Source organism: Schistocerca serialis, chromosome 3 (assembly GCF_023864345.2).
Source record: "Schistocerca serialis cubense isolate TAMUIC-IGC-003099 chromosome 3, iqSchSeri2.2, whole genome shotgun sequence".
NCBI classification, from domain to species: domain Eukaryota; kingdom Metazoa; phylum Arthropoda; class Insecta; order Orthoptera; family Acrididae; genus Schistocerca; species Schistocerca serialis.
The window spans coordinates 202104981-202177069 of NC_064640.1; the positions used below are offsets into that span (position 1 = coordinate 202104981).

Genomic DNA, 72089 nt, shown 5'->3' on the forward strand with positions numbered 1-72089 from the left:
TTGAATTAATTAGTCCATTAACTTGATATCAATGATGTGCCACTGGGGGCCGGCCGAAGTGGCCGTGCGGTTAAAGGCGCTGCAGTCTGGAACCGCAAGACCGCTACGGTCGCAGGTTCGAATCCTGCCTCGGGCATGGATGTTTGTGATGTCCTTAGGTTAGTTAGGTTTAACTAGTTCTAAGTTCTAGGGGACTAATGACCTCAGCAGTTAAGTCCCATAGTGCTCAGAGCCATTTTTTTATGCCACTGGGTGGGTGGAAGCAAGAGCTAGAGAACCACAGATATGATTCAAGAGATGGAGCATAATCAGGTGTTTTTTCGTTGCTGTGGTATCTTTCAACGAACTTTCAGGTTCCCACATACTTAGATAGAGATGACCACTGCAATAATATCAGCTATATTACCGAATTTATAAAGTGATACATAGTATAAACCTGATATTTATAACTGGTCTATGCTGTTACCTTAAGAAACTTCGTATGTGATGAGAGAGTTCGACAGTGAGGAAGCATCCCGTGGCAGAAGTAGATCTTAGCACTCTGTCATGAGCCAAAATTTGAGTTTAATATTCTAATCCTCTGATGCAGGACGTAACAGACATTAAGCTGATCAGAACAGATTTTTTTATCTGATGATGGAATACTTAGAGGAAACATAGTCTATGCCATACTCTTACAGATTTATCACAACAAGTAACGATACTTTAGCGACGTGAAAATGCGTGTATGCCCCAGTTTTTCTGTCTTCGAATATTACTCGTACAAAAGGGAGAAATTCACATTTCGTGTGAGAAATTCGAGGTGTATAGTCAACAACATTTCTGTATCCGGTTGGGTAAAGTGGATTTTTTAAACTGTGCAAAAGCTATGTCGGGTTGCGATCACAATTAGAACTACATGTCCAAGCCACGCCTGCTTCTCTCACAGTATGCCGCAGCCAGTGCCATGAGTGAGGACGAGGTTTTGGTCGACCAGAAGTTGTGGATTAGCTTAACTTATGACAGGTGGATAGTTACAAAGAATGCTCCGACCTGTCGGCTCTTGTCCACAGCCATGGTGGACTTCAGTTCCGGCAGCGGCGCTCTTTTGATGACTGACTAGAAAGTGAGCAGTATGCTGGGTCGCGACAACAGAAGCGGACTTGAGTGTTGTGTGAGATTCGATTTGGTGGGTGTTTGCACTCGACAATTATTCCCTACATGTAAATTGACCAGTTGACTGCTTGGTGACAATAGTGGAGCAAAGCGTTCATCAGGGCGTTTTGTTAGTGAAGGTTGCATACATTCAGGTGCAATCTTGATTTATTTGTGACCCCTCCTCTCCCCTTAATCTATTGTTCTGCTAAGTGGTTTATGAACCCCTGGGGTTGATTTATGACAACCTGGGATAATCTATCCTTCTGAGAAACCGTCCACCCCTCCTCTCCCCCTCCTCCTCACCCACAACCCTCACCCTCCCCTACCTCATCTGGAAACACACCCTCACTGATACAAGCACATTTTTGATACCAAATTGATTGACTAATTAATTAAGTCGGTCAATTAATTAAACCTTCCCAATCTGGGAAATCGCCAGCCTCTCCCTCCCTTCCCCAACCTGGAAAATGGACTGTCTGTGCTGTAAAGGAAGGATCTCACCACAGGAAATTCAATTCCATAGCAAAGGATATACTGTTTATTTATAAAATTCAGTTTTCGGGGGTTGGATCTCTTGCTCATCATTCTCTGCTGTACTGTAAGATGCAAGTCTTATAAAATTGATCGAAAAGAAGTAATTAAATAGATCACTTCTTTTTATTCCGACTGGACAAGGCCTACTGTCAGAATAACTCACTGCACGCAATTACACTGTTAAAAATCTTTTGCGCCGGTCACTGGGCATTGCGTACCCACACCCCAAAAGCTTTACTGGGCTGGCCGCTTTGCGTATTCTCACACTCACAGGCCTCTTGGGCCCTGTGATCGCTGTCATGTCAGCTGCTGCACTGCCAGCCACCTCATGCAACGTCCATGCCGTAAGTCACACTAATCCCGAAAAAAGCGTCAGGTGGCGGCAACCCTTTAATATTTGATACCCGGGAAATTCCTGTCAAAAAGCATGCTCTCTCTCCCTCTCACTCTCTCTCTCTCTCATCTCTCTCTCTCTCTCGTTTTCTCTCACTCTCTCTCCCTTCTCTCTTGACTGGCTAATTCCAATGTGTGAGAGTGAGTGAACGAACCTTTCCAAACTTGTCGACCATGGTATCCCCAAATAGTGCAATCTGATTGGTTTCCGCCAAATTTGCAGGCAGAGCTTGAATCTGCATAAACCCTACCCCCTCCACCCCCGGCCTCATTCTACTAAATTGTCTCACGTCCTTATCTTACTCATGTGTGTGCTACCAGTTTATTTGGAAAAATGAAGCAATCAGTGGCAAAACCACTGGCAGCTAACGCCCATGGCAGTGGGTATTACCTGGTAAATTATTATTCGTATCAAAAACTGCAACTTTTTCTTCCACTAAGAATTTCGTAGTAGCATATGATATACATTTCGTGTTATTGTTTTAGCACATATCCACCAAATTGTGGACAAAATGAATGCTGAGATGCATCAGCAGCAACAACATCATAAGTAGTATATATGTTTTTCTTCACATACATAATAAGATGGTGTTATTCAGTGGGCAGTGAGTGAGTCTTTGCTGATGTACATGATTTCGAAAATCATTTCCCTAAGAATTTAGAAGTATTGAATACATGTCGTCTTATTGTTTCAGTATATGGCCAACATGGCAACGGCGTTGCTGCAGTGGATACACCGGTTCCCGTCAGATCACCGAAGTTAAGCGCTGTCGGGTGTGGCCAGCAATTGGATGCGCTGTTGCCGTTTTTCGGGGCGCACTCACTCTCATGATGCCAATTGAGGAGGTACTCGACCGAATAGTAGCAGCTCCGGTCAAAGAAAACCATCATAACGACTGGGAGAGCAGTGTGCTGACCACACGCCCCTCCTATCCGCATCCTCAGCTGGGGATGACACGGCGGTCGGATGATACCGATGGGCCACTTATGGCCTGAAGACGGAGTGCTTTATATGGCCAACATATAATTGGGGAGCTGGCCTTTAAAAGCCAGCAGCAGCAGCATTGTAAGTAGTAAATATATTTTTCTTCTTCATAGTACTGTGTATACATAATATGTTGCTGTTTGACAAAAATTTCAGTGTATATGTAATATGGTGCATATTCTTTGTTGTTGCTGTAGACGATTTCCTGGAATAATAAGAAGATGTACAGGGATAGTTATGTGTTAGGGATAAGAAGGGGCCATCGCAGATCTCATGTAAGTGGTAAGTGCATATTCTAAAAAAAAACTTCGCGTGTGTACATGTTTTTATTACTAAACAAATTAATATGTGGTTTTAGGTGACAGTGAGATGAACAGATGGCTCTTCCACAATTCTAGCGTGGACAAAATGCCACCATAGGTGGAGGAGATGCAGAGAGGCATTCATCGACGTAAAGAGATGTCGGATGACCTGAGAGAGATGCCAAGGAGCCAGAGTGAAATAGGTAATACATACTCACTCTCCTAACAAATAATCGGAATTATTTCTTTCCTTGCAGCAGCTGGTGGTGTCTGGAACGTTGTGCTAACAGTGTTCGTTATTCTTTCTCTACAGCACCCCCGTCGTCCATGTAATGTGCCGTGGCGTGGGTACCGGGTGCAGCAAAGCCAGATTTCTCAAAGTGGGGACCAGTGAGGCATCTATCACCGGCAAGGGTGCCACTAGTCGCCGCCTGGGAAGCCGCCGCCGCTGCCACCCCCGCCAACGCCCTCCCTCTCTCCCCACCAGCTCTACTTTGGCGTCCAAAGGCCACCTTGCATGAGGTGCAAAATAACAATAAAGAAAAAAAATTTATTGTTATGCTACTTGATTTATGACCCTCTGAAGAAATATGTGAAAGATGTTTTCTTTCCCAGTGGGAAAGAAAGATCTGTATTATTGCTATATTCTTGTGGTAGTCAGTGTGGAAGAACGGTTTAGAGCATCGTACCTGAGGACAAGGAACTTGCTCATCTGGTGACTCCAAATGGCTCGACGGCACAGGTACCGCCATGGGACGTATACAGCTTGCGATGTTGGAAGAACTTTGTGCGGAGACTTTCAGATCTAGTTCTGTCGAATGATTATGATTTCAATCTCCACTTGAGAAACAATATAATCAAACTGCAGTCATTAGTACATAATCAATTTTCTTTGCCAAGGATTACTAATGTACTGAAATATGTCATACAAAACAAGATGTTTAGAGGATCACCCGTGACAGTTTGAAACTCTGCTGAATTTTGTTTTATACTGTCTTCTCCATCGTGAATATTGCATGAAGAAATTTCGTTCATTTTGTGTGCATAGTGTAAAAAACGTTATGCATTTCGTTACAGATTATCTTCATTGCAATTAGTTCCTTTCATAATAAAGAGTTAAGATTAGATTAGTAACGTGTTTATATAGTTATTTAGCACTCCGTCGTCAGGCCACGAGTGGCCCACCGGGACCATCCGACCGCCGTGTCATCCTCAGAGGAGGATGCGGAAAGGAGGGGCATGGGGTCAGCGCACCGCTCTCCCGGTCGTTATGATGGTATTCGTGACCGAAGCCGCTATTACTCGGTCGAGTAGCTCCTCAAGGCATCACGAGGCTGAGTGCACCCAGAAATATATTTATTTAGGTATACTGAAAATACTCTGACAGCGCAGTATGTACAGCTTATTTTCCAAGAATAGTATTTCAGAAATCAGCTTTGTTACACAGGGATTCATGCGGCTTGAAAGCTTCATTAATTTACGTTATAACAAAAGTTTTCATTTTTCAAAATTAATTGATGGTGGGGGGTATTTTGCAAATTTTCAAGTTATTACAAAAGTTGATTATATAGTTTTCAAGAGCATTAATAACATATCAACTTTTATACAAAAATTTTATGCATCATCATTTCGAAGATATTCCCTCTAAAACTAAAATATCAAATTACCTTTTGGGGTGTTTTTTTTACGCCTAAAAAGTGGTATTGGTCACAAAAAATACATACGGCACTGTTTTGCCCCCTCTACACACCCGCCAAGTTTCATAAAAAAAATGGTTCAAATTGCTCTGAGCACTATGGGACTCAACTGCTGTGGTCATCAGTCCCCTAGAACTTAGAACTACTTAAACCTAACTAACCTAAGGACATCACACACATCCATGCCCGAGGCAGGATTCGAACCTGCAACCGTAGCAGTCGCACGGTTCCGGACTGCGCGCCTAGAACCGCGAGACCACCGCGGCCGGCAAGTTTCATCATGATCGTTTATTAACATCTGGGAATGTTGCCTTGTTGGTTATCTCTAAGGCAGAATTTTGATGTTTGTGTTGTGTCTAGACAAGACAGCCTAGACACAATGAGAGGAAGCCGAAAGGCACGCGCTAAGCTAAAGCAGGAAGGCGTGAGGTCTGAAACAGGATACGTAATGAATGCTATAAAGATAAGTACGTAGCTTCTGGAATACTTAACATTAATCCATCCTTTTTGGTACATCTGGAGATTGTGGCGATACAAGTGAGACTCTTTAGATACATGCAATGTTACTAATGGCGCCTTGCTAGGTCGTAGCCATTGACTTAGCTGAAGGCTATTCTAACTATTGGCTCGGCTAATGAGCAATGCTTCGTCCATGTAGTCGCTAGCTACGTCGTCCGTACAACTGGGGCGAGTGCTAGTCCGTATCTCGAGACCTGCCTTGTGGTGGCGCTCGGTCTGCGATCACACAGTGTCGACACGCGGGTCCGACATGTACTAATGGACCGCGGCCGATTAAAAGCTACCACCTAGCAAGTGTGGTGTCTGGCGGTGACACCACAGTTTGTCTACACTAGGGGATCAAATGACAACTGGGTAGCGCAGATAGGACAATGATCTATTGGCAAGAGTACGTAGCAAGTAATATAACATAATTTACCTATAGCATTAGACTGAGATACGGCACTATGATTTTGGAATGAATAAATCGAGAATCAAAATGATATACGTAATATGCAGTTCCTAAATTGTCACATTGGAAAGGAGGACAGTAACATGGCACTACGAACTAGTATTAATCTAAGAAAAGTTAAATAAAAGTGTTGGGTAGCTGTATTTCTCCAAGTAATTAAATTACAGCCACTGAATTCAACCATCAGTGTCGTGGATAACTTAATATTTGATTATCTCTCTCATTTAGGGAATTATCGGAATAGATGACTTCAGAATTCGCCTTACTGCAATGGTAAACCCCCCGAACACATCGACTAAACGAATGTCTCATCCAGTTGCTCCACGGCACATGTGCACCGATGTCGGAACTGAAAGAGGCAAGAAATTAGTAAGAGTCGTGCTGCAACGGTAAATAACAGCCTCCGCCGCAGTAAATACATGACGGAGTGGGAATTCTGGCCTGTGACACGGATGACCCGTGTTTAGACTTCGGACGCAAGGAATCGAGATCAATGACGCTCGGGACCCGGCGCAGGTTCCCACTCCCGTCTGCGAGATTTCGTCACATCTCTTCTCAGTATAGACGAAGGTCAGTCCGGAGTTATCACAGGGAACTACCAAAGCGTCGGATAAAAGAAGACGCTGAGCCACCAGCGGACAAGTCTGCAAGTGATTAGCAGCCGCCGAACATCTCCAGACTCAAATGGTGAGTTACGGTCACCTCTGTTTTGTTGAGAAGTAGTATTGGTGCTCCGACAGTAGGCGATCGATAGAGGGATAGCTCTGAGAGAGCTTCTCGTGTGCTTTGTGGATGGGTACTGAGGTTCTGCTGGAGACACTGAATCGATAATTGTCTTCGGACTTGTCGGCATCTTATGGGTTGATTTTCTGTATAAAACAGCTGCTAGATTCCTGTCCAGAGGCCAGTACAATTTCTAAATCTGTATCTACTTCTTTACTCTTAAAATCACTGTAAAATGCATGATAGAGCGTGCTTCCCACAGAACCACTTCTTATGGCTTCTTTTCGTTTCACCCACGCCCGGGTTCCCGGGTTCGATTCCCGGCGGGGTCAGAGATTTTCTCTGCCTCGTGATGGCTGGGTGTTGTGTGCTGTCCTTAGGTTAGTTAGGTTTAAGTAGTTCTAAGTTCTAGGGGACTGATGACCATAGATGTTAAGTCCCATAGTGCTCAGAGCCATTTGAACCATTTTTTTTTTTTTGTTTCATTCGCGTACGGAGAGCGGGAAGAATGATTGATTAAACACCTCTGTGCTTGTTCCGCGTGAAGAATATGGCGTTAAACATCTGCATATTCATTTACATTCTGCAAGCAACGGTACTGCAGAGTATCAAGCAATCCGCTGTTGGATAAATTATATCTGGATGACGGGACGGTGAACTGAACCCCCCTCCTCCAATGTTTTGGAGCGGGTGTAGTCACCAGAGACTGTCTTTGTTCGTTTAACGTTTTTATCAAAACTATAACAGGCAGCCAAATGAAAACGAGACAGATGAAAAAAAAGGAAGTAAATTGTTTGTTATTTGAAAAGGATAGCCATAAATGCTATTACATTTATCCCACTGTGAGACAGACGGTTAATGCTTTCATAGAAAAACGTTTGCGGTTGCCTACGGAACCACGATTGTATCCATGTGTGCAACTTTGGCAACATGTGGGTGGGTATTTTTCCGGCAAGTTCATTGGACTACACTGTAGAAGTTTCGCTGGGAAGCGCTTACACATCCTTCATACAATCCCGACATCTCCCCACGCGATTTTCATAATTTTGGAGCTCTGAAGAAAGACATCGTGGTAGTCGATCTGCTTCGGTCGAAGAGATGCACACAGGTACAATCGTGGTTCCGTAGGCAACCGCAAACGTTTTTCTATGTGGGCATTAACCGTCTTGTCTTACAGTGGGATAAAGGTAATAGCATTTATGGCGATTACTTTTCAAATAACAAACAGTTTACTTTCTTGTTTTCCATCTGTCTCGTTTTCATCTGACTGCCCGTTATATTTTTATTTAAACACTTTATTATCACGTTCAAACTTAATGTATCAGCATGTAACATGCGAAGAAAGTGTGATTTATCGCTCTTAGAGATACATTTGCATTTACATCGCTGTTGCACTACGTTCTGAGTACTGGCAGAACTTGGGTCACGTTAGATTCAGTGTGGAAACACAGGCTGTTAGCGGACTCATTCTCATCCATGCCACTTCTAAAACTTTACACAAATGAATTATTGGGTTGCATGGGGTGCATTAAAGATATTTTCAAAAACTTTGGAGGCTTCTTTCTCACTTCAAAAAAAGGCTAGTTGTAAATACAACGCTGAACAATGGCAGGATTTTCGTTTCGTTAGCAGACAGATAAGATTTTTATTAACGGCCACGAGAATTTTAATGGACTCAGAGCAGCATGGCTGTGTCAAAACGCGTTTCCACACAATTGGCAGCTGAGTCAACCAAACTTTACCTCTGTTTGTCGTGTCTTTTCTTTCATTAACAACTGAAAAACGAAGGATTTCGGACATAGGTTTGGATTTCCCGCCTTAATTCCTGTTCCTGGTGTGAGCAATCCGCTTCTGAAGTTTGTAAAACTATTTGTGATACCCCCTGCGCAGAACATCCGCATTTCCACGAAGGGCCGTCGGATAGAGGCCCGCATCTACCGTAGGCCTATGTCCCAGCAATTATGGAACACGTCTTATACATGCGTATTATGACACTTTTGCACAGCGAAAATTCCCCTGTACGACTTAACACAGACTTCGCAAACAGCGATCTTGCGGAACTCAGCGCGCTCTGTTTGGATGCCGGTGTAAATCGTCGGCTGTGAAAGTAAGTTCTGGAGCACCGCAAGAGAGTATTATAGGTCTGTTGCTGTTCCACATATAAATTGCTTGATGTATAATGTCGAAAGCGCTGCGAGGCCGTTCACGCATGGTGCAACATTATAAGCGAAAATCGTAACCCAGAGTTGCAATACTGGGAGACAGAAATCTCCACCCCCACCCCCACCCCCCTCACTCATTATTAAAGTTTTTGCTATCATTTATTTAATAATATAAAATTCCCAACGGGCAGAGAAGCTAATTTTAAATTTAATATTGTTTCTTCTTCTATAAACGATTTTTTAATTAAAAACTATTTGCTCGTGCAATACAGAAGACAAAGAAGTTTATTTTTTCTTACACTTATGTATGTCTTTCTAATAAAGGGTACTGTCAACGAGCTACAATTTATTTAATAATATAATATAAATTTTAATAATATAAAATTCCCAACGGGCAGAGAAGCTAATTTTAAATTTAATATTGTTTCTTCTTCTATAAACGATTTTTTACTTAAAAACGATTTGCTCGTGTAATACAGAAGACAAAGAAGTTTATTTTTTCTTACATTTAAGTATGTCTTTCTAATAAAGGGTACTGTCAACGAGCTACAAGTTCATTTCTATTCAGCTGAAGCCACTGATCTATTTCGTAATATTAAATGACCAGCATATACTCGTATGGAGAAGAGTAGGAAGTAAGATTAGGGACGATCTTTGGAACGTGGAATTAACCAACTAACTAAACCTAGTTGCCGTAACCATCACTCAGCCTTTTATTGATCGAAATTGGAATTTTAATGGCAATCAAAGTTATAAGCAGAGCTAAAACACAGATTTTTTAGACTGTGAATCTGCGTATTTGTACACACATAAAGAGAGCAAAATGATGCAGGTAGTTATAACGTCATACGCGAGTTAAATAGTGACACAATTTTGGAGACGGTTTAATCGTCGAGAAAAAGTGAGCTAGGAGCGAAGCTCACAGGACAAACCATTGGTCACCCCCAGTGCAGCGAGCCTCAGCCAGGACACTCCAGTACAGTGGATGTGCCACTCGCCTCTATGGAATAGGTGCAGCAACTGGAGCGATCGTCGTTGTACGGGAGATGTATTCGCAATTGCGGTTATCAATCACCATCGGCTGTATATTGGGATGACGACAATGAAAATTTTTCCAACCCGAATTTCCCGCTTTAAGCGAGCGGTCGCCTTAACTGCTTCGGATATCCGTGCACGAATCACGGCCAAACCTAAACTTCCATGTCGTCGTCCATGTGTCACAATCTGCACTGGTACGTTACGTATATTCCCCTCTAGGAATGACAAATTTATTGAGAATCGAGGGCCTGGTACTGGTGAATAAATACGAGTAGCAGTGTCTGTGTTATTAAGAAGTACGATGCAACTTTCCTTCAGACATGCACGCTATTTCGTATTCCTATCGTGGCTGGATGTACGCACTACTATGTCATTAATGAAACTGGCCGATCTGTTGGCACATCAACGCGGACTGTCCAAGGTGTCCACAAGAAATGATCGTTGGTTAATTAAGAGGCCACAGTATTTGTTTATGTGCTATGAACTGTGTCACTGAATTTTTTTAATTCCTTGTGAGTTGTAGAATCGATAGATAGATGTCTTCAAAGGATAGGCAGTACTGTAAGTTCGGACTGGCTATATTAGTGGTCCCAAAGGCTTAAAAACAGTGATGGATCCAGGGTTCGGTTCTGGAGGGTATCACAGGTCACTGTGTTTTTACCGCTGACTTCGCCCCCTCTTAACTTGACAACAACAATGAGTCATTATCAAACCTTCGAAGAAAACACTCGAATAACGAATTCACGGTATCCAGATAGTGATGTCTCCAGTATGCAAGTACCTGATTGTCTATATATGACATGCATGTGGGGCCTGAAGATGGCATTATTGAGATCCCGAAACTGGTTGTCTCAATAAAATAACTTGTCAAAACGCACGGCTGTTTGGCGATTTTACTTGGTAAATATTTGACCAGCCGCTGTCCCGTATCCACAATGGATCAACAGAGAAGTTTTAGAAAGGTTAAATATTGCTTCTGATGAGTGTTTTACGAGTAAAACAAGTGTTTACGAGAGGTATAAGCGTTTCGAAGATGGCCGTGAAGACGTCGAACATGACGAGAGCCCTGGACTCCCCAGGACATCGGTCAACTATGAAATCGTGGAAAAGTGAAAGAAATGATTACGAACAATTGGCGAATCACAGCCAGAGAAGTTGCAGATGATGCTGGTAGACCCCGTTCAGCCCTGATTTTTTGTTTTAATTTGACTTACAGAGTACAGTTAGGCCAGGATAATTACAAAAAAATCTTTTTCAGTTAAGGTTATGAGAAATGGACTCACACGCTGTTGCGGGTTATGGTTTATTTATAAAACACATGCTGTATGCTTGTCAAGTACGTAGGACTGTGATTGAAAGATCAGATCCATATTTATCACGTCCTCATACAATTATATACTTCATTATCATTTAAACATAGAATAGAATATAAATTAAAATAATTAATGAAAGTCATAGGTTAGCAATCGCTGAGAAATTATCAGTAATAGTGAAGCAGACAAAGATATCATTACTTATGTGTGTGAAACTGTATTAAACATTTTTATTCATTCAGACGTAAACTAGAATATAAATTTAAAGAGTTACTTAAAACATTGGAAAACAACCACTGAAAAATCACTAACAATAATCCAACAGACCATGAGCCTGTTACCTCTGTGTGTGAAACTGCTTGAAATAGCTGTTGTGCCTCAAAAGACATAAATATACATGCCGTTTTTCGGTATGAATTTCCGTTCGGCTATTACATCGAGTTAATCTACACGTACGCGGAGAAGTTTGATCGTCAAAGAATGGGAGATGATCATAACCGTCGAACCCCTTGTCGTCGCAAGAAGTATGGGCAGCAGGATTCCAGTTTACATCCCTCAGGCTCAGTTCCATCCTCTGGTTCGTGTACCTCAGGTCATTTACTCGTGGGAGTTGCCATTTCCAGTCGAAATTTCATCAGGTCCTTAAACCTTTCTGTTCAGCATTATTTCGTTTCGTGGCTATTCTGTATTCCATCCAGCTGCTCACTGCAGCTAAGTCGAGAAAATGGAGAGTGACCTTCAAAATCCATTTCCTTGTCCTAAATCAAGTAAGGTAACACTCCATTTGTTCATGACAGATGATCACCCCGCCCGCTGACAGATTATATCTACGTAAGCAGAAGGACTTGCTAGCTAAATATAGATTTTCTTCCTTTTCGGTCCAGCATTCCGTCTTTGTGTTCTGTGTGAATTTCAGAACATAGCCATACCATTAGAACCCGATTTCTGTCTTTCCATTGTACGGAAACGGGCAGGAGTGATTCTCGGACCATGTTCATTATTAAATCTAAACCAAAAAAATGCTTAAGTTCAACATGGTTCGTAAGTAACGATTTACCATTTTTTCTATTGAATACATGTTTGTCAGCTCTGATGCAAAAGTAACGAAATCTTCAGAGAAATAATGAGAAACAGTAATACATAGTGTTTTTCTATATCACTGGAACCTGAAAGAAATGTACGATATTCCCAATATGTGATTGACGCAAAAATATTTTAAAAATCGTAGAATAAATTAACATGTATTTCACCTCAGTATTGGAAGCATCTGTGGAGAGCAAACTCTTCTCGTCAAAATTCTTCTGTCTCCATAAACACCACCGCTGTGTCGTCGATTTAGAAGGCTGAGAATTCACTTCATGGAAACTCTTCTGGTATTACACATTGTTGTAAACACCCACAATGGGATAGTTTCAGCGACGAAAATTTTGGCACAGCAAGAAATTTTTCGTATTCATTACTGCTTTCGACACAATTTCCTTTATGGCTGCTTTCTTCTTTTACATCACTCACCAGCAGTAGTAATGGATCATCAACATGAGCATTGTCGTTTTCAGACAAATCACGGACGTCTGACGTTCGTTCAAGATATTAAGTATTTCACTTTGGAAGAAAACACTTTTACCAGTTGGCACCTGAGAAGCAAAAGCAACAATATCGTACTTGCAGTACATACTTTTTAAAGTGAAAATGTATTTTCACTAACATTTCTTAGCTCAGAATTAATGCACACATGATTGTGCAGGTGAATGATAAAATTTAAAAAAATAATAACCCGCATGCTAGTAACAGCTGTTATTTCTCACCCAATAAACTTCCCCCGGAGGTTCGAGTCCTCCCTCAGGCGTGGGTGTGTGTGTGTTGTTCTTAGCAGAGGTTCGTTTAAGTAGTGTATAAGTCTAGGGACCGATGACCTAAGCAGTTTGGTCCCTTAGGTATTCACACACATTTGAACATTTTTTTGAAGACAATAAACAGCATACCTTGAAAATAAATAAAGAAAAAGGGAGTTCTGTTGTAATTATTACACCTGTTTCGATAAGAAAATAAAATCGTTGTTCATTTAAACAACATAATATAAAATAACGCAATATCTTACTTTCTTGTTGCGAAAACACGCAGACGATCTATTTTTTTTATTGAAGTATGCCTCCAACAATCGGAATCCTAATTGCAGTCGTACCAAGAGGGATAGACCCGCACGATTGACGCGAGCCTGTATGAACCAGAGAAATGTAAAGAAGCCGAGAAAATAACTTTACAAATTGAACTGCTTGTTTTGGTGATATAACTTGTGACAGCAAAATTTGTTCCAAAATTGTTAAATTAAAAACCAAAAAAGGGGCGAACGTAAGTTCCTCAGGAGTCGCTATGTGATAACAATGTTGCAGAACTAACGAAACATTTCATAACAGTTGATAAAAGGCAGATGTACGGATGTAACGTCGATACCAAGATTCAGTGGTCCCAGTGGAAAGACATTCTAGGTCGCCAAGGACGGAGAAAGCTCGACGAGTGCGATCAAACCTAAAGGTTATGAAGACAGTGTTCTTCGATATTAACAGGGTAGTGCATCACGATTTCTTGCCACAAGCGCGAACGATCGATAAGGAGTACCCTCTCAAGTTCAACGCTCTTACAACCAGATTTGTGACGAACAAATCACGCTTTTTGCACCACGATAATGCATGTGATCACACTCCGTTGTCCGTGAGTTTTTGCCAGAAGCTATACCGTAATGATGCCCCAGCATCTATACTCGCCAGGCATGGCCCCATTTGACATTTTTCTGTTTGCAACAATAAAGAAAATCTTTAAGGGTCGTCGTATTACGAGTACAGATGAGATTAAAAACGCGTCACGGAGAGAGCTAAAAGCTATCCCAGAGATCGAGTTCCAGAAGTCTTTCGGCGATTGAAAGAAACGTTGGTGGAAGTGAATAATATATAATGGGGAATATTTTGAAGTTGTTAACACTAATGTAGAGGAATAAATAAAATTTTTCGAAAAAAATATTTTTAAACTCATTTTGTATATAAAAATATAAACGCTTCTAGTAAAAAAAATTTTGTGGTTGTCATGACCCCCACCACCCTCCCCCTTCCCACCTTGAGGGAATGCTGCATCACAGACAGGGACCGTCACTCCTTGTCATTTCTAACCCTGCAGGAACTACTGTCGTTAGTGATGTCAGTTTCCAAGCGAGGATCGCGAAGGCAACCGCATGCAGTCGACATTTTGAGTCGGGTACTTCGCAGATGCCGGTTGGTAGCTGACTGGAGTAGTTTTCGAAATGCTGCAAGGACCCTAGTGCACTGACGCTACGTGCAGGTGTGTAGTTGATCAAGCCGGAGTAGTTCTCTCATGTTTTCCGGATAAGACTTAGGCCTATTCATTCAGGTCACATTCAACACAGACTTGGATTCATTTCAACATTCTCGGTGATCAAGCGTTCTCCTTTTTTTCTACATCTTCTGTTCACAGGGCCGCACGTCTATTGCCCCGTTAAAGCAGCGGATTTCAGTCCCATAGAAAATGCATGGGACTATTTGGAACAGCGGATGAAACATCTCAAGAATTTAGCACCTCTAAGGAATGCAATCCTCAGTCAGTAGCTTTAGCTGGATATAACATGCCTGAAGGACTTATGGCCTCTGTTCGTCACCAAACTGAGGCCATTATCGAGGTTCCCTGGAGATGACTAATATGTGCTTTTTTGCGCCAGCAAGTAAACTCTAATATTGCTTCTTAGGCACATTTTCTAGTGTATCTAGGAAATTTGGGGAGTGAGTGAATGGCTGAGTACTCACTAGAAGGAAGCAACCTACGTGGAAGTTAAGGAACCACTTTGCCTTGGCCTGTGTTGTTTAAAGAGGCACGCAAAAACAGCATTTTAGATATTAGCAGGCACTTTCAAGGCACTCGGTTTATAGATGGAAAAAAAATTCGAATTTATTTGTTTACTTTTCTCTGTAGTTACAACTGATTCCTCTCTCCTAAGTCTACAACAGGTTACAGTATATGGCTAATGATTCATTAATTAAAGTTATATGTAGTTGCATTTTTCTTTTCAGCTTCACTGCTTGAAATACATTACGTTTTATTTTGATCTGCAGCCGTAAATTTTATTACTCCTGTCTGTGAAATTGCCCTTTCTTCCTCGTGGGAGAAGGAACAGTAATACAGTTTTATGGCAAATTTTGCGAGAGCTGAAACCCACGCAGTATCCATAACTAGTAATAAATCCATCACAAATTACCCTTCCACGGCCGAAGCACTGACGGAAAATTACATGCAAGACCTTCGGTGCATCGGGTGTGGAAATCATGGGTTTCTAGCTCATTAAAATTCGTACAACTTTCAGTAAAAGAAAATTGCAGCAAAGCGCCTTTTGCTTCGTTAAGGACCGACGTTCCGACGAGTGGTGGGCCATTGTATGCAGAATACTATCTCAATAGCGCAAAGCTGGCGTCAGACGCCACATTCTTTTCATTATGCACGTGGAATAAGCAGGAGCAACCTAACCCAGAATACCCAGACAGGAAGAAGATACATCGAACAAGCTTTCCTAGCAGAGACAACTCCTAGGAGAAATTGTCGGATGTGAGAGTAACTTTCGGGCGCACCGCAAGGGAGTACTATAGGGCTAAAACTGTTCTCGCTTTGAATTATCTGGTTCATAATGTTGGAAGCTCTGTGGGAGTGTTCGAGGATGATGCTACTTTATACAAAAACATGACAACGCCAGAGAACTGAAGCAAGGTTTCAGAGGATCGACACCTGTTCAGGGTCAAGCAGTTGACCCTCAGTACAAATAAGTTGAATGTACTGCCCACCAATATGCTGAAACATCAAATCATGTTCTATTACACAATTTGTGCTTATCACCGGATACAGTAACAACCGTAAAAAATTTAAGTTTTTTAAAAAATGTGTGTGAAATTTTATGGGACTTAACTGCTAAGGTCATCATTCCCTAAGCGTACACACTACTTAACCTAAATTATCCTAAAGACAAACACACACACCCATGCCCGAGGGAGGAATCAAACCTCCGCATGGACCAGCCGCACAGTCCATGACTGCAGCACCCTAGACAGCTCGGCTAAGCCCGCGCGGCAAAATACTTAAGTGTGTTTGTGTCAAGAACGACGTGCAATGCAATGGCTTATGAACCTAGCTGAAAAAAAAAATGGTTCAAATGGCTCTGAGCACTATGGGACTTAACATCTGAGGTCATCAGTCCCCTAGAACTTAGAACTACTTAAACCTAACTAACCTAAGTACGTCACACGCATCCATACCCGAGGCAGGATTCGAACCAGCGACCGTAGCAGTCGCGCGGTTCCGCACTGAAGCGCCTTGAACCACTCGGCCACTGCGGCCGGCCACCTAACTGCAAGGTAAGCTGATGTAATCCCAGTAAAACGTAACTCACCTGAAAGAGGCAGTTGACAGAGGCAGTATTGAGGATGTCCATTATAATTGTCCGGGCTGTTATGCCGTGGTCGGTTGATGAATTTTGTATCAATTCCCAACGTTTCGTCTCCGACTGCGGGAGACATCTTCAAGGGGGTCCGTAGGTCGATGGAAGGTCCAACACACCCACTGGCTCGCTACTGTCCTTTATTGTAATTTTAATCACCTATACAGGCGGGCTGTCAGCAGCATATTACGCTGCTCTTCAGCCTTAAGTGGAACAATAACACGACATAGAGGTGATACAGATAATACAAAAAAAACGGCGGGCAAAAAATGGAGATACAAAAAACAATAAACATGAAGCCGTTCACGCTGGACGATAAAAACACTAACACTTGTTGACACGGCGCACAAAACACGGAGGACGGCGATGGCACATGTGAACAGTGGAGTTGTATCTGCGAAAGAACGCGAAACACAAAACGAAGCACACACACGAGACACTGATGGCGACGATCTCCGGCGCGCCAATGTTCACTATGCGTGTGCGAGTCCGGGGACCTGCCAAGAGAGGAGGAGGAGGAAGGGGAGTGGGAGAGCGAGAGGGGAGAGCAGAGACGCCACGGGCAGGGGAGATAGGGGGAGGGAGGAAGGGGGAGGGGAAGCCCGGTGGAAGAGGGGTGGAGGGAGGGGACGGGGGAAAAGGAAAGAGAAGGGAAGGGAAGAGAAGGGAGGGAGGGTGCCTAAAGGAAAGGACACTGGAAGTGGGGGGTGGGGCAGGGTCAAAGTTGATAGGAGGGGTAGATGGAGGGGAGGAGGACATCATCAGGGAGGGGGAGCTGGCGGAAGCCACCTTGGGAGAGGGTAAGGAGGGTGGAGAGATGGAGACCGGGTGGAAAGAGGGAATACAGGCGCGGCAGCGGGCGGGGGTGAGAGAGGATCGGGGATATGAGCGGGTGAGGAGGATCGAGTTTATGGGAGGTGTACACGATCCGTATCCTTTCTAGGAAAAGGAGGAGGTGGGGGAAGGGGATGAGATCGTACAGGATCCGCGTAGGGGAGGGGAGACGGATGCGATAGGCGAGGCGGAGAGCATAGCGTTCAAGGATTTGGAGGGATTTATAAAAGGTAGGGGGGGCGGAGATCCAAGCCGGATGGGCATAACAAAGGATAGGGCGGATGAGGGATTTATAGGTGTGGAGGATGGTGGAGGGGTCCAGACCCCATGTACAGCCGGAGAGGAGCTTGAGGAGACTGAGTCGGGAGCGTGCCTTGGCTTGGATTGTCCGGAGGTGGGGAGTCCAGGAGAGGCGACAGTCGAGGGTGACGCCAAGGTACTTAAGGGTGGGAGTGACGGCGATAGGACGGCCATAGATGGTGATGTAGAAATCAAGGAGGCGGAAGGAAGGGGTGGTTTTGCCTACAATGATCGCCTGGGTTTTGGAGGGATTGACCTTGAGCAACCACTGGTCGCACCAAGCGGTGAACCGGTCAAGATGGGATTGGAGAAGGTGTTGGGAGCGCTGCAGGGTGGGGGTAAGGGCAAGGAAGGCGGTGTCATCGGCAAACTGGAGAAGGTGGACGGGGGGTGACGGCGGCGGCATGTCCGCCGTGTACAAAAGGTACAGAAGGGGGGAGAGGATGGAGCCTTGGGGCACACCGGCGGAGGGGAAAAAGGTGTAGGAATCTGTGCTATGGATGGTGACATAGGAAGGACGGCGGGAGAGAAAGGAGCCGATCAGACGGACGTAGTTAATGGGAAGGGCGAAGGTTTGGAGCTTGAAGAGGAGACCGGAATGCCATACGCGGTCATAGGTACGTTCGAGGTCCAGGGAGAGGAAGATTGCGGAGCGACGGGAATTAAGCTGTTCGGAAAGGAGATGAGTGAGGTGAAGGAGAAGGTCGTCGGAAGAGAAGGACGGCCGAAAGCCACACTGGGTAACGGGAAGGAGGCGGTGCTGGCGGAGATGCTGGTGGATGCATCGGGTGAGGATAGATTCCAGGACCTTGCTGAAGACGTCGTGGACCGGTGAGGCTTCTGCTTTTATAAGCAGTGGACGGCTGGATGACGTCACGGTGAAAACGGCGCGTACCGAGGTTTGCGCGCTTTATCCAGCGTTGCTTGTAGCGCCATCCATTGCAACAGGCGGATAACTGCGAGGAATGTGAGAAGTCTCCCTCTGCGCTCTTTCTTTATCAATTGCGCGCTTCCATGCATTGCTGAGTGTATAACCGGAGTCTCTGTTGAAATTATTTTCACAGAGTCTAATTTCAACTGCTTCCCTGATGACAGAGTCCCAATAGTTTGAAGCGTGAGCAAGTACTCTTGTTTCATCGAATAAAATCTTATGTTTATTTAACAAATTGTGCTCAACCACCGCTGATTTGTCTAGATACCTGTTTTTCAGGCCACGCAGATGTTCCACACAGCGATCGGCAACAATTCTTATAGATTGGCCCACATAATTTTTGCCACACTCGCAAGGAATGCTGTAAATTCCCGGTACTCTGAGGCCGAGATTGTCTTTCGCGGGTCGCAACATCTCCTTAATCTTCCTGGGTGGCCGGAAGACTGGTCTGATTCCCTACCGGCTCAGGACTCTGCCGATCTTGCTGGTCGTTGCACCGCAAATGGTAGCCGCGCGATGTATTGGTCCTCTTCATCTGTTCGAACAGCGACCTTCCTAGGTTTCTCCGCCAGAGTAGATCTGATATAACGATCGAAATATCCATTTTTTCTGAATACCGTCGTCAGATGGTTAATCTCGGAGCCGAGATGATCCTTGTCCGAAATAGTCCTTGCTCTGTGTACCAAGGTATTCAGCGTAGCTCTCTTCTGAGCTGGGTGGTGAAAACTACGCGCGTTTAGATATAAATCTGTATGCGTCGGTTTTCTGTACACAGAATGTCCGAGACGTCCATCTGATTTTCGCTCCACCAGCACATCTAAGAAGGGTAACTTCCCATCTTTCTCCACCTCCACTGTAAATCGTATGTTCTGATGTACACCATTCAAATGATCAACAAACTGCTGCAGTGCCTCATTGCCATGTGGCCAGATTAAAAATGTATCGTCAACATACCTGAAGAAGCAGGATGGACGTAAGGGAGCACTGTTCAACGCTCGTTCTTCGAAATCCTCCATGAAGAAGTTAGCTATGGCTGGTGACAGTGGTGAACCCATGGCTGTTCCGTCAGTTATTTCATAATATTTTCCACCATACAAGAAATAGGTGGTCGTCAAAGTGTGTCGAAATAACTTCAGTATTTCAGGAGAGAAATGAGCAGCCAACAGTTTTAACGTATCTTCCACTGGTACCTTTGTAAACAAAGAGACCACATCTAGGCTGATCATGATGTCATTCGGACCTATCCTCATCTGCTTTATGATGTCAACAAACCTTTTTGAGTTATTAATATGATGGCTACAGTGGCCGACTATCGGTGCTAATAATTTGGTTAAGTATTTTGCCAACTGATATGTAGGAGACCCAATAGCACTAACAATAGGTCTCAACGGGACCCCATCCTTATGGACTTTGGGTAGACCATATAACCTGTGTGGCCTTGGTGCTCTTGGTCGTAGATTCTTGACTAGTTCTTCTGGGAGGCCAGAGTTCTTCAGTAGCTCCCCTGTCTTCCTGCTAAGTGCTGCTGTAGGCTAAGTGCTGCAAGGACTCCATCGTGAAAGACTTCGTAGTCATATCCACTGAGATAGATTTGACAAAGGTCAGATTATTATTACGCAGAGCCCATGAACGAATACCTCGAAAACGACGAAGCTGGTCGAATGTTCACATGCTACTGTCGTGAGCATCTGTGGAAAATGGTTGAAGGGCAGTGAAACTACCATTACATGCTAAGTGGTTGGACATCCACGACTTTTCACAGAACGTGGGCTTTGGAGGCATGTCTGCTCCGTAAATTAAAATAGATGGCGATCTGTGGCACCTCTGGCGAAAGACACAGTGCCAGTGGACTCATACGTCTTTCGGAGCACACCATTCAGTGCACATTGTCAAGCAAGGGGCTCCAGCGGAGACGATCCCTGCATTTTCACACCTTGGCCCGACGACGTCGTTAATTATGATTGAAGTGGGCTCGGGATTATAGAGAATGGACTGTGTACCACTAGAAATGTGTCGGCTCATCAGATGAATCACATTTTCCTAAAAAACGGTTGATGGTCGTATCCACAAACACCGTCATCCAGACCAATGGACACTTAAATCTACAACACACCATGGACCAAGGCTGGTGGAAGCACTACTATTCTATGATAGACATTCACCTGTGCTTGCATGGGACCTGTGGTATAAACCAAAGACACTATGTCAGCTGTGGATCACTGGCATCACTTCCTGCTCGAAGTCTTCCCTGACAATGCTGCCATCTTCCAGTAGTATAATTATCCATGTCTTGAAGACAAAATGATGCTACAGTGGTCCGAGGAGAATGCTAGTGAAACCAAGTTAATGTCTTGGCCACCAAATTCGCCTGAGGTAAATCCGACAGTTCCCATCTGAGTTGCTATTGAACACCATCACCACATACAGAAAGCAGTGGCCATTTATTTGCAGGACTTATATTAGTGTGCATTGACACCTTTTTCCACATAGCTCCACAAATATACCAATGAACTGCAGATTTGATGATATGCAGAATTGGTGATAGTCTATATTGCATTACAAAAATGGCCCAATATGCTATTAAGCAGGTAGCCATAAAGTTTTAGCTTGTTAGTGTATGTTAACACGTGCAGTAGCCATGCGGGATTAGCTGAGCGGTCTAAAGCACTGCAGTCGTGGCCTGAGCGGCTGGTCCCAGCGGAGGTTCGAGTCCTCCCTCGGGCATGGGTGTGTGTGTGTCCGTCCTTAGGATAATTTAGGTTAAGTAGTGTAAGCTTAGGGACTGATGCCTTTAGCAGTTAAGTCCCATAAGATTTCACTCACATTTGAACACATGCAGTATTCACACAATTTCCCAGGTGCTGAGTTGTTATACATTCTTCCCTTATTTGTCATTTAAATGCAAATGTGGAGTTTCAATTAGGTGAATAAAACACAGGAGTATGGAACAGATTGTGATAAATATCTGGAAAGCAAAATTGCAAATATCAGCCAAAGCACCTGAGAAGATGCATCTGATAATTCTAGAAGAAGACGGCTGGTAGGTTTAGATGTGGTTGTTGTTTGTTTCATCTTGACTTCACAATCTCATTTTCATTTTTGGTACTGAACTACTGCAGCATGAATACGCTGGAAATGATGCAGCACTGTCACATGTTGCCCTTGTCATGTGTACATGCTGTTTCATTCAGCTGTGTTTTAATCACCAAAAAATCCACATTTGCACTTGTGATGAATAAGAAATGACACAATGACTGCTATTGGTAGCTATGTAACCTTACAGGCATCATATGTTTAACTTTTTGCTAAATAACATCTAATTCAGGGCTCTTGTGGATCTCTGGTCATAACACCCTACTGTATGGTACAGTGAACTGAGCTTCTGAACTCTGTAAAGATTTGTAAACTTTCAGACAATGATGGTACACAAATGCAGTGTTTTACAGATCAATGACATTAATGAGTGGTACATCAGATCTGTCTCTGTATTTTAAAATAATTTTTATCCACTTTTAACCATTTGAGCTGAAGAAGTTCCCTTGTAAATAGTTTACCAAGCAGGTATCTTAGCTGCTAGTGTGGTTGTATGTATAGAGTTTTTATACTGTAGAGGAAAATTCACCTAGCAGGGGTTCAGTCAAGACTGAAATCCATGCAAACAGCTTCATGTAGAGCAAAAGAGCATATTTTATACAAATTATCCATGAATTTTGATGACTATAACCATACCCGTATGTGACTGATGGGCCCTTTTTATGTAACTTATCATCTGCAATAAATGTAATGAACTCACTGCTAATGGTGCAACTACAGCAAAACATACATGGCTAAAAGTTGAATGAGACAAAACAGTGTTTCACTCAAGGTGGTATCCTTAGAATAATCTCTTTGCCAATCATCCACAACCCTCTATATATATCTGCTGCATGGACTGTGAAGGCCAGAATAGACTAAGAAAATCTAAATCTACAACTACCAGATGTTTTCTCCTAGAGTTCTCAGGTGCATCTTCTCTGGTGCTTTGGCATACATCTGCAGTTTTGTTGTTGTAATATGTACATAAAATAAACCCAAACAAATATATTACTGCTCATCATGTGTTTCATTGAGTGGTTGATTAATTATGTATGTTCAACATTGTTCAAGTGTGGGGGCAATCTAGAGTAATGTGTAATACAGAAGTATAAACTTCAACAGCCAAGATGGTTCATTATCATTAAAGATTTGTTGACCAGTTTTGGCAAACGTAAGTTGCTACAATTATATCATATGCAAATACATCTCAGTACATCTCCATCATGTGTACAAAACACTGATTAGCCAAAACATTATGACCACTGCCTACCATGAAGTTGGATGCCATCGGGTGGCATTGCAGGCATGTGACATAGTAACAAAAGTATATAACAGGAGCAGATATGGATGGGGGATCACCCTAGGGAAGATACACACTGCAAATGGAGAAATCCATTGAGATATGCAGCTTTGACACAGAGCAGATTATTATTACGCACAGCCTGTGAATGAGTACCTTGAAAACTGTGAAGCTTGTCAGATGTTTGTGTGCTACTGCTGTTAGCTTCTATGGAAAGAGGCAAAAGGACAGTGAGATTACCAGTAGTTGAACATACATGACTCTTCACAGAACATGGTGTTCGGAGATTTGTCTGCTCTATAAAGTAGGATAAATGGTGATTTGTGGCATTTCTGCTGAAAGAGCACAATTGTGGTGCATGCACAAGTATTTTGGAGCACACCATTCACTGTAAATTGTTGAACATGGAGCTCCACAGCAGACCACCCCTATGTGTTTACATTTTATCCCAAGACATCATCAGTTATGATTGTAGTGGGCACGGGACCATCGGGATTCTACTGTCGATCAATGGAAAGATGTCGGCTCAGTGGGTGAATCACATTTTTGGTGCATTAGGTCACTGGTTGTCTCCACAAACATCATCATCGAGGTGAATGGCAGCTCAAAATTTGCAGCATGCGCCCCCCCCCCCCCCCCCCACACACACACACACATACCTTTATTGTAACTGCAAAACACTAAAAAGTATCTTGGGTATTTAAGGTAAACTGTTTTGGTAAAGGGCTTTGTGTGTGTGTGTGTGTGTGTGTGTGTGTGTGTGTGTGTGTGTGTGTGTGTGTGTGAGTGAGTGAGTGAGTGAGTGTGTGTGTGTGTGTGTGTGTGTGTGTGTGTGTGTGTGTGTCAGTCAAAATCATCTCTCTTTCTTGTGCCGTAGCTATGAGCCTGACTGTTCAATGTCGAAAATTCCTGAGAGATTTCAGAACACAAACACATTTAGAAACGTATAAACCATGAAGTGTCATTATTTCAAATTCTTTAAAGATTTCCCTTCATGGCTCTCTGTGGGGAACTCCTGCCATAATTCTAATAGCACTTTTTTGAAGTTTGGAAGTATGTTTTGTCATACTCGTGTTTGCCCAGAATATCACACCACATCTAGGTAAGCTGTTCATAAATGCATCATAGGTACACAACAATGATTCAGTGCTGCAGAAGTCCCAAAGCCTTTTTAGTACTTAACAACATTTAACTAGTTTTTTATTTGGAAATTCTAGATGCTGTTCCTATCTCAGTTGTTCAACCAACCCTAAGCCTACAAATTTTATGGAGGGGCTTATACAATACTAAAACTCTCATGCCATCTCTAAGTTTTCTTCTTATATTACTTAAATTCATTCATACCATTTTTTCTTCCTTTATAAGCAAAGCATTATCTGTAATTCATTTTCCCACCTATTCATTCTTTCAGAGACTTTCTGCCGATAGGTCATCATCAGTGCATCATTTTATTGAAATGCTCCTGTCATTGGTAAACAACAGTGCATTTGCTGTAATCAAGTGTTTTGGCAAACTCATGTATATGAGGGTATGCTGACAAGCAGTGCCTCAGAATTTTTTATTCTGTTTTCAATATCGGTCGAGGTGTTACGTGTCACGCATATTACTTTGTCAATTTTCCTGCTTTGCTGACACAAGTTGCAACTTGTGTGGCACCATGCTAGCTACTATTTAGGAAAAATAAAATAATACCACTTCCACGTATTTATATGCTTGAAAATGTAATTATTATAAAAGAAAAACTAAATAGCGGCAGTCCAAGCCCCACCAGTAATGAATTTGTACATAGCTACCACACAAGACACATAAATGATGTAAATCTACAACAGAAAAACACAAAACTATTACAGAAAGGCATACTCCACCCTGGCACCAAATTGTACAATGCACTACCCAAATTGACACAAATAATAATGGACTTAAGCAAGTTCAAATCAATTGCAAAGGATTACTTGGTCGAGCACTGCTTCTATATAGTAAGGGAATACCTAGAAAAACAAAACTGCCTCACCGATTAAGACTGTTTTTATAAAATGTGTAGAGTAAGAAAATATTGTATAATTTTATCTTTTGTTAAAATGATATCTGAAAAAAAAGAAAAAAATCAAGGAACATTTATTGTAATTAATGAATGGTCCCAAAAGCATGATTTTGAAGAGTTTTCCTGCACATGGAGCACCCTCTCTTTCAGCATAGTAACGCCAGACCACAGACAAACACTGCAACATCTGCAACAATCTGATGCCTTGGGTTCACTGCCAATTGACCATCCTCCATACAGTCCAACTTGGCCCAGTCCAATTTTCATGTTTCCAAAACTTAAGAAGCACCTTCAAGGATTTGATAGTGATGAAGCAGTGCAAGCAGATGTGAGGTTGTGGCTCTGTTGACAAAGTCAGACATTCTGCAGTAACAGCATCAACAAACTGCCCTCCTGTTGGGAGAAATGTTTGTCACCAGAGTGGCTTTTGGAAAATAAATTGTATTGCAATGTTTTATTGATCCTCTTCATTTTTGTACATAGATATAAACTGATATGGAATAAGTCAGTTTTATGAGAAGATGAGATGAGACAACATGAGTTAATGTGATGATTATAAATTTCATATCTAACACAAAATACAGGATATAACATTCAATAATAGCTATAAGCAGATATATATGTATATACTTATTTTTTTCGATTCAAATTGTGATTAAATCTAAAAAAGATACAGGTATGGGTACTCATCATAAGAATGCAAAAAATCAGTTGTATGTTTACCATTCTTACTGCATCATGTGATCATAGCTTACATCATCATCTTTTTTGCACAAAAGATATAAATGATCACTATATCATCATACTCTGCTTATGAATTTACAACAGTTAATCTAGTTTTTTTTTTAAAAAATTACAGTTTTTGAAGTATCTTTGTGACCATAGTTTACAACTGCAGATTTTTGTGCAAAAGACACAAATTAGAAAATTAAAAGATATGTACAATTTATACGACATCATGATGAAAATGTGTTGTATGATATTCTATTTCTTTGTACTAACAAATATTTATTTATATTGTAAGAACATTTACTGAGGAGATAGTTGTGCACAGATCGTTGAGTTTTGCAACCTGTTTCATTATTTCACATTTAACACAATCTATACAAATTTTCCACTATCACTATTTATTACAACAACAATGCACACATTTAGATTTGAAACTGACAAATACCCAGTTACACCCTAATAACACTTCTGCAGTAGGTAGTTGTGAACAGCTGTTTTATATGCTGAAATATGTTTGATCATTTTGATGTCACAAAGTAGTTTGTTGTACAGCTTATTTCCTTCTTGGAGTGCTCCAGTTTGAGTGTTGTATCTGAATATTGGAATTATATATTTGGGTTTCTTCTTGTGTAATGTGAGTGAATACTTGAAGTTTTTTGAATAAAAGTTTGGATGAGCTTCTGGGAGTAGCCCTTTCCATGGCTCATGCAACTCAACTCTCTTTTGGGCTGTGAAACAACTTTCACTGTTTTGCTAGGGTAGTCTGTGCAGTTGAATGGCCACTGTGTCTGGATGGCTTAGTGGTCAGAGTGTTTGCTTAGAAAGCAGGAGACCTGGGTTCGACTCCTACCCTCACACAAATTATCAACGTTCCCCAATGATTTTAGTTAATGCCCACTCACAGCCAATGTCTGTAATTCCTTTATGTCCTAACTTTTGTTGCACTTGAGTTTTCCCAGAGATTATGCGGTGTCACAGTAGAGATTCTGCTTTGGTAAATAACACATTTTTATTTTTTCGTTTGCTGTGCAGCTTGATAGAATTTTTATGCAGTAATAGATGGTGTTCAATTTATTGGATACATACATTGTACAACTATTGACAGCTACTGTCACATGTGTGAAGGGCACACATACTCATGAAGTTCAGACCTCTGCAGAACCAGATATGAATATTGTTGCCTCATCTTATCCATGCACAAGTGGTACCTCGTGTCATTCATGTGACAGGCCTGCAGATGACATGACTGGAGTATTGAAACTGGTTGCCTAACAAAACAATATCAAAATAATGGCATATTTCATCAACCGGCCGCTGTTCCATCTCCTGAGCCCAAGATGGAGTTACACTTAAAAATTGCTGAAGCTCCAACATGTTGCCAAAATTTCTTACTTTTAAGATAGTTCCCTTGGAAGCAAATATATTTATCTCAATGCCTCTGCTGCTTCTGAGATGGATCCCAGAAGTCTTTCTTCATTAATATGTTTAGTCCCCTCTGTCATTCTACTAGAGTTTTCTCCAGTGTATCAGATCTTCATCCTTCAATTAGATTTTCATGTTTGGGAGGTGGAAGAAGTCACACAGAGCTAAGCCCGGTGAGCATGAAGGCTTAGGAGCGACTATCTTCTTCTTTTTAGTCAAACATTCCTGAATAATTAAGGCTGACTGTAGTCATCTATTGTCACGGTGGAGCACACAGATGTTGGTATATCACTTCTGTGGGCATTTCCTCCTCATGTCCAACATATATATATATATATAAACCAAATGTTGAAACATACTTTTGGAGATAATGCTTTAGGTCAGACACAGACTTATGACTAGCATAACAATTTCAAAAATGAGCAAACATCGAGTGATAATGATGATCACTCTAGATGACTATCAACTGACATCACATTAGAAAATATGTAGAAAATGAGGTTTCTGATTCTGGAAAACTATACACAGACCATCCAAGACCTGTGCAATTCTTTGTGAACAACATATGACAGTGTGAACATATCCTGCCAGACGAATTGAAAATGTGAAGCTTCAAGACAGTCCAAACTTTCCTTCAAAGGTTTCCACTGGTGATAAACGTTGGGATTACACCTAAGACCCAGAAACTAAACAGCATTTGTTACAATAGAAGATTCTTCTTTCGTTTTGGCCAAAAAAGCTCGAAAAAACAGGAGTAACATTGCACAGCCAGAAGTAACATTTCAGACACAGACACATAAACACAAACATATATATACTTGTGCGAGCGCACATGGGTGTCTGGTGGTGGGCGGGGGGGGGGGGGGGGGGGGGGGGGGGGGCGCAATGGTTACTCTTGATGAGAAAATACATAAATACATGTAGGGATAAAAGGACTTGGTGTACTTGCAGAAAATGTAACTCTAACTGGAGATATTACTCTGTACTACTATAATTATTAATAAACTGTGATCCTTGATCTCAGTAACCTGTAGACGTGCATCTGGTGAACGGGAGCTCAAGGATGCAACAGTTGGAAAAAAATTCAAAAACATAGTGCCGCACTGCTTGCTGAGCGCCTAGCGAGTTTGTGACGCAACCCGCCCAACTTGGCTCAGAGCGGCGTAGTTTTCACAAGTTCTAACAAAACTTCATACAGATGTGCTGTTCTTTCAAGTCAGCTATCACAAAACTGAAAACTCATGAAAACATGACAGTGGAAATATGCTCACCAACAACTAACCAAACCACTCAGCTCAAAGACATTTCTGACACTGATATGAGCATAATGTACAGGGAGACACCAAGTGGTATTCCAATGAAATCGTAGCCATTTTTGTACAACATTCAAATTGCAGGAACTTTTGGATACCATATCATACAAACTTTAAAATCTAACACTTCTGAAAGGATTATTATAGGGTAATATGTTAGAAATAAAAAAAAAATCATTATGTTTTATTCTTTCAGATGGAGCTGCATATTATCTACACACTGCTGCTATTGGTAGCAGCTGCAGGAGCAGCACCTTACAGAACAGTGCCAGATAGGACTACATGCATCAAAACTTACCAGAAGATGGCAGCACTGCAAGCATCCCATAATGGCAACCAAGAAGATGACTTATTCTGGCAGCAGAATAGCCAGCAATACAACTTTGATCAAACACAACAGCAAATTAGTAAAAATTTACTCATCTGTGAACAATACTATGGAAAAATCTCGGAACAGTTTCACGAAGAGTACCAGAATCATCGCCGTGGTGATATTATTCAGGAAACACAGGAACTCCACCGTTTAAACAATGAAGCTCAACAAACACATGAACAAAGATCCACCAATGGTGATCAGGATGAACAACACTATCAACAAACTAGCCAGCAGGGTTATCCCGCTCAACTAGAACAACAAAGGTTTACAGACGATGATCAGCAACTGCAACAGGTACCACAAATAAATGAGTTACAACAGATCCACCAGACAAATCAACAAGAGTATCTGCCTAATATAGAACAAGAGGTGCAAAGCCAAAGATTTACTGACAGTGATCAATATCCACAATTAGTGCAACAGGCAGAGGATTTGGATCAACAACAGCAGTTCCAACAAACTAGCCAGCAGGATTATCTTCCTCGACTGGAACAACAATCAGGACGTCAGAGATTTCCTGATGACAGTCAGCAAGTGCAACAGGGGCCACAAACAGGTAACTTGCAAGAGCTAGAACAAATTCAATCAACAAGTCAACAAGAATACCTACCACAGACAGAACAACAGTCACAACAACAAAGATTCACTAACGATGATCAGCATTTGCAACTAGTGCAACAGTCAGATGACTTGGATCAGCTACAACAGTTTCATCAAACTAGCCAGCAGGATTATCTTCCTCAACTGGAACAACAATCAGGACGACAGAGATTTCCTGATGACAGTCAGCAAGTGCAACAGGGGCTACAAACAGGTAACTTGCAAGAGCTAGAACAAATCCAACAAACAAGTCAACAAGAGTACCTACCACAGACAGAACAACAGTCACAACAACAAAGATTCACTAATGATGATCAGCATTTGCAACTAGTGCAACAGTCAGATGACTTGGATCAGCTACAACAGTTTCATCAAACTAGCCAGCAGGATTATCTTCCTCGACTGGAACAACAATCAGGACGTCAGAGATTTACTGATGACAGTCAGCAAGTACAACAGGGGCTACAAACAGGTAACTTGCAAGAGCTAGAACAAATCCAACAAACAACTCAACAAGAGTACCTACCACAGACAGAACAACAGTCACAACAACAAAGATTAACTAACGATGATCAGCATTTGCAACTGGTGCAACAATCAGATGACTTGGACCAGCTACAACAATTTCATCAGACTAGCCAGCAAGGTTATCTTCCTAGACTGGAACAACAATCAGGGCGACAGAGATTTCCTGATGACAGTCAGCAAGTGCAACAGGGGCTACAAACAGGTAACTTGCAAGAGCTAGAACAAATCCAGCAAACAAGTCAACAAGAGTACCTACCACAGACAGAACAACAGTCACAACAACAAATATTCACTAATGATGATCAGCATTTGCAACTAGTGCAACAGTCAGATGACTTGGATCAGCTGCAACAGGTTCATCAGACTAGCCAGCAGGATTATCTTCCTCGACTGGAACAACAATCAGGACAACAGAGATTTACTGATGACAGTCAGCAAGTGCAACAGGGGCTACAAACAGGTAACTTGCAAGAGCTAGAACAAATCCAACAAACAACTCAACAAGAGTACCTACCACAGACAGAACAACAGTCACAACAACAAAGATTCACTAACGATGATCAGCATTTGCAACTAGTGCAACAGTCAGATGACTTGGATCAGCTACAACAGTTTCATCAAACTAGCCAGCAGGATTATCTTCCTCGACTGGAACAACAATCAGGGCGACAGAGATTTCCTGATGACAGTCAGCAAGTGCAACAGGGGCTACAAACAGGTAACTTGCAAGAGCTAGAACAAATCCAACAAACAAGTCAACAAGAGTACCTACCACAGACAGAACAACAGTCACAACAACAAAGATTCACTAACGACGATCAGCATTTGCAACTAGTGCAACAGTCAGATGACTTGGATCAGCTACAACAGTTTCATCAAACTAGCCAGCAGGATTATCTTCCTCGACTGGAACAACAATCAGGACGTCAGAGATTTCCTGATGACAGTCAGCAAGTGCAACAGGGGCTACAAACAGGTAACTTGCAAGAGCTAGAACAAATCCAACAAACAACTCAACAAGAGTACCTACCACAGACAGAACAACAGTCACAACAACAAAGATTCACTAACGATGATCAGCATTTGCAACTAGGGCAACAGTCAGATGATTTGGATCAGCTACAACAGTTTCATCAAACTAGCCAGCAGGATTATCTCCCTCGACTGGAACAGCAATCAGGACAACAGAGATTTCCTGATGACAGTCAGCAAGTGCAACAGGGGCTACAAACAGGTAACTTGCAAGAGCTAGAACAAATCCAACAAACAAGTCAACAAGAGTACCTACCACAGACAGAGCAACAGTCAGAACAACAAAGATTCACTAATGATGATCAGCATTTGCAACTAGGGCAACAGTCAGATGATTTGGATCAGCTACAACAGTTTCATCAAACTAGCCAGCAGGATTATCTTCCTCGACTGGAACAACAATCAGGACAACAGAGATTTACTGATGACAGTCAGCAACTGCAACAGGGGCTACAAACAGGTAATTTGCAAGAGCTAGAACAAATCCAACAAACAAGTCAACAAGAGTACCTACCACAGACAGAACAACAGTCACAACAACAAAGATTCACAAACGATGATCAGCATTTGCAACTAGTGCAGCAGTCAGATGACTTGGATCAGCTACAACAGTTTCATCAAACTAGCCAGCAGGATTATCTTCCTCGACTGGAACAACAATCAGGACGTCAGAGATTTCCTGATGACAGTCAGCAAGTGCAACAGGGGCTACAAACAGGTAACTTGCAAGAGCTAGAACAAATCCAACAAACAACTCAACAAGAGCACCTACCACAGACAGAACAACAGTCACAACAACAAAGATTCACAAACGATGATCAGCATTTGCAACTAGTGCAGCAGTCAGATGACTTGGATCAGCTACAACAGTTTCATCAAACTAGCCAGCAGGATTATCTTCCTCGACTGGAACAACAATCAGGACGTCAGAGATTTCCTGATGACAGTCAGCAAGTGCAACAGGGGCTACAAACAGGTAACTTGCAAGAGCTAGAACAAATCCAACAAACAAGTCAACAAGAGCACCTACCACAGACAGAACAACAGTCACAACAACAAAGATTCAGTAACGATGATCAGCATTTGCAACTAGGGCAACAGTCAGATGATTTGGATCAGCTACAACAGTTTCATCAAACTAGCCAGCAGGATTATCTTCCTCGACTGGAACAGCAATCAGGACAACAGAGATTTCCTGATGACAGTCAGCAAGTGCAACAGGGGCTACAAACAGGTAACTTGCAAGAGCTAGAACAAATCCAACAAACAAGTCAACAAGAGTACCTACCACAGACAGAACAACACTCACAACAACATAGATTCACTCACAATGATGAGCATCTGCAACTAGTGCAACAGTCAGATGACTTGGATCAGCTACAACAGTTTCAACAAACTAACCAGGAGGATTATATTGCTGGATTGGAACAACAGGCACAACAGCAGAGATTCAATGATGATGATCAACATGGACAACAGGTTTCACAAATAGATGATGTGCAACAGCTACAACAACTAAATAATCTGCAAAAAATCCAAGAAGAAGATGGGCTGCAACATCAAGGATTCACAAATAATCTTCAGCAGGTCCATCAGCAGCACACTGAAGACGATCTGCATCAGGGGCACAAAAGAAGCCAACAACACTCAAGAATACAGCAACAATCAGTTCAGAGAAATAGTTATGTGCATGAATCCAATCAGGACCAACAAGTAAATGGAAGGCTGTCAGAGTTCGAAACCACACACCAGTCAGAAGCGAACAGTGATTCAAAACTTGGAAGTGGTAGAGCCAGTGAGATCAGTGAAACTGAATCAGACTCTGTATCTGATCCTGTGACTGAAGCGCCTTCCTTCTGGGGAAAACTTAGCAATAAAGCAGGATCAATATATACAAGTGTTAAGGAGAAAGGAAAGGAAGCTTTGAATTCAGTAAAAGACACAGCAAAATCTGCTTATGAGAAAGTGAAAGAGACATTTAACTGAAGAAGATATGTACTGATACAGTGCATCATTATCACCACTGCCATTATTCTTATATATACATAATTCCTAAATAACTCTCAGTGAAGAATCCCCATGGGGCTGTATTTTGTCAGCAAACAAATTAGATTTCCATTTACAACATCATTCTACAAACTCATTAAATTCATGGACTGTCATCTTTCTCATTTTGTACATATTTTTCTCAAGATGCTTCATGTTATTGTACATTTTTTATTTATTAATGAGTGTAACATACATAAATAACATTTTTTTAAATAAAATGAAAATAAATATAAATTTATGTTCTTTTTTCCATTCCATAGACCATTTTTGTAGTATAGTGTTATATTTTTCATTGGATTACTTTCAGAACCAATTTCTGCAGATTAAATATAGTTAAGCTTATCAATTTCTGATGTTGTTAGTGAAGAATCATCTACTTGTAGATCATAAACATTCATTTAAGATGTGTGTGTGTGTGTGTGTGTGTGTGTGTGTGTGTGTGTGTGTGTGTGTGTGTGTGTCAGTATTGTGAGACCAATACCAATGTATTCTGTTTCAGTTTTGATATAAAACTGTAGCTTCCCTTGTACAAACAGTGAGAGATGGTTCAGTAAATCAGTGGTTGATATGACATGACATTACACCCATTAGACGATTACAGTACAGTGAGAACATTTCTTCATTATGCTTCTAATATTCTACAAACCACTTAATTCATCACACAGTATTTAAAAACCAAACACCAACAGGGGATAGTGGTGGATGAGAGGAATAATGCCAGAAACAATGAAAAGCCATAGAAGTAATACACAGTAACACATCCAATAGCAAAAAATTTGCAAATACTGTACTTTCCTAAGCAAAACAAAAATGAGGTTTGTTTCTTGCATAAAACAAATTTGAACGGCATTTTCTTTTGCACATATGGAAACCAAAAAGAGTTCATACATTGAAAGGAATATTGCTTAGAAACCATGTTTCCTGTGGCAAGTTACTTAGCACGTCTTTGTGAGTGGAAAGCTCCTGGAATCAATAGTAATATACTAACAGCAGTACACTAGAGTATTAAGTTGCAGATACAGGCATTTTAGTGTATTATTCGCATTTAAGCATGATCAGTTTGGTGGGAAAAAATGTGATCTGCTTATATAGTATAATATGGAATGTTCTAGCTAGGAAGGTGAGCCAGACTCAGATCTAATCCATGGGCTGACACACTGGCAAACCTGAATGCGATTTTATGTGGTTTAACAACACTCATTTAGGCAAATGCTGGGCTGATCCTCAATTTCCTTCTCAGAAAATATGATAGACAAATATTTAAGTTATGATAAGACACCTAAAAAAATTTATACAATTCACAGACAGATGGCACAAGTTTTTTCCCTCCCTTAGGGTGCCTTGATGAGTGTAGCTTCAGGAGGGCATATGACCACAAAGTTAAATAATGAAATGAAATTTGCCACATCCTGAAGAAATGGATCACATATTAGAGGGAATAAATGAAAGGGAAAAGAAGAAGAAGTAATTCATACAGGAAAGAAAATTTTCTCTGTCAGTTAAAATTTATAAATGAGGTGTGCTGAACATGAATATAGCAACAGATTATCACGAATATTCTGTTTCAGTGATAAGACATTTTTCTTTTCTTTTTGATGACAGACTACTCACTACCTTCTGCCTCCACAACAACAGCTGCAGGGCTGCTCAGGGCTGTAAATTCTGCTCTCAGACAGCTTTTATCACACTATATAAGTTTATTGTAAAAAATACCATGTTATGAAATGAAACTTAACAAGTGCAATGTGATAAAAATAATGTTTACTAATGAAGGCAGACACCTTCAGATACTCTACATTTCTCTTGAAGGTAAGTAAGTTAGATACTTACATGTTTCATAGATCACTATAAGACATCTAGTAATGCTGTGGGGTGAAAAAGTATTAAAATTATTTAACAGAACTCATTATAATACAAAGATTGATGCAGTAGTTATATTTTCTATACTCATTTAAAGTGTTGCAAAATATTATTTAAAACTCATCCAGGAACAGAGTTCTTGTTGAATATCACCAAATCTGAAATAACTCTGAGCACCTAGGCTGTAAGTCAGCTCTGACTTTATGTTAGGGTTAATAGATGTTTCACAGAAAGTGTCATTAAATTTTTGATACTGAGCCTGCAGGCAATTTATGGAATGTCACGGTAAGGCAAGCATTGGTACTGAATTCCAATGGTTTTGAAAGAGATAAGAACCTGTACACATTATGCATCAAAAAAAGTTGCCATCAGATGTTAAGTGATGGTTTTACAGGCTCATTCATGAGGTCAAATATTACACTGGGGCTCTAGGAACCTGTGGCCAGCATAAATCTTGCATAGCAGACAGTATCAACTATCTTCAGATATGTAGGTGTTTTTCACACATACAGTGTGCTCTCATTGTGCAATAACTTCAAATCAGTATGTCCTATTCAGTACTCATTGCTGAGATCCTACAAATACCTTCATAGACTGTATGTCCTGTCTAGTACTCCAGCCATTTTTTTTATTTTTTACTGGTGTGCACCATTTACAGGATCAGTGGGGAAAAATAGTCTATAGATAAGAATCACTAAATTTCACTTCTTAATCATGAATTGTACTATTGATGGCACTTGCAAAGAAGTTTACACTTAAAACACATCCTTATGTAAAGCCACCTGCCCAATGTTTACTCCTAAAGTTGCCTGTAGATTACACAGTAGAATGTAAATTTTAGAGAGCAAGAATAAAATTTCGAAATTTTTGTGAATGAGGGGATCCAAAAATTTGTCTTTTGATGTTTAATATCCTAATTTAAAAGGCTTTTCTTTATTGATAGACATTTAGCTTTGTAAATTCACACTTTATTATAATAGATATTGAAATTTCTAATAAAATGGCATAAATTAATATAAAATTCACCAAAATTTGCTCAAAACGTGGTCTAATGAACTCAAACTATTTTTCTTACATTCTGTCTCTATTATCTAACACTGAAAACACATTGTAAAACTTCAGCCAACAATATTCATTAAATCTTGCTTCACTTCATTCCTAGACATCATTCCTTTACTTGCTTCTTGGCCTCTAATATATCCTCCTCATTTCTAATGAGCACACACTATGCCAGAAGCCTCTGTTACTTGTTTCACACACCTCTCTATGGACTGTTCATGACATGGACGCTTAAGAACTTACAAACTTCCTTATTTCTGGTATTTTGATTTTACAAATAAGTGGAGGTTCATATGCTTCTGTTCAGTCTCTCAGTTCTAAAAGAGAAGTTGCATTTGGATTTAATGCAGGTGTTTTCCTAGGACAAACACATAGATCTCCTGCTGTATCATCATTTTCATCCTCAATTCAGTTATCTTCTGGATCCCTGCTTTCCTTTCTTCTTGGTCTTCTGAGCAGAAAAGTGTCTGATGCACCATTTCATTAAATGTGTATCATGATGAGCACTGGATTGTTAGCAAAACAATATTGGCTACTGCCTTGTTCTGGGATTTTAGGAGCTTCAGTTCATAATGAATGTGCTGAGGTCCTTCCACCCAAGAGAATTTGGATCTGATTGTAAAGCAGCAGAGAGAGCAAACATGAACAGTGTATTCCAGATGCACTTGTAACATCTTCAAGTTGTTGCCTTTAAGGCCATGTTTTGAAACCCATATGGAAGGAATTCCATTGTCAGTCGTTAACCACCACAAGTGGCTTACAGGATAATTCCAGATCAGCTGACCTTATAGCCTGTGTTATCCTGTAACCATAAGCCTGAGCTATGGAGAGTTTTGACAATAGTGTCACTCAGTGGAACAAAAGGCTCTTGAAAGGATATTCTGACAAATGAAGGATTGATTTCAAGTTAGTTGGACTATGAAGCATATTGCCAATCTTACCACTCCACTTGTTGTTTTTTAAAGTTTCCCCATCCAGTTGTTTGATTAAGTGGTGCAGAGGTAGCTCATTAGTATGAAGAGCACAAACCATACAGATGAGTTTATAATTCAGCTTGATCTCAACTCAATGCGTGATTCCTCCTTCCCAACTAGTATTGATATTTGTTGAGTTGCCACCAGTAGCCTGCAAACTTTTATCAGTGCTATTTTTCTTTTAAAGAAATTGACAAAGTGGTTAGCAATAGCTTCAGTAGGTTTCCTATTTGTAACGTCTTTCTCATGACTAAAATAGCAAAGATACCTTCCAACTGGCTCACTGATAACACTGAATGCTCTCTGTTGATGATCTTAATGAGTATGCAGCGGATTTCATCAATCTGGCAACACAATATTTCAGCGGTCCAACTGGCTGCCATCTTCAGGTGAGATTGTAGGTGCACAATCACGCCATAATTGAGATAACATCAGATGCAGCAGCTCCTTTGTACCCTGGGAACAAGCCACTGTGCATGCATGAGAAGCAAAAGGACTGTCCTCTGTGAAGCAAAGAACTACAGCACTGCTAGCAGTAGAAACTAACAAAAGTGATGAACTGCAAATTAGGCTGCAGCCTTCGAAAACCAGACCATTGTTTTATATCTGATAAAATTGGATGCCATACCTTGCTAAAAGTAAAACCTTCGTCATCGGATAATCTTATTTCAATGGATTCCTCAAATACACAGTCCCAGTAACGGGAAGTTGGAGCAGTAATTTGTGTCTCAGGACAATGAAATCTGGCTGTATACCCATGAAGAGCACCAACAAGGATTACAGCAGAAAAATCTACACAATCACATCAGAAACCTCTATGGGGAGGAGATGGTTATTCTCGTCAAGAAGTTTGATAAATTTTGCAAGAAGAAAGGAAAGCTGCTGAGTGCACTTGTATTCCTATTGAGATGATGTGACAGAAGTATTATTCTTAAATTTGCTAAAGTTTCTCATTTTATTGACACTAATATGGCTAAAAAGATCAAGAAACATGCTAGTTTTGCTTTCATATATGACAGAATTTGTTTTGTGCGTCAATGACTGAATTCAGTATCCAAAGATTTGTATTTTTTGCATTTAGAGCTTCCTTCTTGTCCATCTTCTGCATCCTGGTCTTGGGTTGATGAAAATTCATGGGCCTATTTGGAGTCAATGCAGAAGAGTACTGTGAAGAAACAATCTTCCAAATTTCATTGACTTTGTCAACACCCATCCATACCTGATGATATCACTTTCTGGCAGACTGTGATTAATTTTATCGATAAGAAATTGGATGATGCTAGTTTGTTGGTTTTGGTGAAAGGTATGAATTTCGTTCGCACACCGAGAAACTTGCCTACTATTGAGTTAATTAGTGCTGTTGAGCAGGCCATCACTTGTTTTCCTGACGATCAGGCACAGGAAATTAGACAGACAGTCTCTCACCACCATGGAGTAATGTGTCCCATAGTGAAAGGAAGGCCATTCAGTCATTGAGGGCAAATATGGATCATGAGTTCTCCTCTCTCGTGAAGATTATTTGGCAAAAATGGCCTGTTTATTGCATATTCTGCATATTGTAAATTATGGACAGATACTACATGCAAGATTAAGCAGAAGACCATCTCACTTATTAAGAAGATTTCTCTACATGAGGATATCATTAAAAAATGTCATCCAGGGATGGCAGTACCATTCAGGATGTACGTTTTACCCAAGGTTCATAAACCTGAAACTCTCCTACGCCTGATCATCAGAAATTTGGGCATTCCTATTTACAATTTAACTAAATATCTTGCTCCTGTCCTTGGAACTCATGTAGGGAAATGTGAGCATCACATATCCAACTCTATCAATTTTATTCAATTCTTGAAGTCTCTACACCTTGGAACATCTCACCTTCTACTTAGTTTTGATGCTGTTTCACTTTTTACTCAGGTACCTTTGGAGAAGTCCTTGTTGCTAATTGGTCAGCTTTTGGATGATAAAAATACTGAACTGTATCACCAATTATTGCCATTGACATATTTTTTATTTTATGATGCATTTTTTAAACAAACTGACAGTGTGGCTCTGGAGAGTTCTCTTTTCTTCATTGTCAATCTTTTCATGGAAGATTTTGAAGATACTACACTCAGGACTTCTTCTCTTAAACTCACATATTTTTTGAGATACATGGATGATATTTTTATTATCTGACCACATGTAATGGGAGCTCTTAATTAGTTTTAAGATCATTTAAACTGCCTTAACCACAATAATGTATTTGATGGAAACTGAAAAAAATGGCAAATTACCTTTTTTGGATGTTTTAGTACATAAAAAAGAAAATGTTACTTTGAAACACATCATATACCATAAACCTATGCACACAGACCACTACCTCCATGCTACCAGTTGGCATCGACCACAACAAAGCATATGGGTTTTACATACACTGGTCAAGAGAGCTTATGCTATTTCGGATTCTGATAATTTGATGCAAGAACTGGATTACATTAAGGTTGTTTTCAGGCCAAGTGGATATACATATCATCAATTCTTTGTGCTTTTCAATTTGGACCACCATGCGATCTCAACAACAGACACTTGTAAATCAGTTGCTTTTTCACTCTTATACGAATGCATAGTTTTGCAGCGATATATACTGCTAAAATTTTTTTCTCGGGCTTGCAGCCACGTCCAGTGGTTTAAAATCCATGAGCTTTTGGCCGAGTTCTCCACGGCCATTGTCAAGCGGTGACTGTCAAATGATTGCTGCTGCCATCCTTATATAGCCGCACTGTCTTCAGTGGCGTCACTGGTGCCTGCTCCAGTGCCACGTATGGTAACGTTTTTATTGTGTACTTGCCACACTCACTTCAGCTTTCCGATGGCCAGGTTCTGAGCTGTCCTTAGCTGCAGCCCGCTATCCTTATTGACGGTGTTGCCAGAAATTTTCAACTTGATCACTTATTTTATAACAGAGTCCCAAAAACTAGTAGTCTGTGTAACAACAGATGTCTCACCAAATGCAATACAGTGTCTGTTTTCTAAAGCATGTTCCGCCACTGCTGATTTCTCAGGATACCATAGGCAAAAACATCTGTCATGTTTCACATAACACTGTTCAATAGTACATACAGTCTGTCTGCTAAAGATTTGTCCATACCCACATGGTATTTTATATACTCCTGGAATTCTGAGTCCAAGATCGTCTTTCACAGCCCTAAAAACTATATTGATTTTATGCTTCCTTGGAAGCTGGCTAATCTTTCCTGTTACTGAGCCACAGAATGGCAAGAATGCAAGCTTCTTCATGTCCTCTTTGGAGGTCTTGCATTTATGTTTCTTTGGCAAGATGACTTGTAAAATATGGCAGTTGTTGTAGCCATTTTCTTTGAAGATTTTCCATAAGTGCCTCAGTACCTTCAAAAGGCTCTCAACATCTGAAACAGCTTCTGCTCAATGCACCAATGTCCTCAGAACAGAACTTTTCTGCAAAGGGTGGTGGTATCTGATAGCATGCAGATATCGGTCTGTGTGGGTCGGTTTCTAATAAATACTGCGGCTGAGACTCCCATTTTCTTTCCAGCAGATGAGGACATCTAGAAAAGGCAAGGCACCATCTCTCTACTTCCATTGTGAATCTGATGTTATCATGGATGCTGTTGATGTGGTGGAAAAATTCTCCAAGCTTTTTATGCCCACGAGGCTAGGCAACAAATGTGTCGTTGATGTAACGGTAAAAGCAAGTAGGTTTGCAGGAGCTCTGTCCGGGGTGATGTTCACAAAGTACTTCATGAAGAGGTTGGCTGTAACAGGAGCTAATGGACTTCCCATCATGACACTGTCCGTCTGGTTAAAATAAATTCCATCATGCAAGAAACACGACGATGTCTGAGTGTGCTTAAATAAATCCACAACAGTGGAGTAAAATAACTGGGAAAGCAAATCTGAAGAGTCTTTGATGGGAAATCGTGTGAACATTTGCCAAGACATCTGTTATTACATTAACTACTAGTTTTTTGGACAGTGTTACAACCGTTTCAGTCACTATTTTTTCTTTGCCAATGAAAGAATTTATTTTTGCGTGTTTTTTTTTTTTTTTTTTTTTTTTTATCAAATAATTTATCTCAACATGTTTTCTGAGAAAAGAAAGAAATTTTGAAAATGGTTTTTTAAAACTATAATGTTTTTTATTTGACACCATTGTGTTGCTACAGGTACATATAATACATATAATTAACGAATGTGGTCAACTGCTTCCTCGTACAGAAATAATTAGTACACTAATCAAGTGACAACATTTATTGCAACAAATTATTTAATATTAAATTTAACAAAACAATTTTTATTTTTGTTCAAACAAAGTGTTACTTTAATTTGCATCTTTGCTCCCTCAATTCAATGTAATGTGGCGAATGAGAAAACCCATCATATCTAGCATCCGTAAGTGGCATCACCTCTCTCTGGGATGTTTTTACCGCATCCAATGTGGGTTCTTCATCTTCATCTTCAAACTCATCCTCAGTCAATCACTGATGCCCCTTTTCCTCAAAGTGGAGCTGATTTCCTTCTCCTTTAGAATTAAAACTTCAGCTACCTAGTTTCTACTAGATGTCTTTTTCCTTTGGCATCCAGATCACTCAGGTATTGTAGCCATGAGTGGAATATGGAGAGATGAACCATGTGGAAATTACTTTTAAAGGCCACTTCTTAGTTTGCATGCATATTCTGTACAGAGATCAAAAACTCAATTTTATCAATCCCACCCATAAATGCACAGTAATCCTTTATGATGGCTGGTCTTGTGTTCTCCAGATGTTGCTTCTGTGCTGCACTCCACCTCTTCACTTTATCAGTAATGTCTGCACCCATGTACGAGGAAGTGAGAGTGACAGCATTATTATCAAGCCAGCGAATGATACAGAGATCTTCTTCTGTGGTCACCCAAACATTGACAGATCCTCTTCCTTCCTTCCTTCCTCACTTCAGACTCGGATTTCAGTGGGCTCTTTTGTAACCAGTTAGTTCTGATGGTCCAAATGAAAAATTTCTTATTTTTCAACATTTCTCACACAAGTGACGTGGCTGTAAAATAATTATTGAAATATAGTTTGGAACCACCGCCTTGTGGAATGTGTTTGCTCAGTCGCATCACAATGGAATCACCAAGGCTCAGGTGCTTGTGCTCACTTCGAATTTCTGTACTTTTGCCCTGATATATTTCAAAATCATAAACAATTCTGGAAACTCCACAACAAGCAAAATTTTTAGACCAACAGGGTTTGGTTTACCACAAACAAATTGCTTCATTCCAGTCCTTCCTTTGAAAGGGATCATTTGCTCATCAGTTCTTTGCTTTTCTTCTTGTTTCAGACTGAGGTAAGGTTCCCTGATTCTATTTAGCAGTGGTCTCATCTTTCAAAGTTTGTCTTCCGGAGAGCCGCTTCCCACATTGTAGGCTAAATGAAGATGATTCCTCAGTTTGAATATTCTATTTACAGAAAATGTGTCTGCAATCAAAGTTATTCTTGTGTGGGGCTCCCAATACATATGCAGTCTGGGAAATCCTAATTGCCCATCAAAATATGTACTCCAATGTTTTCATATTTCAGAGCTGGTACATTTCATTGGAACTCAATTTTTCATCACTGAATACAAATTTGATTGCTCCAAAAGTCATTCCAGAAAATCATTAGTGAAGTATTCTGAAAAATATTCAGTGGTCCTTCTTACTTCTTCATCAGCTTTAATATCTGGACCACTGAAAGTAGTGTCGAGGCATGTGAAAGACATTTTTTTCCATTTGAAATTACCTTGTAGCTGTTCATTTACTGCTAGTGTTTTGAAACTTCTTTTTCAGGTTCTAGAGTGTCTCTTTCATGTTGTAGGGTCTGGTACTCCCATTGTGCTTCTTCATTTCTTGTATCTCCAACAGTTTCAGGTCCAGACTCTTCACTGTCTGAGAGCTCTGAAAGACCACTGTCATTGAGCTCTAGTAGAATCTGCTCAATTTCCTTGTCGGAAAGTTTCACCATATCAGAACCTGAAAAATTAAAATATTTACTGAAATTACTTATGTGATGTGTGAAAATAATCAGAATATTCATTAAATATGAAGAATGATTAGCTTTCAAAATTAATCCAACTGTACATCAAAAACATTACCTACAAGAACAAGAATGTCCATGCAACGTGAACGCATGTTGTCGTAGTGGTGTCAAATTACAACAATCAGATTTGAAAATATGTCATTAACAATGTAACAAAAACATTCACCATAATTACACACACACACAATAACCTTACCTTTAAGAATCTTGTAACAGATTTGTCTTTTATAAATCTTTGACAGGCTCAAAACAGAAAGGAAAAAATGTGAAGCATGTTCCACACACTACAGCACACATAACACAGCATGACAAACATTCAACTGTTGACTTCTCTATTAAAAGGAGACAAAACTTCTCCATGTGGCACATGCCTGTACTAGACTGTTGACATCCACCATTACTGTGAAAAAAAAACAGACATTTTGTGTTTCCACTCTTCAGTCAGTGAAACTTAATGGCTTGATGGTGTCAATTGTCAACACGATGAACAAAAGGGATAAAAGAAGAAATCAAGTTAAAAATTTCTGACAATACCCTCAATAAAGATGGCAGCCTGTAGCTAAGCACAGCTTTGAACCTGGCGATTGGAAAGTTCAAGTAGGCATGACAAGCACGAAATGAAAATATTACCACATATGGTGCAGGAGTGAGCACCAGAGATGTCGAGGAAGACAGCATGGCTATATAAGAACAGCAATAGCAATCATTCAACAATCACCACCTGACAATGGCTGAGGAGAACTCTCATGGATTTTAAACCAGTGGATGCGACTGGAAGCCCGAGAAAATTTTATCAGTACACATCGCCGCAAAACTATGCATTCATATATTATGTACATCTACAGGGAGGAAACATGGTGCAGTATCATATGCATGGGGAAGCTGCATGTTAAGAAGAGAAGGCTAATTTAGTAAGCTCTCTAGCCTTTTTAGTATGCTGCTGTGATTCCACATTTTGCCACCATGAGCCACCATATTAACACTGCGAGGCCAGGAGAATATTTCATTGTGCCAGCTTTGTCCTGCTGTGAGAGAGGACACATCATGCTAGAAAGCAGTTGGATACAAACAGCCATGAACTAATGGCCATCCACTGCAGCTTACAGGGACGCTCTCAGCTTTGGATTGGGACTGGATTGATGCAGCCACAGTAACACAACATATGTCATTGCAGAGGAAAACCACAGAAAGGCAGAAAGAGAAATTCAATCTGGTTTCACAGGAACAACCTGGGGCAGAAGGTAAAAGAACAGAATGTGCCGTTATAAACATGATAACGAGGGACATCAATGCGGTTGCCATGTTGGCTCCCGAGAAGGGACTTAACTTCACACCATCTTCAGAAAGCATCCCTTTCATTGACATCATAAGTGGTGTGGAGCAAGTGGTTCGTAAGCTTCCCAGTGAAACTGCAGAATAAATCTATCACGAAACGAGCCACATACTTTCAAAATCCAAGCCACCAAACTCGAACTTGACAAGAGCTGAGCCTCTCATTGTAGTTTTACCAGCAGACATGGGCAATGCAGCCATCATTATGGAATGATCTGACTATGACACAAAGATCTGGTTGATGCTGGAGGAGGAGACGTAACAAAAATTTTCAAGGGATCCAACATGTAGAATAATGAGGAAGACATTGAAGCTTCTAAGGCAGTCTTCACTGGAAGAGAATGTCATTGAAAAGCTCATCCCTCAGGCACCTCATCTACATACTTTGTAAGGCCTTGCCAAGCTTCATAAGGAGCTTTGTAAGCATCATCATAAGCACAATTGGATCATCAACATACAGACTAGCTAAACGTCTGACCAGCATACTTACTCCACATGTTGATCATTGTGAGCACCACTTCAAGAATACGACTGACTTCATCAGTTGGATTAAATGCTCGTGTTTCAGAGAAGGAGACATTATGGTTAGCTTTTATGTGCTCTCGTTGTTCACACAGGTTCCCATGATAGATTTTTTGGATTTGCTCTCCCAATTATTTGATGACACTGTTGCATATTTACTTAAGCACACTCTAACATCATCATATTTTTTTTTATTATTTTTATTTTTTATGATGGAAATTATTTTAACTAGATGGACGGCATCACAATGGGAAGCCCATTAGCTCCAGTTACAGCCAACCTCTTTGTGGAGTACTTTGAGAACATTGCCCTGGACATGGTTCCTACAAAGCCATGTTGCTTTTATGATTACATTATTGACAAATAAGTTGTTTGGCCTCATGGGCATGAAAAGTTGGGAGAATTTTTCAACCACATCAACAGCATCCATGATAACATCACATTCACAATGGAATTAGAGACAGATGCTGCCTGGTCTTTTTTTAGACGTCCTCACCCACAGGAAAGAAAATGCAATTCTCTACCACAGTGTTTATTGGAAACCTGCTACCAGCTATCACCACCCTTTGCAGAAAAGTTCTGTTCTGAGGATAATGGTGCATCGAGCAGAAGCCGTTTCAGATGCTGAAAGCCTTTTGAAGGAACTGAGGCACTTACAGAAAGTCTTACAAAGAAAACGGTTACAGCAACCATCAGATTTCACAAGCCATTTTGCCAAAGAAACATAGGTACAAGACCTATGAGGAGGCCATGAAGAAGCTTGTGTTCTCGTCAGTCTGTGGCTCAATGGCAGGTAAGATTAGCCTGCTTCTAAAGAAGCATATAATCAATATGGTTTTTAGGGCACCAGCTAAAATTCGACTGATAATGAGGCCTGTTAAACATGATCTTGGACTCAGACTGCCAGGAGTATGTAAAATACTGTGTGGTTGTGAACAGTTCTATATCAGATATTCTGTACATACTATTGAACAGCACTGTGTGGAACACAGGAGATGTTTTTGCCTACAGTATCCTGAGAAATCAGTGGTGGCGGAACATGCTTTAGAAAATGGATACCGTATTGCATATGCCAAGACATCTGTAATTGTGCTATCTACTAGTTTTTGGGACATTGTTATAAAAGAAGTGATCAAGTTAAAAATTTCTGAAAACACCCTCAATAAAGATGGCAGCCTGCAGCTAAACACAGCTTGGAACCTGGCCATTGGAAAGTTGAAGCAGGCACGGCAAGTGCACAATGAAAAAATTACCATATATGGCGCTGTAGCGAGCACCAGTGACATCACTGAAGGCAGCATGGCTATATAAGGAAGGCAGCAGCAATCATTAGACAGTCACCACTTGGCAATTGCTGAAACCACTGGGTGCCTTTGAAAACCTGAGAAAATTTCACCAGTTTTTTACTCATTTTAGGGTGTTTTCTTTGAAAATTTCAAGAATCCTCAGAAAACACAATATTAAAAGCCCTTCTCAGATCTTTAAAAGATAATTTGGGATAGAGGAAGCCTGCGGGTATATAAAATTCCTTGTCATTGCAGAAAGGCTTATGGTGGACAGATTATTCATACAGTTTATGGCTGATGTGTGTAGAATGTCGATGTCACAGACAATGCTCTAGAATGAAAAATCTGCTATCGCTGAACATTGTCTCAATGAAGGGCATAATGTCATTTAAAGGGACACAAATTATAGCTCCAGCTTCCCGTTACTGGGATTGTGTTCTTAAGGAATCCATCAGAATAAGATTATCCGATGACATTATTAATAGATATAAGTGTTTTCCACAACCAAGGTATGTCATCCTGTTTTATCAGATATAAATCAACAATAGTCTGGTTGTTGAGCAGCTGCCTCTTAATTTCTGATTCCTCGATTTTGTTAGCTTTTGCTGCTGTTGACGCTGCAATTCTTCACTTTGCAGAGCACAGCCCTTTCAGTTCTCAAGCATGCCCAGTTACCTCAGTTATGGCATGATTGTGCACCTGAAGATGGCAGCCAGTTGTACCATCAAAATATCATGTTGTCTGGACAAGGAAATCCAGCTGCATACCCTTGAAGAGCACCAACATGCATTACACTGGAAAAATCTACATAATCACAGTGTAATGCCCTTCTTTGATAATACTTGGAAACTAATGATTGAATTACCTGTCTGTAACAGAAATTTAGTGGAATCTTTGTGTCCATCAGAAAAGATACATTCATACTTCCCCATCCTGCATCGAGCATCAAATTCTCCATAAAGTGATTTCATGACTTTGTTATGGGCTCTTTCTACTTTATTGTGATCAGCCACAAGTCTCCTGTCTCCTTCAGTAACTAATCCAACATCCAAATATGCAGCTGTTATAATGGCAGCTATAGCACGTAGACCGACACCATACCTAGTATTCTTCAATGTAACACTGTGTAATTGTAATGTATACTGACTTGCACTTCTAGTAGAAGGTACATCAGAATAATTACATGGTATCTGAAAGGTTTTTGTATTCTTCATCTTTAACATCAGTTGGCTCTTCATCTCTTTCAGATAAAAGAATTTAATTTGGCTGTAATGTTAACTCTTCCTTCCTTTTCTGCTTATATTCAAAATTGTTCTTGATTCATCTTATTGCCTCTTTTGCTTTTTAATTTGTCTCTTGTCTTCAGGTAGGTCTGGTAACCCAATTTGGTGCTGTCCAACAGATCCATTGTTCTCTCTTTGACCTTTAATAATCAGTAGTTCCTTGGCTGACATCTTCATATCAGAACAAGAGCAGATGTACACTACATTTTTACAATCAGCACCACCTGGACATGGACTTTCAAATTCTGAACATAGCTTAATCTCACTCTTGGAATTGAGGATTTCAAAGAGCTCGTCTGATGTTGCTATGAAAGCCTCTTTCATTTCAAGTTTTCCACTGCCAAGTGATATGTTTTTGGCCTTTTTCCAGTTTTCTTCTGTCGTTTTCAGGACTGTGACCCTCAAATTTATGATTGGCACCACAAAACAACTGTTTGCTAGCCCCAGTTTTGGATAAATATCCTTTGCAAGAATGGCTGCTGCATAATTTCTCACATTCTCCCCACTCTGCTCTCTTAACAGAAGCCCATGCAGAGTTGGGAGCACAGAAGCCAGCATTTTTTGACCTGTTCTGATGAAGTTACTCATGTGAGTGATAGTTGTCAGTCTTGTCTTGCTTTTACTAGCCATGGTTCAGAATTTTCAGGTTTTGCAAGTGGAAGAAATTATTTCTGCCTGGAAAAAGAGAGAGAAGAAAATGTCACTATTTGTATGATATTAATAAAGAGACACTACTGCAAATGAGTATTGCCAGTTTAAAAACTTTTGCACATGGCATAAAAAAGTTCACAGATTTCATAGTATATTCTTATCTTTAGAGCAGAAGTATGGACAGAAATAATGACAAGAACACATTCCTTCAAAGAAGGCAGTTTGTTGTAAATTTTACACAAAAACTCAAAATATCGCAAATTGCAGTATGGTAGCGACAATACATTATGACCCCACTAATTTTTGGAAAACAAAGTCAAAGTTTTTAATAGTACTACCAAGTCCCTCATACAGGGATAAAGGATGTATACTGATAGCATAAATTTGCAGTAGAGGCAGTCTACCGTATCTTCCTTCGCCGTCGGCGTTGTCGTTGTTACCGTGAGACACCGTTATAACAAGAGGAAAGGCGCGTCGATCTTAGAGCATGAGATATGAGGACCTTAAGCCATTGACAACACACAACGGTCACAGTAGCACCTGATTCCAGAATAGCTGCAGTAGTTAAGATCTACGAACTATCCCCTGTTGATCAGGTCCCCAAAACTTAATTCGTAACGAGATCCCTTCAAAGCAAATTGTCATAACGATCGTCTATAAAGGCTTCGTACAACGAGAAGAAATGTTACAGTTTATGGAATAATAACAGATACGACCAAACTGTCTTGTCTCTTCTGCTTTATTTAACATAACTTCGTTCACAGTTTCATTTCGTATTCACCACTCATTCACCGAAACCCTTTGATGAACAGTTTTGGTTGCTTAACACCAACAGTCAATGATAATGATACAGCTTTTCTCCTTTTTATAAATTGAAGCCCGCTCTCCGTGATATAATAATAATAAAAAAAAAAAAAAAAAGAAACCGGTCTCAATACCGCGTCCCTCGTGAGATGCGAATAGACTTATCCCGGAATTGACCGCCCTGTAGGTGTACTCAATTTAATGACCACACTTTGCCGTCCGCTATTTCGCGTAACTGAATGTCCATTTGTTAGCTATTTAAAATTCGCCCCTATATTTTTCACAACGCACAATTAGCACTTCGTTACTTGTGTTTTTTTTTTTTCTAAGAGTAAACGGAAAAAAAGACGCCGTATCATCGGCTTAGTCGACATAAAGCAAAACACCTTAATATGCCCAATTTCACCTCTTCTTATAGGATCGGCTACCTTACTCATTAATTTACTACATATTATTTCCAATAACACTAAACAGGTATCGCCGTTATATTTTAATTGTATTCAAAAGCATGTTACTACTAGTATGACCAACCAAATCGTCACAAATCGCGCGGCGTGTGTTTTTAATGATAACTTTACGCTATTCAATTTCCGTTACAGCTATCTTGACTCGTAATGTTACAGCAGCATGAAAGGTTCCTTGGCAATGAGTCATAAATCATGATGGGAAATCTAGCCAACAGGAGTACTCTAGTATGAGTACCATGGGTTTCGTGATTCCTTGCCCCCCAATCCAGAGTAATCTTGACTTGACATTGACAAGGTGTGGACAGTTCAGACATTGGGTCCATACTCACTGAATAGATGCTTCAATATCACTGCCTACATGTGTGTCCCTATGGACATTGGTCAATAGCTCTCATTGTTGGCAGGGTGTTTTTTACTTCGGGGCTAGTTTTTGAGATGATTTTCAGAGATACTAACAGGCTTGATTGCTGATATACTGTTTGTCTGCCAACTGGCATTGGCCAGTTTTTTGCCTTAGTCTCTAGATGCAGTACAGAAAAAATTACCGTATTTACTCGAATCTAAGCAGCACCTGAAAAATGAGACTCGAAATCAAGGAAAAAAAAATTTCCCGAATCTAAGCCGCACCTGAAATTAGAGACTCGAAATTCAAGGGGAGAGAAAAGTTTTAGGCCGCATCTCCAAATCGAAACAATATTGGTCCATTGTAATATGAGACACAATTTAGGTCGAATGAATGACGATACAGCTACAGTAGTTTGGTTCGAGTCGTAAGCTTAGCAGTTAAGCTTTACCAGATAGCCATTGCTATGCGTCAGGCGCTCCGTCCGTATTTATACGGGTACCCTTCCTTTTTCACGTGCTTCGTCTGGTTTGAATTGATTGCTTATTTTTCTTTGATCTGATAAGCGCCGTTTTCTTTGTTATAGGTGTTTACGTCACTCTAACCTGAAAATCCATTACTGTACTGTATCATGCATTGTTTGTCGCATTCTGATAGTGCGTGTTTACAGCCTGTCGCCGATCGCGGCATGGCTTGCTTTTGTGCGCGCTACCGCCGCTTACAATTAAAAAAAAAAAAAGAAAAGAGAGAGGAATCGTCTCATTAGCGAAACAATGGCAAGAGACTGCTATTTGCTGTCACTTACGCTGCTGCTTTTTTTGATAATGATCAACAAGAACCAAATAACAAACTGCGTATGATAGAAGATGTTCTGGACAAGAGTTTAGCGAAAATTTTTCTCCGTTTGAAAATCTTTGCAGGCGCCTCTTTAGTACATTACATTCTGCACAGAAATTAGAGTCATCTTAGATTTAAAAATCTAGTCAATTGCTGTGCTTCATTTCTGACTGTATCACTATTAGGCATAAGAATAATACGAATATAAACATGACATGATATGTATATTCTTCCACGTTTGCTGTTGTCTCACTCTAGTTTCGTAGTTTATTGGGCAGACAGGATTTAAATGAGATAGCAGCAAACACGAAACAATACATGGCAAAATGTTATTATTCTTATGGTGAAGAGAATACTGCATGTGATTCACAATTCATAAAAGTTCCTATTAGCAACCATCTCTTCTCACAGTTAGGAAAAAATTCAGAACATAGAGTTGGCCATATTGACAAACATCCCAAACAGTCTTGCCAGTCGGATTTTCGAAGTGCATTAAAATGCTGCTACATTCGAAGATGAACTATACGGAATTTGTATTTACTTCGTTGGATAATGTATGAAAATGCAGTGGACGAAACTCGGGGCGGAGAAAAAAGCTCGTCTTCCACCTTGTTTTAAATTTATTTACTGACGCAGAGGATTTGGTGCCAGTATTTATCTTTGTGCCTACAAAGCATGCCTGTGTAGCGCTATATATATTCGACGGCAGAAGTTAGTTGTGGCGGCACCAACCAACATTTTGCAAACTTCTGCTTGCTTTGCACTCGATTCTAAGCCGCAGGCGGTTTTTTGGATTACAAAAACCGGAAAAAAGTGCGGCTTAGATTCGAGGAAATACGGTAAGGTACACCTGAAAATGAAAATGTTGTCCTAGACATTTGTTGATGCTGAAAAACGGGTTGTAAAATGTAAAGTTTGCTCTTATGATCACCCATCTTGCTAGGTTCTTTTTGGTGACTGCTCTGTCTGGGAGATAGATCCAGAGCTGGAAATAGACTCTTAAACGAAGATCTCCAGTAATTTCACAAAGACTAAAGAATAGAACAGAATGAATATTACGGGTAATTACCCTGTAGTGCTGTTGAAATGTATGTGGTTGCCAGTGCTGAAGGTGCACAGCTCCTCAGACAATTTGACCCCTGAGGTGTCTTAGACATGCGTGTACATTTAGGTTTGCCAGTAAGAGAAACAAGTGGACATTAGGCTTACAAGAGAGTCATGGTCTGGAGCTTCACATAGTATTAAGCACAGGGAGCATAGAGTTATGCTGAACTGCAGCAGATGTTTGAATATCTGTAACTAGGGGCATGATTATGCATCATTTGCAAGCGCAGCTGCCCACCTCTTTTCCCGGTTCCAGTAAAGTCATACATCCCATGGAGAATATAATCCTTAAGCACAGTGATGCTGGTAATTTTCAAATATGTTTCCTACAAATGTAGAGGTCTTCCCTAGTCTGGAGTTTAAGTTCCTCCATGTTATTTATTTATTGTATTTTTTTGCATGGAGACACCAACTGGTGTCTTTTGCAAACGTCATAGCATTTTTTTACAAGTTTAGTACAGTCATATATACATATGTGATTACATATACATGATACAAATGTACCATTGTATTTAATTTTGTTCTTTGTCTGTAGTAGCAGTCTTTATTTCTTGTATTATAGGCATGCGTATCAGAGCACTTTGTTGCTTTGTTTTGATGTGTCACAAAAAATATAATTAATTTGTAAAGATACAGTGAGTAGACTGTGAGGTATTTATGATGAACAAAGATTTCCCTGCATGAATCTCTATACCCTAATCCATGGATAATTCTGATTGCTCTTTTCTGTAGGGTTAATATTCTGTTCATATGTATGTCGGCAGCGCAACCACATATCTCTATCCCGTAATTAATCTGTGCAAAAATGGTTCCATAATAAATTGTTTTTAATGTCTGATGTGGGACTACTTTGGATAACTGGCTGATTAGATGTAATGAACTGCTGATTTTATTGCATAAAAATTTGATATGGTTTACCCATCTTAGATTTTCATCTAGGTGAATACCTAGAAATCTGCAGTCTTCTGTGTCCACTACTTCAATTCCACCTATGTTACTGATAGAGGTTTGGTGTGAGTTTGTAAGTTTAAATGGCAATAACTGAGATTTACTGATATTAACTTTCAAACCTTGATCTTGGAAATAAGTAGTTATTTGATGTACGCCCTCAGTTGCTACCAATGTTAACTCATCATTTTGTTTACCAAGAAATAACAGTGAGGTATCGTCTGCATAGGTTACCAATTGGGAGTTGAAAGGTTGCTCTATATCATTTATGTACACTAGGAAAAGGAAAGGGCCCAAAATTGAGCCCTGGGGTACACCTTGCGTGACTGTCTCATATTTGGACTGGAAATTAATGATCTGATTATTGATTTTGTTAGTCAGCTTTGTACACTGCTTGCGGTTAAATAAATATGTAGCCAGCAATTGCATGGATGCAGCATTTAAATTGTATGATTCAAGCTTACTTAAAAGTAACTCATGGTTTATTGAGTCAAAGGCTTTAGTGAGGTCTAGAAATATGCCAGCTGTTTTCATTCCGTGATCAAGGTCACCATACGTTTTGTGAAGAAATTCCGTAATTGCTGTGATAGTACTATGATCTTTTCGGAACCCATGTTGTGTGTCTGTTAGGAACATATTTTTCAAGAAATTGTCACTAAGTTGTGTCAGCAGCACAACTTCAAATACTTTGCTGAAGACAGGTATTAATGATATGGGCCTGAAATTTGAAACCTCTTCCTTGGATCCTTTTTTATGCACTGGTTTAACTGTGCTCCATTTCAATACATTTGGAAATGTATGTTCTCTAATACTGCAGTTTACCAGGTGGGTGATTATTTTAACTAATGCCTTATTACATTTTTTAATCACGATACTACTCAAACCATCCCATCTGGATGAGTACTTATTCTTTAGGTTATTTATTATCCTGCCTATTTCTTTTTCACTTACTTGTTTGGATTCAAAAGGTGGCTCTTCAAAGGGGCAGAGCTTTACCTCACTACTCACAATTGTGTTACTAACTGGACTAACAGCTGCAGATATAAAGTATTTATTGAAAACAAATGGTTCAAATGGCTCTGAGCACTATGGGACTCAACTGCTGAGGTCATTAGTCCCCTAGAACTTAGAACTAGTTAAACCTAACTAACCTAAGGACATCACAAATATCCATGCCCGAAGCAGGATTCGAACCTGCGACCGTAGCGGTCTTGCGGTTCCAGACTGCAGCGCCTTTAACCGCACGGCCACTTCGGCCGGCTATTGAAAACATTGCAGACTTTATTAGGATCTTTAATTGCGTTTCCTTCATGTCTTATATTTACAATTTCAGTTTCTGGCTTCGGTGTGGCTTTGCGAAATTGATTTACAATTCTCCATGAGGTCTTGGCTATATTGTCTCACTGAGCTATTTCACTGCTGTATATCTGTTTTCTTAGATTTGAAAGCTCTTTCCTAAAGATTTTCTTGGCTTCATTGTGCTTGGCCTTAAAAACCTGCAGGTTTGTTGACTTGTGTAACACATCCAGGTCCTGGATGTTTTGCCTGAGTTTGATCATATTTGCTGGAAGTATCAGTCTGTTGGTTTTTGCACTTTGGTTATGGGTAAACACTCTTTGTATTTTTTTTAACAGGGCAGCATCTGTCAAAGTGTCTTAGCATAGTATCATAGAATTTGGCCCATTTGTTTTCAGATCCTTCAGTCTGGTGAACCAGATCCCAGTCCTCTATAGCTAATTTATTTCTTAGGGCAAGGATGTTACCCTCTTTTAGGATTCTTTTATTTTCGGTAACTTTTGTCATTTTTGGGATGCTTGTGTTTACATACTCTACAAGCTGGCATTTGTGGTCAGAGTAGTGAAAATCCATATTCCAGCACCTAACACTGTCTTTAATATGTTTACATAGTATAACGTAATCAATTCTGCTAGATGTGGACTTTGTTACCCTGGTATCACTATTTACTACATTTACGAGATTATATGGGTTAAGAGTATCTATTAACCTCATATTACACAAACTGGAAGATTTTGTCTCAATATTCAGATCACCAAGTATAGTTAGGTCTCTGGGACCACAACGTCCCACTACTCTACTAAATATGTCTATGAAGCTAACTACATCAGCCTTTGGTGGATGATAAATCCCAATAACTTTATGTTTTCTCATAACCTCTCTACACTCTTTGGTGTGGACTTCGATGCCTGTCACTTCAATCAAGCCTTCTTTGTTGTACTGGTCTAGATAGTTTAATTTCTTGTACCCAAGATTCTCACTAATGTAAACTGCCACATCACCACCCTTATGTTGCTGTCTACAATAACTATTTGCTAAGGAGTAGCCCTCTAGTTTACAGTAAATAATTTCATCAGATTTTAATCCATGCTCAGTTAGCACTACTATATGAGGTGACTGTTCATTTACAAAAACCTGTAATATATTAAGCTTATTTCTAAGGTACTGCATGTTTAGGTGCATGAGCCTTAGTGGTATTTTTAACTGGTCACTCTGATTATCTTCCTTTAAAATGCACTGAGTTGGTTCACTTACATAAGTTCTGCATCCAGGCATTAAAAGTGTTCCTGTTCTTTGGCGATCTTGCATTTCTCGATCTACTACCGAACCTGGCTTCTGTCTGTCTAGTTGTCAAGGTAGCTGTTGAGGTGCCTCCTTGCTCCGTACAGTCCGAGGAGTTGCCGAACTGCCTGGTGTTGCAGTAACTGGAGTTGTATACTCCATCACATTTGATTGAGTAAGTGATGCTGAGGAGTCTGCAGTTGATGCCACAGCTTCTGTTGTTTTGACTAGCTGGCTTGGCAAGTTGTTTTTACCCAGTCCTGGGAAATTGTTAGTTGCTTTACTTTCCCACAAAAACATGTCACTTTGAACTCTGGGTTTTATTGGTCTTGAGGATCTTCTAGGAGCACAATGTGTTTCTGGACTTTTGAATATCCTGTTGCTGCAAACTGATCTTCCTACTCCATTGTTCATTACTGTCCTCTTGACAACATTGTGGTTGATTTCTGGTACTGTGATTTTTTCTTGCTGTGGTATTATTTGCTCAGTTCCATCTGGATCCTTCCACTCAAGTGATATTGCAGGCTTTACTTGATTTTTTGGAGAGATGACTGCAAGTAAAGTCCTGGCCACTTCTTCCTTGCCATTAGCATTTAGGTGTAGTCCGTGAGAAGTGTACCAGTCTCTGTTCTCTGGGACTGTTACAAACTGAGTGTTTTGGAAAGATTTCACTATTTTCCTATTTGTTCGCCTGGTTTCATCGTTCACACAAGACCAGTTTTCAAGATTTGGAACCTTTTTTTGTGTCTCTGAGTATGTCACCATCATTTTGTAACTTCTGTCGTGGGAGCTCGTCAGATTTACTTTTTAATTCTTTAACCTCCTCAATGAGCACATTGATTATATCGTAAATACAGTCTTTGTTATTCAAGTCTAGTCCTAACTCGTCTTCCATACACAGCCAGAACTTTTGTTTAGAGTTCACATTTACACAAGAGAAATGAAACACAGTTTTACATTTTATGCACATAATTCCTTTACAGACACGATGTCCACAGTAGCAGAGTCCTGGAACTTTTCGATTTTTGCGTTTTGCGTTTTGTTCGTTTGATGTAGTTGCTACACACTGGAATTTCTCCGACTCTGCATGTCTCCTTTCCGCAACTTTTGATATTTTAGTGCAAGCTAAGCACATCCTATCACTGAAAGTGTTGTACTTTTTACACACGCAACACGCATTTTCGTAGATTTTACTCATGTTTGTCGAGTAATTCCACTCATTATTTACAATTGGCGCCATGTTGTGAGGGACTTTCAGATGCTCAGCATTTTCGTTTATTAGACGCGAAATGTCATATCTTAAAACGTCCACAGTTTTTTGTAAACTTGAAATTCGTTCTTTTAGCTTCACGATTTCACTACTACAATTCCCATAGACACCTGTTTTTAAGGCACAACTGTAACTTTTGTTCACTTGATCACTACACACAACCGCACTAGACGCCATCTTACTTCACTGCACTGAAGCCACTAACATTTCAGTCAATATGGCAACCGTGTTAGGTGTAAGACTTTTCTTTGTCTTTCATCTTACATCTCCTCTATCTTGGTAATCCTGCAATAGATGAAGTTTCACATGAGCTGTTCAAGCAACTTTCATAGATCAGGGTGATCACATAATACCAGTGGTGATCTGTTTAAAAATCTTAAGAGAAGATTGTAAAAAAGGTAAATTACAAAGGGCGTACAAAATGTTTTGCACAGTCGTCTCTATTTTTTTTTTATTATTTGCAGGAGGAGAATGAAATTTTTTGTGAACATACTTGGAACATTTAGCTATAAGTTGGTATATAAAAGTGTTTTCTTTTATTTACAGGTGAGCCATAATGGAGCGTGAAGTAGATGTCAGGTTGTGACAATGGTCGGTGATGGAGTTCCTCTTCAAGACCGGCGATGACTCTGCCGCATTGATTCACAGGAAGTTGGTCCCAGTTCATGGGGGGGGGGGGGGCACAGTGGATCACAGCAGTATCCAGCGGTGGTTGCAGAGGTTTAAAGAAAGTGATTTCTCTCTATTGGACAATCCACAATGTGGTAGACCATCGACAGCAGCGAGTGATGTGAATAAGGAGACCATTGATCAAATCATCCAAAATGACAGATGTGTGACGACATGGCAGCTTGCTTAAATGTCAAGTTTGTCACTGGTTAGTGTGGTATCACTGGTACAGTCACTACGGTATAGAAAAATCTGTGCACATTGGATCTCATGAAGACCTTTACTGAAGATTGGAAACAGTGTTTTGATGGCATCATTACCCAGGATGAAACATGGTTGTTTTTGTCCAAACCTGAGAGCAAAACCCAATCCATGGAATGGCGTCATCTGGGTTCCCCTCAGAAGAAGAAACCCAGACTTTCACAAATAGCAGGCCAAAAGACGATGGCCTCCTTTTTCTGGGATAGTGTGGTGTGATTTTCATTGACATTTTGGAACCTGGCTCCACAATTAACCAGGACCGTTACTGTTTGTGACTGGACAAGCTGCAGCGTGCCATCAAGATGCACAGAGCACAGCTTCGGGGTCAGCTCATCAGGCTACATCATGACTATGTCAAACCCCATACAGCCCCACACAGGAGAAAATCAGGAAAATGGGTTGGAAAATTGTTCCTCATCCTCCCTACAGTTCGGACTTGCCTCCAACTGATTTTTGCCTCTTTGGTCGTCTGAAGACCCACCTGCATGGTAAAACATTTGATAGTGAGAAAGACCTTATTACCTGTGTCAAGTAATGGTGTAAAAGTCAATCCCCAGAATTTTACCAAAGTGCATTTACATCGTGGAAAGAATGTTAGACCAGATGCATCACAGCTGATGTAGGCTACATTGAGTAGACTCAATGTATAGCTAAATGTTCCAAGTACATTCACAAAAAATTTCATTCTCCTCCTCCAAAAAATAAAAAAATTAGACGACTGTGCAAAACTTTTTGAACACCCTTTGTATTACATTTCCTCCAGAACAAAAATATTACCTTAATCTGACACATCCACAATGCCCTCACTAAAACCGCATGTTCTGTTAGTTCTAAATTTAGAGATTCATCAGAGAGACATCTAAAATAGCACAGCATAAAAAAAAGTAGCTGGCTGAGCACTGACTAAAATAGGATGACCTAATCACCTTGCCCAAGAGGTTAGGCTGGAGTTTTGACAGTATGAAAAATTTAAGCAGTTTTAGCACACCTGTCAGGACATCAGCTAAAATACAGTGCATGTCTTCACTTAAGCTTGCTTTTGTCCTTCCCTCAAAATATAAAATCCACTCCATCAAAATGTGGTATGCAGTGATTCAACAAGAAATGATATAGCACCTTACAGCCTTGAGGTTCATACCAAGCAGTGTGGCTTATTAATAAGAAGAGGACACAGTGTTTTAAAAGTAAGTTAAAAACAAGTGGTATGGGATGAAGTATATATAGAAAGAATTGCAAATGTCAAATTTAATTTGTTCCATAGCAAATTTGTGCCAATATTTGAAAGTTATTTTCCTAAAAAGTTATGCAGAAAAATCTATTAAAAAAGTGAAAAAAAGCAAGTACGCCTTGGGTAACTAAGGGAATTTAAATCTTTTGTAAGAGTAAGAGGAAAATTTATACCAAGGCCAAAGCAAGTCAAGAATCAACATTACTTGCATAAAAAAAACCTACTGTAATATTTAAAGGAAGCATGTAAAACATCAGGATATACCTATGTCATGAAAGAAATTAATAATTCAGATAATTATACTGAAACTGTATGGGATGTTGTCAAACAGATGGGACAGCCAGTCACTGTACAAGATAGTCTAACACTTAAACTAAATAACAGTGCTGTTATTGATAATTTACAAGTTGCAAGTACTTTTAACAGTCACTTTCTAAATGTAGCAGCATAAATAGAATTATATGGTTCTGTAGGAGAAGCAAGACAATATATTAAAAATGTCATTCCATAAAACCTTAAGCAACTAGAAGTAGCACTAACATTATTCACTGAAATTAACACAATTCTAACAACTAAAAGCTCATACAGTGTTGATGGAATTTCAAACAGAATTATAAGAAGTTGTTCTAATATTTTATTTTATTTATTTATTTATTTATTTATTCATCCGTGGAACAATAAATATTGTATGGATGCCGTCAGATTACAACACATGAGCACACATTTACATTTCAATTAAACAGGTTTTTCATATTTTGTGTAGTTTTTATAACTAGTCATACACATATTTATAATTACATAATATTTTGGTGATAATGTCATATGTTGCTAATAATCTACATCTATGTTAAATATTCTTTTACAGTATAACAACTTTTACTTACTAAAAAGGTTTTAAGCTTTTGTCTGAAAGTGAGGGGCTCATTTATTTCTTTAATTTCTTGTGGTAATTTGTTGTACAGTTTTATCCCATTGTAAAATATACTTTTTTGCATCTTTGCCTTGTTCTTTCTATCTAGATGGAGGTGGTGACAAGCTCTTGTTTCATGGTCATGTATTAGGCTGTTTGTGTTGTACATGTTGAGATTTTTCTTAATGAATATTATGTTCTGAAAGATATACTCACAAGAAACAGTTAGAATTCCTAGCTTTCTAAATAATTCTAGACAGTGGGCCCTGTTGTTGCTATTTGTCATTAACCTTATGGCTCTTTTTTGTACTTTGAACACAGTTTGTATGTTACTGGCACTTGTTCCCCAAAACATGATCCCATAGCTGAGGACTGAGTGTAGATATCCGTAATATGTTATTTTAAGACAGGTATTATTGCATACTGGTGCAAGGATTCTAAGAGCATAGCATGCTGTGGATAATTTCTTTGCCAAAATGTTGACATGGTTTGTCCATTTCAGTTGGCTGTCTACATTCATCCCTAAGAATTTGGTACTTGTTACACATTCTAATTCATTATTATTAACTTTTATTCTAGTGGCATTGTGTTTTTTGTTCAATTGGAAGTTAATATAGTTAGTTTTCTTTACATTTAGGGTTACTTTATTTTTTAATGACCAGTTGTGGACATCATTGAGAGCCTCGTTTGCTCTTTCTGACAGTTGTGTTGGATTTTCACCTGTTATTACTATGTTGCTGTCATCAGCAAAAAGTATTTTTTCGCCATGTCTGATACTTTGTGGGAAGTCGTTAATGTATATAAGAAACAATATTGGGCCTAATACACTTCCCTGTGGGACGCCTATATTCACATTTTCTGGGTCAGACAGGTGTTTTATAAGGGAATTGTTTGAAACTTGTAATATCTCAACTCTTTGAACTCTGTTTTCCAAGTATGATTTGAACCACTTCTATGTCACACCTCTTATTCCTATTTGCCCTAATTTATGAAGTAAGATTTTGTGGTCAACTGTATCAAAGGCCTTGGACAAGTCTAAAAAGATACCACTTACATTTTCACCTTTGTCCAGTGCTTCTAAAATTACTTTAGTGAACTGTGCTATAGCATATTGTGTGCCTTTTCCAGGCCTAAAACCAAATTGGTCATTGGAAAGAAGATTATACACTCCTGGAAATTGAAATAAGAACACCGTGAATTCATTGTCCCAGGAAGGGGAAACTTTATTGACACATTCCTGGGGTCAGATACATCGCATGATCACACTGACAGAACCACAGGCACATAGACACAGGCAACAGAGCATGCACAATGTCGGCACTAGTACAGTGTATATCCACCTTTCGCAGCAATGCAGGCTGCTATTCTCCCATGGAGACGATCGTAGAGATGCTGGATGTAGTCCTGTGGAACGGCTTGCCATGCCATTTCCACCTGGCGCCTCAGTTGGACCAGCGTTCGTGCTGGACGTGCAGACCGCGTGAGACGACGCTTCATCCAGTCCCAAACATGCTCAATGGGGGACAGATCCGGAGATCTTGCTGGCCAGGGTAGTTGACTTACACCTTCTAGAGCACGTTGGGTGGCACGGGATACATGCGGACGTGCATTGTCCTGTTGGAACAGCAAGTTCCCTTGCCGGTCTAGGAATGGTAGAACGATGGGTTCGATGACGGTTTGGATGTACCGTGCACTATTCAGTGTCCCCTCGACGATCACCAGTGGTGTACGGCCAGTGTAGGAGATCGCTCCCCACACCATGATGGCGGGTGTTGGCCCTGTGTGCCTCGGTCGTATGCAGTCCTGATTGTGGCGCTCACCTGCACGGCGCCAAACACGCATACGACCATCATTGGCACCAAGGCAGAAGCGACTCTCATCGCTGAAGACGACACGTCTCCATTCGTCCCTCCATTCACGCCTGTCGCGACACCACTGGAGGCGGGCTGCACGATGTTGGGGTGTGAGAGGAAGACGGCCTAACGGTGTGCGGGACCGTAGCCCAGCTTCATGGAGACGGTTGCGAATGGTCCTCGCCGATACCCCAGGAGCAACAGTGTCCCTAATTTGCTGGGAAGTGGCGGTGCGGTCCCCTACGGCACTGCGTAGGATCCTACGGTCTTGGCGTGCATTCGTGCGTCGCTGCGGTCCGGTCCCAGGTCGACGGGCACGTGCACCTTCCGCCGACCACTGGCGACAACATCGATGTACTGTGGAGACCTCACGCCCCACGTGATGAACAATTCGGCGGTACGTCCACCCGGCCTCCCGCATGCCCACTATACGCCCTCGCTCAAAGTCCGTCAACTGCACATACGGTTCACGTCCACGCTGTCGCGGCATGCTACCAGTGTTAAAGACTGCGATGGAGCTCCGTATGCCACGGCAAACTGGCTGACACTGACGGCGGCGGTGCAGAAATGCTGCGCAGCTAGCGCCATTCGACGGCCAACACCGCGGTTCCTGGTGTGTCCGCTGTGGCGTGCGTGTGATCATTGCTTGTACAGCCCTCTCGCAGTGTCCGGAGCAAGTATGGTGGGTCTGACACACCGTTGTCAATGTGTTCTTTTTTCCATTTCCAGGAGTGTATTTATTCAGGTAATTTAGCAGTCTCTTTTTGACTAGTATTTCTATTATTTTAGAAATGATAGACAGTATAGAGATCGGCCTGTAGTTCTCTACATTTTCCACATCTCCGTTTATAAGGATAGGTATAACTTTTGCTTGTTTTAGGTACTCCGGAAAGTATCCAGATTCGAAAGATTCATTAATTATGTCTGTTAATGAGCCCTTTATGGAGTCTATACAATATTTAATTACGCAGACTGGGATTTCATCAAGTCCTACTGCAGTTTTATTTTTTAGTTGGTGTACTACTAGTGCCACTTCCCTTTCTGTAGTTGGCAAGAGCACCATTGAGTTTGTTGGCTGGTTCTGAGTAGGTAAATCATACGTATCTGGAAATTTCTGCTGTAATTTTTTTGCAATACTACTGAAATATGAGTTTACAAAATCAGCAAATTTTTTAGGGTTACCTACTGGTACATCTTTGTTTTTAATATGTGAATTGAGGTCCTTCTTAGCAGAGTTAGATGTTTCCTGTTTGACGATGTTCCAGGCTGCTTTGCTCTTGTTTTCAGCTTCAAGTAATATTTTGTTGTTTGAAAGTTTTTTTGCGGCTAGCAACACCTTTCTGTAAATTTTCCTGTACTTTTTGTAGGATTGCAGAACTTCTGGGTTAGATTGATTATTTTTTATGGAGTTGAGATATCTAAGAGTTTCTGAGGATTTTTTGGTACCTGTAGTCACCCACTGATTTCTCTTTGTAGTTTTAAATTGATAAAGAGTTTTGGGAAACATCTCTTCAAATCTGAGTTTAAAAATTGACATGAACTTGATAAATTTCTGATTTGCATTGGTTTCTGCATAGACTTCCCTCCAATCTTCATATTCTAGCTGGGATTTAAACTGATGCAGGGCTGATTTAGAAAACATTCTTTTGTATGTACAAAGTTTAGGAGGAGTTTCTACATGAATGTTAGTTTTTAAGATCTGGCAGAGGTGGTCTGCTAGGCCCAGGTTTTGGACAACAATATGACATTTTTTACTATCAATATCTGTAGCTACATGATCTATAGATGAGGAGGATTCTTTCGTTATTCTAGTTGGACAATTAACAAGGGAGGATATTCCATAACAGCTTAGAATATTCACATATATGTTGCTAGCCTTATCAGGCTTCATCATATTAATTTTTAAGTCACCACAGATAATTACATTTGCTTTTGGTCCAGAAACCTTGTGTAAGCTTTGATTCAGTTTTGAGAAGAATATATCAATGTCTCCACTAGGAGAGCGGTACACACAAAATATGACTAATTTTTTTGCTATGCCAGGTCCTATTATTTCAACAGCGGAAAGTTCGAAATGTTTGTCCTCACCTAGATCTAAAAGATCATGTCTTACTTTAAATGACATACCTTTTTTTACATAGATACATGAACCTCTCCACCATTCATTGAGATTCTGCTATAGTAACATGCAAGGTCAAATGAGGCTAATGCAATGTGTTCAATTTGCTTCCCTTTGCACCAGTGTTCAGTGATACACAAAATTTGGCTATCAAATTTTTCCAATTATACTTCTAGCTGTTGTGCTTTGTTCTTTATGGCTTGAATGTTTTGGTGAAACACTGTTAGACATTTGTTTTCACTTATCTTGGTGGCGCCTTTCCCTTTAGACCTGATGCTAAAAAATCCTTCAGATGAGCTGGTGGCATGGTTATTCTTCTGTTGATGACAGTGGAGGTGAGTCTGTTGCCGGTTTGACTTGGAAGTTGGTGTATCTGAAGGTATCTGCCTTATGTTAGTCTTGTAACTGAGGCCGGGTACCAAAAATCCCACAGAGTTGAAAGTTTCCTGGTTCTTGTGCTTCTTCTGTTTGCTTCTGTTACTGCTGATGATGGTGAAGCTGGTGAAAAGTCTTTCACTGTTGAAGACTGAGGAGCGGCCAATACTGATGAAAGGTCATTGGCTGTTGGCACATCAGGTGTTTTTTTTCTTGTTAATGATGCAGTTGCGTAGTATGTAGCTGCTTCTGCTGAAGCTGCTTTGGAAACTTCTGTCCTAGTTGAATCATTTATGTCAGCTGTTTTTGACTGTAGTAACTTAATGCTGCTATTTATCCAGCCCAAACATCCACAGTAGCAAAGAAATGTTTACCTGCTATGGTACCTTAATGCTGACTGGTTTGAATGCTTGCTAATTAAGAGTTCCAGAATGAAATTTTCACTTTGCAGTGGAGTGTGCAGTAACATGAAACTCCTTGGCAGATTAAAACTGTTGGCTGGACTGTGACTTGAACTCAGGACCTTTGCCTTTCATGGGCAAGTGCTAAGTGCTCTAAGTATTAACTTAATTAATACTTGTTTGATAGGGCACACTACAACAAAAAAGTTGTAACACATTAAGAAATAACACATAATACTTATTAAGAGTATTTTACAAAATGGTACTTAACTTTTGTACAGTTTGATGCAGGACACGTGATGTCCTTAACCAAATACAATGATATCTAAATAACTTTACTGTTTCTTGACAGTCTGTGATATATATCTGACAGTAATATTGGAGAAATTCTAAATAGTTGAGTTACTCTGTATATGGCGACTTCTAATTCTGAAGGTAGTCTTCAGAGTACGGTAATGATCTGACTCCAGACACTGAAGTTGAACTGTCTAACTGCTGGTTCACAATCATCTTAGTGTTCATGGCGTATCATGTTTTGTACTTGTTGACAGAAGGATTTCACTGTCCCTTGTACAAGGCAGAAGCGAAATAGTTCAGATTCAGATTCTTTATTCATCATTCACCATTATTACATGCAATAGACTTTGTAGTCCATGGTTGACAGCAGTCACTAATGGCTATCCACACTATTGGTGGACATACATGATGCACTGGAGGAAATGGTGTGGAAGCAAGAAGAGGCCCTTGTTTGTGGCCACCATCTGGAGGCTGCTGTACAGAATGGAGAGGTGCCAGGTGAGTGGTTGTGCCTGCGTGGTGGTGGCCTCTTGTGGCATTTGTTGTGTACCTTTTACTCTGTACATGACATCCCTCCCCTGACGAAGAACCTGATGAAGCCGGCTAGCTTCATTAGTGTTCTGCTTCCTTGCTTGCCAGTGTGCGTATGTGGTGGACGTATGTATTTTGCTCCCCTGCTATTTGCCCACAGTGCCAAGGAAAACCCAGGCAAAACCACAGTGAGTGGCTGGCGGTCTAGCATTCACTATGTTGATGTCCATAGGCAGATCTGAGGTGAGAGGTGTGACTCCCAATTTTGTCGGTTCATTGTAGGCTGGATACAGCTGGAACTCATTGTTAGAGGCACTGGCAGGGGGGCTGCTGGCTGCATTGGAAGGTCTACGTAGGTCTTTGGGTTCCATAAAAGAAAACAGTCTAAGAGTTCTGCCCATATGCATGTGACCATGGTGTAGCCCAGTTTTATTTCTATGGTGAGGTGCAATTCCATGAGAACATTTAAGCATAGCATTACCAAGCTGGTCTATGACTATGTATGCTATCTGTTTTTACTTACATAAAAGGTAGATTGAGGAACCTGCATTAAATTTTGCCAGAAAAATGGAATAAAGTGCAGCACTGCATTTAAAATGTTGCCTGTGGCTTTTGGCAAATCTACTATGAGTAAGAAAAGCATTTACAAGTGGTATAAATGTTTAAACCAAGGTTGAGAAGATGTTGAAGTACCAATTACTGATGACAATGTGGAAGAAGTAAGGAAAATGGTTCTGGGAGAACACTGATTCACCACAAGAGAGTTTGCTTATGAGGTCAGCATATCCTTCTGCTCATCCCAAGCAAATGTTTTAGGTGTTTTGGGAACAAAAAGTGTAACAGCAAAGTTTGTTCTGAAACTGCTGAATTTGGACCAAGAACAACATCATGCAGACATCGCTCAGGAACTGCTGAATGAAGTTGACAATGATCCAGAACTTGTAAAGAAGGTTATAACAGTTTTCAAAACATGGGCGTACAGGTATGACATCAAAACCAAGGATCAATCATCCAAATGGAAACTGCTTGAAGAGCCAAGACCAAAAAATTTCAACAAGTTCCATGACGTGAAGGTTCTTCTCACTATTTCCTCAGTTACAATGGGATAGTACATCATGAGTTCCTGCCTTATGGTCATATGACCAGTAAGGACTACTACTTAGAAGTTATGCACTGTTTTCATGAAGCAATCTGAAGAAAAGATCGTAATTGTGGCCAAACCACTTGTGAAATTGCATCTCAATAATGCCCCCACTCACACATTAATACTTATTAATGATTTTTTTGGCAAAAAACTCAACTCTCATGTTGCCTCAGCCACTGTATTCATCAGATATGGCTCCCTGCAACTTCTTTCCATTCCCAAGGCTGAGAAACATGAAAGGATGTTTTTTTGCCACCACTGATGGGATGAAACAGAATAGCTGAAGGAGCTCAGCACCATAACAAAAAGTGAGTTTCAGTAATTTTTCCAAGATTCGAAAACTGCTGGCACAAGTATATCATATCTGAGGTTGATTACTTTGAAGTGGACAAAGTTGATGAATAAATAAAGATACTTTGAGAAAAACAAAAATTACCAGTACTTTTTGATCGCACCTCATCTGTTTTGAATGTTGTTGTGGCTTGACATCTGAATACACAAGTAGCTTTAAAATTGACATAAATGTTTAACATGGTTTTCCATGGAGTTTCTCCACTGAAGATTGTGCATCTTGTAAAGTGTCTGTGTACTGAGATTGGAAGATCAATAATGCATTGTCTTTATTGCACTGTTGAACCAGCTTTGTGATGTGCAACTTCAAAGTTCTTACAAACCTTTCAGTGGCTCCATCAGCCTAATGTTATGAACTGCCACTGATTTCATAAAACTGTTTAAATCCCTGAAAAGAAAATTGTGTACCCCATCAGTGACACTAGATTTTGGCAGTCCTTCAATAGAGATCTTTTACAAAGGTTTAATAGCTGTTGTTGAAGATATTGATTGCGTCTGTAAAGAAATGCAAATTTAAAGAAAGGATTAATGAGGACAAACTGGTAGATTCTAAGAAACAATACTGCAAATTCAAAATGCAGACTTGACCAAGGTTCCAATGTCTGTCACCACAGCAAATATTGTCGAGGTGGAGCTGACTGGTATTTTTGACATAAGCAGCATTTACCAACATCATTTTGACATCTTTATTAATATTTTTCCATTATCAATCCTCTCTGGCAATGTGTTTGGTATGAACTATGCCACAATGGCACTGATGTACCATCTTTAGTACTTTAGATTTAAGCTTCACAGGAATAACCATTTGTTTCTTGCCTGATTCTGAATCAGAATGACACATTTGTAGACTGTAAATGCATGCCTCATATTCCAATAAGATTTAATCTCTGGTTAATTAAGTAACTTCTTACAATTAGGTCACTCTGTCTGACTGCATTGTTCAATCTTCAATAAAACAGAATCTTTAGGCACAAGGTTGGCAATTAAATTTGAATTAACTGGAAAATTTTCTACGGTGTCTTGATTACTGACATTGATTGAGAAACATTAGACGATGAGTCAAAATTTTGTCTTGCCCTATCAGCAGGCATGAAAGCAAATCTGCATTGGTGTGTTCTGCTGTGGACCTAAACATAATTTCATAGTCATAATTTGACAGAAATAGTGTCTAATGCTGCAAACATTGAGCTGTCCATGTAGGAATGCAATTGTTTGGTCCAAATATAGCCACTAAAGGTTTGTGGTCAATTAGGTGGATAAATTTATGTCTGTACATGTAATCATGAAATTTCTTGACTGAAAATATAATTACAATAGCCATCTTCCTGATCTGACTGTAATTTCTTTGTGCCCCTGACAGAGTGATTCAAACATATGCAGTTGGTTATTCTGAACTATATTGCCAATGTGACAGAATGGCATCTACACCATAATCTAAAGTATCCACAGCAATTGTGAGCATTTTGCTCAGATCATATGTCATGAGACATTTGGTGTCAAACAAGTATTGTTTTTGTTTGTCAAACGTGCACTGGCATTCGCTGTTCCAGTTCCACTTGGTGCCTTTTCATAACAACTTTTGCAGTGGTTCACTGATGTTTAAGCTGCATAGGGTGAGACCTCCGATTATAATTAATTGGTTCCAATATGGAATGTAACTGCTTGATGTCCTTAAGAGCCAGGAAGTTTTTAATGATGTCATTGTCATGTGTCATTGGCTTGATGACGTGTGCAGACAGTACGTGTCCTAAGTATTGCAGTTTGCATTGAAAGAAGAAGTACCACACTTATCAGTGCCACATTTCAAATTTTCCACTTGTAGAATTTTTAAAATACATCCCAAATTCTGTAAGAGTTCCTGTGGAGTTGTGCCTGAAACAGTTATGTCATCCCGGTAATTCACAGTATTCAGAGCCTTCCAAATCAATTGAACTAGCTACCACTGGAACAAACTCAGTCTGTTGGTATGCTGAAGGGCAACCATTTGTAATGGTAGAGACCAAATGGAGTGTTTATCACCATTAACATCTGTTAATATTTTTTTTTTTTTTAAGATCTAACATCACAAATCAGACACCACAAGCTAATTTTAACATCAATTCTTCTGGCTTGTGAATAGGAGATGAACAAATAATAGAGTCTGAAATCTCTGCAGATTCAAAGTGAGCCATTCAGTTTCTGTACAACTACAATTGACTGCTGGCTATGGCTTTGATAACCTCACTCTGTCCAAAATGGTCAAGTTCCTGCCTTACTTCATCTTTAGCACAAAGGGAATGTTGCATACTTTGCAAAATTTTGGCAAAACGTTTGGCTGCAGCATAATGTATGCATCGTAATCTTTGGCAGTGTGAGTTCCTACAGCAAAAATATCATCACATTTTTCCAACTGCTGATTAACTTCCCATTCAGATATCAGTTTGAATTTGATTCAATCTCTCATGAAAAGTGAAGCCCAAAGCATTGAAGAGATTCAGTCCTAGTAAATTCATTGTTTTATTGGAATTTAAAACAATGAACGTAGCCTGTTTCATAAACTGTTTATGTGTAACATTTGTAGCTCCTGACCACTGTAACTGCAAGGCAAACTTTGAAAGTCTATTAACTTTGGCACTCATTACTTTTGGCATGCCTTCAACAATTGAAACTGATAACCCTGTGTCAAACTGAAAACTGACTGGCACCTTCTGACCTTGACAAGATACAACTAATGACTTGTTATTGCCAGAAAAAAAAATAGCAATAGCATTCTCGAGCTATTTCATCTGTGAAAGTTTTTGGATTTGCACATGTTAATCATAAACAGTACTTGAACTTTTATTTTTAATCATGGCATTACGTTTGAGCGTCTGCTGTTTTTGTAGGTTTTGCTTCATTTGCCACAAATATGCTTGGTATTTTTACAGTAGTTACAAGTAGTTACAATGTGTGGTCTGATAGAGACAATTGTCTGTTTTGTGGTTTATGCCACAGAATGAACGAGATTGTAATTCAGAATTTTTAAACTTGTTTTATGACTGTTTTAGTCAAGTACAAAAAACACCCTGTTATTTCTGCATTTGTCCCTGATGTTTGCTTGGCCATGCTGGCTGTTGATGTATACTGAATGTGTCAGCATCTTCACATTGTATTGCTTCCACAGGTACATGCATCTGTCCATGTGCCAAAATCAATGGCAAACAGTCTTGTAAAGATGGGATTTTTAGGCTAAAAGGGTCCTTCTTTAATTTATTGTTATGTGGATGCATGATAAGCATGGCATAAATTAGTGAATCTGCACAAGTTTTCTTACAGTGATAATTTTCACAGTGAAATTTCGATTCCTGAGTCAGGCCCTGTACTTGAATAATTCACTCTTTATAGCTGATTCAACTTCTTGAAACACTGAAAAAAATCTATGTCTGGCAGCAGCAACATTAACTAGCAAGTCAGAATATTTCACAAACATGTCTTTAGTATCAGAATACATGACAGTCACAAGTTCACAAGTTGGAGACAATTTCTGAAGAAGATGAAATACACAGGGGCCTGCATATGCTAATAAAAATAATTTTTGTTCCACATCACCTGATCTCTGATGTGAAGTGTAATGTTGCTGTAGTATCTTAATATAGTAACAACTGTAGGACTCCAATTATAGATCAAATGCTGGAAAGGGTGGTGGCAGCACTTTTAATTACAATGGTTATTGCTGTTTTAGGCCATCAGTCTTGCTTTTTTCAAGTCGAGTCACATGTGCCACAAAGAACTCCTGTGTTGTGACAGTTGTTGCCGCAAGCTTAGCAATGGTTGTAGGACAAGTTCTGATTGTGCAATATCTGAAAAATGTACTCAAAACAGTTTACAATATTCACAAAAATCTTCCTGGAAAGGAAATAGATTGCAGTCTTAGGATGTATCAATCACAGAATAAAGCCGCACAATATTGCCACAAAAATCAAGGAAAATAAACATCACTCCAGAGTGACTAAAAATAAAATTTGTCCTGTTTAGCAATTTTTATTTTTCTCCAGTATTTCTCACTTTGCTTGTCACCTAATGTTGACAAGAGTTCTGCAGGCTTGCAATGATCAATAATTTTCAGTTTTTCTTCTTATTGCCAAATGCTGAGCACTGGCAGAAAAGTGTGAATATTCTTTAGTCACCAAAATGTGGATTGGCAAAAACTATTATCAGTTCTTAAAGTTTTTGCTCATTGTCAAATATGTTGTTAATATACTAACTGAATGCTACTATTAATTCAGCCCAAACATCCAAAGTAGCAGAAAAATGTTTACCTGCTACAGTTCCCTAATGGTAATGGTTTGCATACTTGCCAAATTAATGTTTATTTGAGAGGGTGACCCATAACAGATATGTGGCAACACAGTAAGAAATAATACATAACATTTATTAGAAGTATTTTACAAAATGGTATTTAACTATAGTAAAATTTTATACATGACACTTGTCCTAAACCTAATACCACAATATCTGAATATCTTTGCTGTATCTTGGCAGTCTATGATATATAACTGATAATAATGTTGCAGACACTCTAAGTAGTAGAATTACTGTGTATACAGTGACTGCTAAGTCAGAAGGTAGTCTTCAGAGTACGGTAATGAGCTGACTGCAGACACTGAAGTGAACTGACTAACTGCTGCTTCATAACTGTCTGAGTACCCGCAATGTGTCAGGTTTTGTGTTTGTCAGCAGAAGGATTTCCCTGTCCCCCCAAATGAGGTGGCAGCAAAGAAGTCTCTCAACAGTAATCCCTATCGCTCATCCACACTATCGGCAGACATACATGAAACGCCAGAGGAGTGGCATGTAAGAGGAATGAGATCCTTGTTTGTGAGCAACATCTGGAGGCTGCTGCATGGAACAGAGAGATGCTGAGTGAGTGATTGTGTCTGTGTGGTCTCGGCCTTTTGTGGAATTTGTTGCGTCCTCTCGCTTGGTACACAACAATAAGCCTTATCAATAAGTAATACATTACTGGTACAGGGATTTTTTCCAGACAGATTAAAATAGGCTATTTTTAAACACCACAAGAAATGTGACAAGAACAACTTAAATAATTGTTGTCCAATTTTCTTACTGACATCTTTTTCCAAAATATTGATAAAAGTAATACACTCAAGAGTAGTTTCATGTTTAAGTAGAAACAATTTACTGAGCCTATCACATTTGGATTCCAGAAGGGTTGCTCAACTGAGCATGCTATTTATACATTCATTCACCAAATATGTGTAAAACAGACTGAAAATGACTTCGTGATAGGTGCTGTATATCATGGGAGAAA

At 40.1% G+C, this 72089-nt stretch overlaps 1 protein-coding gene across 23 annotated transcripts; it reads left to right on the top strand.

Annotated features, from left to right (window-relative positions):
- Positions 1–6602: 6602 nt before the first annotated feature.
- LOC126469913 (putative uncharacterized protein DDB_G0271606) lies at positions 6603–33503 on the top strand. 23 transcript variants are annotated; one of them, XM_050097291.1, is made up of 7 exons: positions 6603–6705; positions 28881–29616; positions 29875–30132; positions 30391–31164; positions 31423–31472; positions 31989–32196; positions 32455–33503. In XM_050097291.1, exons 1-7 carry the CDS (start codon positions 6703–6705, stop codon positions 33204–33206), a joined length of 2781 nt encoding a protein of 926 aa, XP_049953248.1. In that variant the 5' UTR covers positions 6603–6702; the 3' UTR covers positions 33207–33503. The 23 variants fall into 23 exon arrangements, with proteins under 23 accessions (XP_049953248.1, XP_049953239.1, XP_049953247.1 ...); XM_050097282.1 differs by having other exon boundaries at positions 30391–30956; positions 31215–31680; positions 31939–32196; XM_050097290.1 differs by lacking the exon at positions 31989–32196 and adding an exon at positions 31731–31938 and having other exon boundaries at positions 30391–30956; positions 31215–31472.
- The last annotated feature ends 38586 nt before the right edge of the window (positions 33504–72089 follow it).

Coding starts and splice junctions, on each gene's coding strand:
- LOC126469913 (XM_050097280.1), top strand. Junction 30,133..30,390: donor ACAACAGGGGCTACAAACAG/GTAACTTGCAAG, acceptor GGCTACAAACAG/GTAACTTGCAAGAGCTAGAA. Junction 31,681..32,196: donor GCAACAGGGGCTACAAACAG/GTAATTTGCAAG, acceptor GGCTACAAACAG/GTAACTTGCAAGAGCTAGAA.